Below are 72,089 nucleotides of genomic sequence, written 5' to 3'. Positions count from 1 at the left end.
GACAGAATAGGTTCTACAAATACTTGCACTAGTACATATAAAGTTTGTAAATACATAGACAAAATTAGAAATATAATTAAACATAAGAACACCACATTTCCACTAAAAACTAATACCTACTGTAAAAATAACAATGTTGTTTATGGAATAGCCTGTGAAAAATGTGATGAAATAAAATATGTTGGAGAGACTGGAACAACTTTATATAAAAGAATTCAGAACCACCTTTCATTAATTAGAAATAAAAAAAATGAATGAACCAATAGTACAGCAATTCACCAGTCAAGGACATGACATAAATGATATAAAGTTTGTAGTATTAGAACAAGTAAAATTAGATAATGCGACATATAGAAGAATAAAAGAAAGTAAATGGATAAATAGACTGAACACAATTATGCCAGCAGGACTCAACAGAAAAGAATGAACTAATTCATTCCAATAAATATATATATATATATATATATATATATATATATATATATATATATATATATATATATATATATATATATATATATATATATAAAGTTAAAAATAATTAAATAAACAAAATTAATTCAAAAGTTGTGCATGCTGATGTGCTGGGGAGACCATATCAAGGCTGATCCTCAGAGCCAGCATTGCATGATAATATAAATATAAGTTTATATAAAATAATGTTAATTAGAATTAATATAGATTTAAAGATATAAGTAAAAGTGATGTCACATATAGAACACCATTACATCATGTAAGAATAAATCATGGATTTGAATATAAACAATAACAAGTAGTTGTCATGCCGTCAAACACCTATAAATACCTCCAATGTTTTGATTCAAACACAGGCTCCCTTGAGAAAGATATGTACAACATATCGAAACGTTGGGCAGCTGGCTCTTTGAGCTAATATATATATATATATATATATATATATATATATATATATATATATATATATATATATATATATATATATATATATAATATTGTGTATATATATATATGTATATATATATATATATAATATATATATATATATATATATATATATATATATATAAAATATAAAAAAAAAACCAAAAAAAAAAACAAATATATATTATTGACTTTTTTTGTCTTAATGTTATGGTGTGTAACAGGGTGACGGTCCGAGCTTACCCCCGCCCACAATCACGTTATTCTCTCAAGAACACGGAGGTATTTAAAAAGCAGGAAAGAGCAAATTGCTAGTGTTGACAGGTGTAAATATTTATTTTTTGTAATGGATACTTCACTCAGATTGAAAATGACTAACAGGTTGTATATACAAGGAATGACATTCACAAGACAAGCTCACAACCGACCACCTAATAGTACTGTTCCCTCCTAAGGAAAGACACACCATTAAATAATAATAAATTAATTATTCAATAACTGGTTCCTCCTAGAATCATTTTATACAAAAAATAAACTATTATTTAACATTAATTCAATTTACAATAAACCATTCATATAATTTACATTACACAAGTTTCTTCTAATTTATTGTCAGTATTATTCTCTAGTCCCTAACCATCAGTAAACACTGAACAACATTACTCCTTCTCTTGGAAGATTACCGAACATATGGCTATTCTACACTTCCACACAAATTGTTACAGTTTCAAATTCTAAGCATGTTATAAGCTTACCAGTCCCATTAATCAATAAAACAAACAAATACACTTATTTTTTTTTTACTTCAAATAGTTCACAATGACGTCAATGGACGGGCATTGTTGTTGGTGCCCATAAGCAGCGGCCAATGACAGCATTGACCAGGCATTGACGTCATTGCCCAATTTTGTCGGTCAATGGTGTTATAAAGACCTAAATAACAACACTGGCTGGGTAACACTGCCCAGTAGTAGTTGGTAAAAGTTGAAAAAATCATATTACTGCGACTAAAATTAAAAAACAAAGTATTGCTTTATTCAACCAAATAATGCTCTGAAGAAATCTTTCATTTAAAATTATAAAAGTGAGATTTGCCAAAGTACAGTGTGTAAGAATGTTTTATACTTTACAATATAGCTGTATTCAACCAAATGTATTCAATATTAATATAACCAACGACACAGAGCTAGTGTTAAAATCAACACGATTTATCAATTGATTTTGTTTTATTACAACACAACATTTTTTCTTTACGGTGTACTTATTGCACCATGACAGGTTACTATGACACTTACAGTTACACAGCTTACCATTAGCTTTGTAATTGGTAAAACCTCATTTTGCAAGAACATTTTTTTTTTTTATAAAAACAACACGAAAAAATATTTCAGTATAGGCTAGAAGGGAATGTCACTTCCGCAGCTAGGTGGTCCTAAACAAGCGACAGCAAAAGTCATTAGTGTGTTTTTAAACCTCAGTAAATTAAATAGTAATAGTTATTTTTTTTTTAATATAAATAATAAAAAAAATTAGTAGATAGCATGGTCTACAGGCAGTACACACTTAATATGGGAGGACATAGCTACCGACAAGTATCGTTTACTTATTCATATAGTGTTGCTTTGATGATAAATTATAAGTTATAACATGAAAACAATCTGCACTATTAATAATTTGCTGCACTGCTGCAGTGAATACCAAAACTTTTGTCTGTATCGTAGACAACAACTGTAAAATCGCAGAGTTTTGTGAATAAATTGTTTGACATTTGTTGTCACTTTCCCTTATCAATCCCACAATGCACCGGTATAAACAATGCTTGACAAGAGCTGTTGGCAGTAACACCATTGCTCGAGATTCACTGGACATTGTTGACAATGGCCGGCCAATGACCAAAGTACTCTACATTTCTGTTATGAAAATAACTTCGCCCAAAATTAGCAGCCAATGATATCAATGGCTGGTCATGGTTGTCAGTGCCCAAGAGCAGCGGCCAATGACATCATGGAACGGGCATTGGTGTCATTGGCCGAATTCCTGACATATATATAGATACTGTATATTCATGTTAGTTCAACTCAGAGTTAGTCTTCATCATCCGGACAGCTATTGTAAAATAGAGCTACAGCATTCTCCAGCCAGATTGTCGTGAGACACTGGTGTTGAGCGCAGAAAAGAATCCCAAGTTTGCATTTATTTGCTTCCTTTCATTCAATGCATGTTTAGCGCTTCCCATGTGTTCTACAATGGTCTGCCTACGAGTGTAATCTACAGCCTTGCTGCATGAAGTACAAAACAGCACATTACCATCAATGTGAAATTCATCCTTGCCAAATTCGTTGATCTGATCTTTAGGGGTGATTGTTGTTGTTTTCTGAATTTTTGAACAACTCTGGATACTGACTGAAATAAATTGAAGACTCATTCAACACTGAACTTGAATACCATAAGCAGTTTTATCAGACAGGTATAGTTACGTAACTTTAAAGAAAAGTTGCCTGTGTTAATATTTATATATGCTATGTGTATCGATTTGGTTATTATCATTCAAACAAAAGAAAGTTTTTTTGCCCCGCCCCAAATGTAAAACAAAAAAATTTCCGACTTCATAGAAAATCTGCGTTTTCCTTGTTATTCCATAGCAAACAGATCCCTGCTACTGCTACGTAATCAAATTGTTAATGTGATGCGAAAAGGCAGATAGGCTGCTTTTTTATTTTTGGAGTGTTCACATATGAGAAAAGGTGGCCCTGGGCCACCTTAAATCGCAAGAATGAATGGGGCCATAGCCCCCCTTAACTGATGTTGAATGAGTCATGCCTCATGTCCTTTGTGGTTTGTAAGCAAGAAAGGCTAAATCTGTTTATCTGTGTCACAATCATAAATCCACAAAGATCAGTTGTAAATAGTATCTTTGTTTTAAATATCCCAGTTTTACCACATAATCTATTTTAATTGAAATAAATTCCACTGTGTGGATTAGATGGTAATCCTAATGGCATCTCCTTTAATTGCATTGTTTCAAAATAGGCTACTTTTTAGCTTGGGAGAAGATTAGCCACTCTCATTATACTGTCATCTGTGTTAATTCTGCTCTTCCAGTTGTAAAATAAAAAGTAAATTTAGGTTAGGACAGGATTTGGATCAGTTTCAGCAGTTAAAATCAAGGCCAGCAGAGGCAGTACCTACAGTGTAGGCAGTGAAAGTTTCTCCTTTTATTAAGTCGTTCAACACTGCAGACTAAACCAGTATAGAGGTATGTGAAGAATATTTCAACTAAACTGACAAGCTGCTATTGCAGCAACCTGCTCTCTGGTGTGCTAGTATATTGGTTCTTGAAACTACTGACACCCCTGTCTACTCGTACCCGGTCTACTGGCATTTCGATCTTATTTCCAATAGTAGCTTTCAATAAATGTTGTGATGGAAACATCAGAGTTAGTCATGAATATGAATGAACACTGCTGGATCAAACTAAAAAGGCAGCCAACTTTAAAGTATTGAGATGTTGAAATAGTTTTTTTAGAGAAGCGTGCAAAAGGCTTGTATTTGACTTCTAAAGGTCTTTTAGAAGCTGTTATAAAGTCAAAGTAGGCTACACTAAAAAATAATAAAGTCACACAGAAAGTGTGTTGGTACTTTGATTAATACTTTATATTGCTTTTGTACTGTATATGTTAAATTAGTTTAATGGATTGGCGAGTGGCGAGTCACACAGTGCAGGTTCTCTTCCTGGCTATGCGGAGATGCCAGTCTTCCCTGGGGATTCCGAAGACAGTGTTGCATTGGCTCGGGTGCTCCCATGGGTTAGGGAGGCAAAACCGACAGTTTTTCCAAATCGCGCTACAACAAACCCTTTGACCTTTGTTCTCCAGAGGTCGGTAGCTTGCTGACATCCGTTCTCCCGAGTTCCTGGGTATAAAAGAGGAAGCTGACTGGGACGTGGGATTGGAGGAAGCATACTGAACATTATTGGACATTCCAAATTAGGGAGAAAATCAAGGGTTAAATAATTGGGCACTGTGACAGAGATCAAATGACGTTTGGTGTTAGATCTCCCTCCTGACCTGAGGGTACTAGAGTACCCTTAAAGGGAGCAGAGTACCCTGGACTAAAAGGCATGATATTCCCGTGGGTAGGTGGAAGTCAGCCAGCTAGAAAAGGGACTGAGCTACGGTACCCGAACTGAATGACCCGAATGGGAAACGACGTGGCATCCCTAGAGTGGAGAAGTGGATGTGCTTGTTAACCAAGGGGTCATGAGTGAGGGTATAAAATAGGGGCATAGCAAAATAATCTGTTCCTTTGTAAATGGTTAGAAAACAACCTAAACGAAGTCCCTGCATTTAAAAGAAACCATGAGTGTTCTGTTAGTCTTGTATTGTAAACGTCTTGTAAACGTTGTTTGTTTGTTTCATCTGTTTTCAAGATTACTAACACGATCTGGAGCTGCAGCCGCAGGCCAGTTTTAAACCCGGACACCAGCATTTACTTTCCACTAGGAACTGTCTTGTCACCACAAGCACTTAATTCACATACTGTAGAAACTGCGTCTGTGTTTTGTGTGGGTTATAAAACTGGACTTTTGGTTGCGGGTCAAACCCGTAGGATTATACAAACTGAATATACACTGCTGTATCACTTCATTCATCTATTATTTACTGGTATTTTCCATAAGTCTCTGGACATTGTAAAACATTTCAATAAACACCCTTGCACCTGTTCGTAATTGTCTGTGTGATTTGTACCTGCACTGCACTCACCTGTATCTAGTCACCACTTTGCCACAGGCACACAGATAAAAAAAAAATAAAAAATACAAAAACTTGTTTACTAACATCTTAACAAATGTGTTTCCTTGTTTACAAATGGTTGAAAAAATGCAATTATGGTCTTTTAAAAAGTACTTTAAGTCTTTAAAATTATTTTAAACAAACATAAGTAACACAATAGTCTCAGAGCTGGGAATTTATTAACAAAAATGTGTTAGATAGTAAGCTTGTCATTAACAGTTCAAAAAAGTGTCCAGTAAAATAAAATGTTATTTACTTTTTTTAACATATTTGTTGACTGTTATTTTGTGCTTGTGGTACAAAATACGTATTGAAAGTTGTTTCTTCATTAATGTATCTAATTAATTAGTAATACATTCAGGTGTCCAAATTGTTGCTTGATTATATGAAAATACAGGGTGCCAGTACCTTCCATTTTGTTTTATATTATATACTATTTATTATTTGTATTTTTAGGTATAGTTTAGTGCTGAAAGGTTAACATGATGGGACCAGGAATACATGTACCTGTTCAAAGACATTTAAAAACATCACCACAGCACCATAGGTGTCCTTTTTTTATTACTTTCAACAGATTGGTGTTATAAAACACTGTGCTGCTTTTCCGCCTCATTTTACAGAGATTTTATTGCGATCACTACATCAACACTCCTAGAGATTTTGGTGATTCTAAACAATGGATAAAATGTTTTTTGTTTTTGTTTAAATCTAGTGTAAAATAAAAAATAAAAGAGAGAGACTTCTAACACCCCACTGTGGTGTAAAATGTAAATTAAATAGAGTGCTGGGTTTGCAAGACTACCACACGCTTGAGAAAGACTTGTAGCACAGGATATAGAAAACCTTTCATTCAGGGCTTAGTATCTCAGTCGACAGGTACTTGCTAGTGATTTGTGCAAAGAATTGAAGGCTTGTAAGGAATAAGGTTTTATTTAAAAAAGAAATTCTCTCTGGCCCCCATTTCTTTTGATATATATATATATATATATATATATATATATATATATATATATATACTATATATATATATATATATAATAATTAACTTCCGCAAACTTCTATATATATATATAAAATTATAGTATATATATATTATATATATATTAGGTGCTCAAACAATGCGATCCATAAATTATTCTCCTGACGGTAAACAATGATTTTTGTAATAACTTGCCAACAGCACTTGATAAAATACTAAATTTCTGCAACTTCTTTACTTTTTTTCATTATTGTTACAGTTTTTTACTCTGGTGGCAGGTTCAGTTTCTGCTTTTTAATCCATTGTCTTAAATACAACCAGGATTTAATTACCTAAAGTTATCAACAATATGAAGACCTCGTCGCTACCAACACATTGCACTGGTCAGGCCACTACTCACTGATTTATAGAACTGACTGATTTATAGAACTTACTATTTAGAAACTCTGGTAAAACTTTTCAGTGGGGTTTCGATTACACAAATACACAGAATAGATTAAATTAAATTAGATTAAAATTGAAGATCTTGAGACTTTGAGAACCACAGGACAGGGAAAAGATCTCCCATGTACATTACTTTTCTTTCAAAACACATATGGATCCTACCTGAAAGATGACTTCTTCATAGCTTTCTCTTTAAAATTAAATGCACAAACTGTACTCTCACATCAAGCTATTTATCAATATATGAATACAACTTGAGGGTCACAAAGAATAACTTAAGCCTTTAGTTTTACAACACATTAAAAGACCACCATGACACAAACATGTATCCCTACACACATGATCTTTTTAGAAATTAATTGGACGGCTTATTTATTTTATTCTAAAGGACATATAGCACACAGCTCACTGGAAACACTGAGGCTTCCTCTTTGTATGTAGCAGAATAATTAGATGTCTGCACTAAACAAAAAAAAACAAAAAAAAACTGTAAAGTGGGTTTGAAAGAATGTGAAGATGTGTATGTGTATATTTAGTTATAATCCTACTGTTGCTAATATAAAATATAACTAGGATCATTAGCATTAGCTGGAAGAATTTGCTGGATAACTCTAGCATTACCAATTTTGGACTGGAATAATCTAAAAATGAACAATTAACAGTAACATAACGCACCATGTGGGTCAGTGGCGGCTGGAGGCCAGAAGAAATGGGGAGTCAGAAAAAAGGAAGATGGGCTTTTGGGTCCCATTAAGCCCCCAGCAACAATAGAATCTTATTAGGCGTTACTGCCCTCTATCTGCTATGTCTGTTTGTTTCCCCTTGGGACCAGCTCAAGCGTGCGGGCGTTCGGGTGTAAGGTAAACTTTTGAAGGTACAGTCAAAAGCAAATCCCCACTTTCCCATTGGGTTACTTCCTCTTGAGTAATCTTTTAAATATAAATGCCCTTACACTTTTAAACAATAGCACAAACAAACAAACAAACAAACAAACAAGCATATAAGCATTTGGGAGATAGGAGATAGAAAATTACTTGCATCAAACAGATAATCATTAAATATAGTTTAAACCCTTATATATTACATATATTACTGGTTAATTTAAGAGAGTTGTGCTTAAAAACTTAAAACAGTTTTAATGCTGGAAGTTTTATGTGATGTAGTGACTTTATTAATGTCAATAACTTTCACTCTACATATATCCTCGCTACACTGGAGTAGCTGCATGCACAGTAAGGATGTGAAAGCCAGTGAGCAGGCAGAAGCACGCTTGATATATCTGGAGCTTGAGGCGAGTTGTAAATACGCTACCTTAAAGTTTTATTTTAGGATACAAAAAAAAAAAAAAAATGGTTTCAGCACTGGGGACCTAAAGATGAAAGGGAGGGGTGTTACAAACTCAGTTCACAGATCAATGGATTTTATACATTCAACATTTAAATACATGTATGCATCTTTTTATAATAATAATAATAATAATAATAATAATAATAATAATAATGTAAAAGTAAAGACAGACTATATAAGGACACATTTAAGCCAAACATGTCCATTATACAATTACGATGAGGGTCTTAATCATTCAAGAAACCAATTTGTTCCTTTTTTCTATTTAACCAAGGTGGAACCTTTGTGAACGAGGTCTAATATAGTTATAACTTGGCCTAGAAGGCTAGCAAAACCGACAGAATAATTAACAGCAAAACCGACAAGATAATTAACAGCAAAACCTGTAGGATAATTAACAACATAGTAATACAAAATAACAAATATAGATCTCAAATACAAATTGCTACATGCTGACTAAACGTAAAAGGACTACTTGCACGTCCTGGACGTCCGCCAACTATTCCAGTTAGTCCAGGTGCTGTTTGAATGACAGTGTAAACTTAAAGCCTATAATATTGATGGTTTATTATTCAAACAATCTTAAGCTGGATTCTATTCGACAAGTATATATGACACAGTAACTACACAATCAAAACAGGAATAAGAGGCTCATAGCACATTCACATGGAGGTAATCAGTACTGCCAAAGAAACAAAACCAAAAAAAGAGGTCAACTGTCCCAACATGTCATGGAAAATAGATGTTTCAAAATTTTCTTTAAACTAGAATGCTCTGTTTCTTGTTCATCATCCAGAAGGTGTGATGACGAGAAGCAGGTTAACAGGCATGAACAGCAGAATGGTGGTTTCATGGCCGTGTTGAGCAGTGGAACTTGAAAAAGAAACAAGTTCAATGGAGTCAGGCTAGGGTCTAACCTCTTAGGTACTGAATAAGAAAGCTGTTATACACCTTACCCTAACCCTGTGAGTAAAAGGAAATGATCGCCCCCTATTACTATTCTGCATCCCTGCTTCTTCTATACACAGTAGCCATACCACAGGCTCACATCACAATAGTATGTAAGAATTCTTCAAGCCCTATACTGTACCTTTAACTGTGTCAGTAATACAAGAGCAGTACATCCTATTTTGACTGTGTGTATTTGCCTATATATCACTGGATATGAACTTGCAACACTTTCAGCCGAAATATTTACAGACACAGTTAATTGCGAAACCAGAAACAACATTAACCAGCTGTCACTCGGAAGACAAACTTTGGTCAAGTTGGTTTCGAGTCAAACTAAGGTCAATACATTATCCTGACAAGGGACTGAGTTCTGCCAAAATAAGTACAGATAGTTAAAGCACATTGAGGAGGCTATTTATACTTGTCCAGTTCCTAGTAGATGAATGTTGTCAAGTTGGGTCTTAAAGGATCATAATGATTCTGCCTCAAAAAAAATGACTAGGTTTCCCATTCCATGCAATCCCCACTCTCTGTGTAAAGACGTGTCTCCTTCCCTCTGTCTATCTGTCTAACTCCTCATCATAAACCTCCTTGGATTTGTACTCTACAATTTTGGCTATATACCAAAGCATTCTGGTTACCTTTTTGATTGCTTCCCAGCGCTGTGTGGATGTTGACAGTGATGCCTATTACTGGATATGTCTTTTGAAGGCTATATTTACAACGACTTCTGACTCCTGATTTGAACGTTCTATTTATTTATTTACTAATTTTTTAATTGTGACCATTTGAAATTAAAACATTCAGAATTTTTGTGGATGGAGCTACTGATAGCAATAAAAAGCTAACATCCATAACAACATTTGCTATTAACTTGGCCGAACAGGGCGTGACCACCTTGTCCTCTATGAAGCCAGCGCGTGTGAATCGTGAATGCGGCAGTTTTGAAATCAATGTAAGATTATCCCATATTGTGCTGACCCATCAAACAATAACAGCGAGGGTGGAAAAACTCGAAAAACGTGTGCTGCAGCTGTTCATACAAAACTTTCAAAGTGAGAAAAAAAGTTGCAATTACCACAGATTCATGGACCCCATTCCCCAATCTTCTCATACAGATGGAAGGCTTTTCACTTGAAATTGTTCTGTAAACTTTTGGACCTAACGGCCATTTTATGTTTAGTACAATTTTTATTTGTATGTTGGGACTACTGCCCTAAAGTAAAGGACCTCTGAGACACACTTCAAACAGGTAGGCCAGGCATCACTACAATTTAAAGTAAAGTTGTGTGGATGCATGAATTTGAATACTTTGTTATTTAGTAATACTTGACCATGTACAATTAATTAACTACACAAGAAGGCAAGCGTTCTATTAATTAGTTAATATATTGCTTGATTGTGTGTTAGTTTAGCATTTAAAATAGGACTTGTGGTAATGTTTGGGAGGTTCATGTACACTAGTGCAGTACGTAGAGGAGAGTGGAGTTTAATTTGAGTTGTTGGAAATTGCAATGCTCAAGTAGAACTAGTCTACTCGGAGAAAAGATCCTCGAGCAGGTTTGGAAGCATTTAAACTAGAAAGGAAGGGGGGAGAAATCAACAAAAAAACAGAAGGGAGACCGCATCAAAACAAGAACAACAACTCAGGTAAGACAACCATTAAATGTATTTATCTAAATGCTAGAAGTATCAGAAACAAAATTCTAGAACTTGAAGCTACTGCACTAACAGGTAACTATGATGTGATAGGTGTTACTGAAACGTGGTTATCTGAGAGTGATGGGGACGAATATAATATTTGTGGGTATACACTGTATAGGAAAGACAGGCAGGACAGAAGAGGAGGAGAGGTAGCGCTATACATAATAAACAGTCTTGAAGCCCAGGTGTTAAACCTGGACAAAGAAAATAAAACCGAATCAATATGGGTCAGAATAACAGACAAAAATTCAAAAGGCATAATAATAGGAGCATGCTATAGACCGCCAGATTCAGACGGTGAGCACAATAATCTGTTATACAATGACATTAGAAATGTGTGTAGCAAAGGAGAAGCCATACTAATGGGGGATTTCAACTTCCCCCAAATAAAATGGGAAAACCCGGTGGGTAGCGCGAAGGATGAAATAGAAATGGTGGAAATGACAAATGACTGCTTCCTAACACAATTTGTGAAGGCACCCACTAGAGGGGAGGCATGCCTTGATTTAGTCTTTTCAAATAACGAAGATAGAATAACTAAAACAGAGGTCAGAGAACCACTGGCAAACTCAGACCACAACATGGTCTCATTTGAAGTGTTTTTTAAATCCCCAAAAGAAATGACTAAAGCTAAGGTTTACAATTTTAGAAAAGCAAACTATGAAGGTATGAAACAGAGACTAACAGAAGTAGATTGGAGTAAAATAGAGAAAACACCCACAGAAGAAGGATGGTTGTTCTTCAAAAATGTAGTACTAGAGGCGCAAAACAATTATATCCCTAAAGTAGACAAATCTAAATGTAAAACTAAATTGCCAAAATGGTTTAATAGATCAATTAAAAAAAAAATTCAGCGAAAAAAGGCACTTTACAGAGCATTAAAAAAGGACCAAAAAGAAAGTACGCAGAAAGAGTACACAGAACTGCAAACGCAAGTCAAAAAGGAAGTTAGAAAGGCCAAGAGAGAAATAGAAATGAACATTGCTAAGGGAGCTAAAACCAATTCCAAAATGTTTTTCCAATATTACAACAGCAAGAGAACATTCAAAGAGGAGATTAAATGTTTAAGAGATACAAATGGCAAAATCGTAGAGGAAGAAAAAAAAATAGCAAATATGTTAAATGATTACTTTTCACAAGTTTTTACAAAGGAAGATACTGACAACATGCCCCACATGTCATCCAGTTCCTATCCAGTTTTAAATAACTTTAGCATAACTGAGGCAGAAGTGTTAAAGGGACTATGCAAACTTATGGAAACTATAATAAGATCCAAAATGGAAAATTACCTATATGGTAACAGGGTACTGGGAGACAGTCAACATGGTTTTAGGAAAGGGAGATCGTGCCTAACTAACTTGCTTGATTTTTTTGAGGATGCAACATCCATAATGGATAATTGCAAAGCATATGACATGGTTTATTTAGATTTCCAGAAAGCTTTTGACAAAGTCCCGCACAAAAGATTAATTCTCAAACTGAACGCAGTTGGGATTCAAGGAAACACATGTACATGGATTAGGGAGTGGTTAACATGTAGAAAACAGAAAGTACTGATTAGAGGAAAAACCTCAGAATGGAGTGTGGTAACCAGCGGTGTACCACAGGGATCAGTATTAGGTCCTCTGCTATTCCTAATCTACATTAATGATTTAGATTCTGGTATAGTAAGCAAACTTGTTAAATTTGCAGACGACACAAAAGTAGGAGGAGTGGCAAACACTGTTGCAGCAGCAAAGGTCATTCAAAAAGATCTAGACAAGATTCAGAACTGGGCAGACACATGGCAAATGACATTTAATAGAGAAAAGTGTAAGGTACTGCACGCAGGAAATAAAAATGTACATTATAAATATCATATGGGAGATATTGAAATTGGAGAAGGAATCTATGAAAAAGACCTAGGAGTTTTTGTTGACTCAGAAATGTCTTCATCTAGACAATGTGGGGAAGCTATAAAAAAGGCTAACAAGATGCTCGGATACATTGTGAAAAGTGTTGAATTTAAATCAAGGGAAGTAATGTTAAAACTGTACAATGCACTAGTAAGACCTCATCTTGAATATTGTGTTCAGTTCTGGTCACCTCGCTATAAAAAAGATATTGCTGCTCTAGAAAGAGTGCAAAGAAGAGCGACCAGAATTATTCCGGGCTTAAAAGGCATGTCATATGCAGACAGGCTAAAAGAATTGAATCTGTTCAGTCTTGAACAAAGAGGACTACGTGGCGACCTAATTCAAGCATTCAAAATTCTAAAAGGTATTGACAGTGTCGACCCAAGGGACTTTTTTTTTCGACCTGAAAAAAGAAACAAGGACCAGGGGTCACAAATGGAGTTTAGAAAAAGGGGCATTCAGAACAGAAAATAGGAGACACTTTTTTACACAGAGAATTGTGAGGGTCTGGAATCAACTCCCCAGTAATGTTGTTGAAGCTGACACCCTGGGATCCTTCAAGAAGCTGCTTGATGAGATTTTGGGATCAATAAGCTACTAACAACCAAACGAGCAAGATGGGCCGAATGGCCTACTCTCGTTTGTAAACTTTCTTATGTTCTTATGTTCTTTCTTAAGTACTCGTCTGGAGCAATAGATCTCAAAAATGCCACCCCTACTATCAAAGACCACAAGCTTTGAAATCTCTGAGGCAGACTTTTTAATATCAGTCACTGTGCTCTTTACAATTCCAGAATGTTGTGCTATTTTATCCCTGGTAATTATCTTACACAGTCATTGTAAACATTCTTTTTAATAAAATGCAAGTTTAATTGTTGGTATGTTCTTACTATCAATCAATCTTTATTTTATATAGCACCTTTTATAGTGGACCACCATCACAAAGTGCTTTAAAAACTGCAGTAACAAGAAAATCCATAATACTTTAAATACAGAGAAATACATAATACATGATACAGTAAAAAAAAAAAAAAAAAAAAAATACATTAAAAACAGTGGAAAGTGCAGAATACATTATAGTGGCATAATACATTAAATAGTACATTAAATACAATGGAAAGTGCATAATACATGATAGTAACATAATATGTGAGATAGTAGCAGCAACACAGCAGCTAATTGCAGATATCAGACTTAAAGAGCATGGAAAGGAAAAGAGAACAGGTGGGTCCTGAGAGTTGATTTAAAGTGAGTGACAGTGGGAGCATCACGCACCAAAGCTGGGAGACAGTTCCAAAAAGTCGGAGCCATGAATCTAGACGAGCGTTCTCCAAGTGTGGTGCACTTTTGCTTGGGGATAACAAGTAGGCCGGAGTCGGAGGACCTCAGCTTGTGGGTAGGGACATAGTGGGTTAACAGGTTGAAGAGGTACTCAGGACCTGTGTAATGAAGGGAATTGTAGGTGAGCAGGAGAGTTTTGAAAATAGTCCTGAATTTTACAGGTAGCCAGTGCAGCTGGGCAAGACAATGGGGTGATGTGATCACGTTTTTTACATCTGGTAAGGATCCATGCCACGGCATTCAAGACTAGCTGCAGTCAGTTTATGGTGTGAGCCAGGAGAGCACCATGTAGAGAGCTGCAGTAGTCAAATCGAGAGGAGACAAATGCATAAGAGTATCTCCGCATCTGGAAGAGAAAGGTGGGGACGGACTTTGAAGATGTTTTGAAGATGGTAGAAGGATGATTTGACCACGGAGGAGATGTGGGCATCAAAGGAGAGCTTGCTGTAAAGAAGTACACCAAGGCTTCGTACTGTGGGGGAAGGCAGCAGTAGACAGTTTCCGAGGTTCAGGGCATCTATGTTTAGATTCTTAAGTTGATTTTTAGATCCTACTAGGAGGAGTTTAGATTTGCTAGTGTTCAGCTGAAAAAAAAATTGGTAGACATCCAGGCCTCAATGTCTTGAATGCAAGTCGAGAGCAAGACCATGGCAGAGGGGCTACCAGGGTTGAGGTTTAAGTAGAACTGGGTGTTGTCAGCATACAAGTGAAACAAATGCTGCGTTGGCGGATGAGGTGACCCAAGGGAAGCTTGAAGATATTGAAGAGAAGGGGCCTAAGAATAGAACTTTGGGGGACACCACAAGTGACAGGGTTTGCAACACCACTGTGTCCAGCATAGAAAACAGACTGCATGCATCCGGACAGGTAAGAGGACATCCAGGAAAGACGGGTTCCAGAGATACTTCTGAAGGCGGTCAAGAAGAGTGCTATGATCTATGGTGTCAAAAGCAGCTGTTAGGTCGGAGGACAAGCACAGAGAGAGCACCAGCAACAGCATTGAGCAGGAGATCCTTCACAATCCGGAGCAGAGCAGTTTCAGTACTGTGATGCAGCCTGAAATTAGGCTGTAGCGATTCAAGCAGATTGTTGTCCATGACATGTTTCATCAGCTGACTGGCTACAGCCCTTTTGGGAGTTTTTGAGAGAAAGGAGAGATTGTAGATGGGACGGAAATTAGATAAGTCAGCAGGGTCAGAGGAGGGTTTTTTGAGTACTAGCGTAACTCGGGCAAGCTTAAGGGCAGCAGGAACTGAGCCAGAGTCCAGGGACAGGTTGAGGGTGTGCATATTGGAGAGAGTAAGTTCAGAAGCACAAAGATGGACGAGGTTAGTTGGCCACGGGTCAAAAAAAAAAAAAACACCTTACATTTAAATTTCCCCGTTTCATTAGATGTTTATTTTAATCTCAATAATAAAAATCCAGTATGCACTTAAATGACTTTAAAAAAGAAAAAAAAAAGTTTAACTTTATAATTTTTTGTTGCTTTAGCATTAACAGTTGTAAAATGTTTAGATGACCTTAATATTATACTTGATCAGTTCCTGACAACATGCAAGGGAATATCTAAATCATTTAACACTTTAACATAACTGACCTGTATACAAGTCTAGGGTGGATAACTCCACTCAAAACTTGTTATGTAGGGAAGAAAACACCACTCAATCAGCAGACCAGCAAAGTAATCTTGTGTATGACCATAGATAATTATGACACTGAAAATACTGTATTATCTAAACTGTAAAATTACTTGGTTCAAAACAAGTTAAGAGAAGTTTTGCTTTACTCCTCTGGTATTCTCTTTTCTAGGTCACAGTGCAGTGATGTTTCTGGCACAGGCTGATAGCTAAGTTTCCAGATTCAGATGTTTCAGTGCTCTATTTTATCTTGTACTAATTCCTAGTAAGATGAGTCTCATCTTCAATCAAATTTGTGATCTACATGTTTAACAATACACGTTTTACAACTGCTAGCCTTGTTTTACAGTGAGGAAAAGAAAGTTTTGCCTGTCCCAATGTTCTGTTCTAGTGTTGGATTGAGTGAGTTTATATAATTCAGATTTTCAGGATTAAAAGAAAAACCACAGTAGTGGTAATACAGTACCGAACTACAGCTGACTTTAATCTGGAATAATACTATTAATTGGTGAAGGACTTTAGTGTACATGGTATGGTACATATGAACTGAAAAAAATAATGTGGTTTGCATTTATTTTTCATATTACCACTGATTGAAATGTCTGGGTCAGCAAGTTAAGGTTATCCCAAAAGTAGGTTTAATTAATTAATTTAAATAGGAAAGGAACCCTGGAGAAATACAGTACAGTATGTCTCATGGTCTGGCAGGATATCGGCAGTGGTTACACTTTCTTTTTTAAAGTATATGAAACTATTGCAAATGGCACTGTGGTAGGCTGGCGAGTGGATAGAGGCCCAGAGACAGACTGCAGTTAAAAAAAAATATATACTTTTATTATAAATAAACACAAAATAAAAAGGCACAAGGGCAAAAATAATGTTTAAACACAAATAACCAAATAAAAAAAACAAAACTTTAAAAATAAAGATTTCCAGGCTGGGCAATGCCTTCACTGGATTTAGAAAAATTTAAACAACCAAATAAAACCAATCTGCTTCCTCAGCTCCCTCTTCCTAAATGAGAAGCAGAGGCCTCCTTTTATGTCAGGTGGCTGGGCGCTGATTGATCGTTAATTAACCTAATCAACTAATCAACCCCAGCCACCTGAACATAATAAACCCAGGGAGGTAGGGGAAATTAACCCCATCCCTGCCAATTTAAAAAGGGCAGAGCTTGCTCTGCCACAGGCACATACAATCTGAAAAGTTTAGATTAAAAGATTTTCAACTTCTGTACATTTTGAAAAGTACAGAGGGGGGTGCAGATAACAACATTACTGATCTTCCTTACTTGCTGAGGCAACAGTGATATAGAGGATACTATATACAGTAAATGTTTATGGAATATAGTTAGGGTTCGTTGAAAAAGCAGCATTCCTGCTATGGGACCAGGTGGGTTGTCTACAGCCATGTTTATGAGTGAAATAAAAATGACACTCAATTAACATTCAAGAAGTATTCCACTTACATAACAAGCACAGTGTATAGAAACAAAAGTATGTTTAAATTGACACCTGAATTTGGAGAATTGCTTTCCTTAGGTCAAGCTCCGCATCTGCTTTGCATTGCTGGTGATTTAGATTCGCCCAGTGCTTCTATTGTAGGATTTAAATTAGTGCACGATTTTAAATTAATGTAGATTCAAAAATGAGATTGTGTAAAAAAAATAAAAAGTAATCAATCAGCACATTGAAGTAAAAAAAACAAACAATAATGTAAACACTAGATCTCTCAACACTCCTAGTCTTTTCATGTAATATCACAGACTTCACTGAGGTTGCCACCTAGAAGATATAATAGATTATAATAGTACTGTACAAGGGAACCCCGCTAGTAAGACTAAAGACAAGAACAGGTGTGACTCTAAACAACTCTAGAAGTTCTCCAAACTAAGCTATTGTGATGACGTACCCAAGAACCAGCAATTGTTACATGTCCTCCTTGACCTGAGTGTAGAATTGCAATACAGGGAATTAGGGTGACACAAATGGTAAGAGGAAAATTAATACAATAATCAAGAATATAAACTATTTTGTATTGACTGTTTTGCAATGTGCAATGAAGGTCATGAATTACATTCTTTTGAAATAGCTTACTGTCTGTGACCATTCCATGACCTCTCAGCTCCATGCACAAAACAATTAAAAAAAATACAAGCAATTTCGCAACGCAATCTTGAGCAATGCATTTTACTGACAAACATAAACCTGTTTAAAGTTTAGCCTTAGTTTTGAGAACATGTTAAGAAATAGGCAGCCAGTTTAATCTATTGTGCATCAATGAAAAATGTATTATCTGATGTAAAATGTAATAGTCAAAAAAAAAAAAGTTATAAAATTGTCAACATGGGATTTTTTTTTTTTACCTACATTCTGGAAATGGTAACAAAGTGCTTTATTGCTTGAACAGACAACTGAAGAAGCAGCCAAGATAAAGTACAATTAAAATCACAATATGTGTGCCGCCCCCCCCACTTTCAAGACACCCCTACTCTTATTTAGATATTACCAGGTTAAAAATATTTTTGTTAATAAGATATCCATTTGGACTTGCCATAATCCTTTTTTTTTATTATTATCCAAAGCATTTCATGAGCATGACAAAAGCAGCTTTGAGAAAATGTATTTCCTAAATTGAACGATGGACGTAAGTACACAGGCTGCTTTAAAGATTCAGTATAAAACAACATTGTGCTACATTTTTTAATCAGATCTCTGAGTTACGCCAATGGTTATGCAAAACATATATGTTCACCACTGTCAAATTAGGAGCACCGCTTGTTGTAACAGCTCAGCTGACTATGAAATAAAAACAGTGTGTAAGAAAATTCAACTTGCATGATTTTTGAAAGCGAGTACAGATTATTATCCCCTGTTTCCACTAGTTTGAAGTCCCAGCTGCCACTGCTTAATGGATTGGAAACAGCTTGTTACCATATGTACTTCTAGAAGTTAATTGGATTTGGATTTTGTGTGTGTGTGTGTGTGTGTGTGTGTGTGTGTGTGTGTGTGTGTGTGTGTGACTTTTATCCCTAGCTTTGATGTATGTTCCTTGACTTGTCTAATTGAATAAGGTGTTGATACGAACAACCGGAAAAGTCACAGCTGGATTGTATTTGATCATTTTACAGCACAGATGATTTCCCCCTCGATTGTAGTTGCCTGCCATATATACAATGGCTCTCAAAAGTATTCACCCCCCTTGGACTTTTCGACATTTTATTGTGTTACAACATGGAATCAAAATGGATTTAATTAGGAGTTTTTGCCACTGATCAACACAAAAAAGTCCATAATTTCAAAGTGAAAAATAAAATCTACAAATTGTTCTAAATTAATTACAAATATAAACAGAAAATAATTGATTGCATAAGTATTCACCCCATTTGCTATGACACACCTAAATAAGCTCGTGCAACCAATTGTCTTTAGAAGTCACATAATTAGTTAAATGGAGTCCACCTGTGTGCAATTAAGGTGTTTCTCTTGATTTCAGGTTAAATACACCTGTCTATGGGAGGTCCCACAGTTGGTTAATACATTTCCTAACAAAAACTATATCATGAAGATGAAGGAAATCCAGAATAAGGTTCTTCAAAAGCTCCAATCAGGGGTAGGATATAAAAACATTTCCAAGGCATTGCATATCTCCCGGAGCACAGTAAAGTCCATTATTAAGAAATGGAGAGAATATGGCACAACTGGCAAAATATAGCAAAAACTGAGTATCCAGGCGAGAAGGACACTAGTCAGGGAGGCTACCAAGAGGCCTATGGCAACTCTAAAGGAGTTACAGTCTTCCACGGCTGAGCTGGTTGACACTATCCATACAGCAACAATAGCCCGAGTACTTCACAGAACTGGCCTTTATAGGACAGTGGCAAAAAGAAAGCCATTGTTGAAAAAAAACTCACATCAAATCTCGGCTAGTCTGCCAGAAGGCATATGGGAGACTCTGAGACCAAGTGGAAGAAGATTCTATGGTCTGATGAGACTAAAATAGAGCTTTTTGGCATCAACGCTAAGCGCTATGTTTGGCGCAAGCCTAACACCACACATCATCCTGAGAACAACATCCCTACTGTGAAGCATGGTGGTGGCAGCATCATGCTATGGGGATGCTTCTCTGTGTCAGGGCCTGGAATTTTTTTGTGTTGATCAGTGGCAAAAACTCCTAATTAAATCCATTTTGATTACAAAAAAATGTGGAAAAGTCCAAGGGGGGGTGAATACTTTTGAGAGCCACTGTATGTATGTAATAGGCCTGCTGATGCTGTCTAAGACAGGCAATTGGTGCAGAAGAGTAGTTCTTGAATTCATAATCAAAGCACCCTAATACAGACTTAACAAAAAATAAACATAGAAACACATTATGTAGAAATTGCAATAAGAAACAATCTTTAAAATTTGTACTCTGATATGACAATACAAATCTAACAGAGAAGTGAACAAACCTAGTTGAACAAAGAAGTGATTTCTGTCTCCCCTGTTACAAATGTTAGCCAATAGTAGAGTATAAGCCTTATTGATTGTGTTTCAACTCACCCATTCAAACAATTCCAAGGCCTGCTTATGGTTGTGATGAACAGGCAGCCATACCACAGCTTTGGCATGATATGATTTCCTTTACATGAGAGTAGGTGTTAAAACTTCATGCTGATATTGGACTAAGCTCTTGCCAAGATAAGCACCAACAAAGACATAGCTTCTTTTACTGTAAACTAATGTGATCCATCTGTGTTTCCTTCCATCTGATGATGTAGATATCCTTCTGCCTGGTGTTGATGGTTGAAGTGTAATGCTGGCTCCACAGATCAGCTTATATTGCCTCCCTGGCGCACAGCACACACAACGGCTTCAAGTTTCGCTCCAGGGATCAACCACATGGTGGCATCCCTAGCGCATCAGCATGACAACCGTCTGGACTGAGCTGAGTAGGGTACTTCTCCGTGCTTTTCAAGTGGGCACCTTCAATCCTTGGTGTTTCGAATACTAGCCCACAACACCTTAAGTGGGCTCAACAGTGATTCTGGAGTCCCAGCATCACCTCCCTCTACCCCCCTGTGGCAGGCTGGTGAGTGGAAAGAGGCCCAGAGACAGACTGCAGTTCAAAAAAATAACTATTTTATTATAAATAAACACAAAATAAACGTGCACAAGGGCAAAAACAAAGCAATTTAAACACAAAGAAAGACAAAAAGCAAAACTTACAAAAATAACAATTTCCAGGCTGGGCAATGCCTTCACTGGATTCAAACTTTCCAAACAACCAAAAAAAAACCCAGCCTGCTTCCTCAGCTCCCTCTCTCCAAATGAGAAGCAGAGGCCTCCTTTTATATCAGGTGGCTGGGCGCTGATTGATCGTTAATCAACCTAATCAACTAATCAACCCCAGCCACCTGAACATAATAAACCCAGGCAGGTAGGGGAAGTTAACCCCATCCCTGCCAATTTAAAGGGCAGAGCTTTGCTCTGCCACACACCTCCCCCCATGTACAACGTACACCGGCCGCAATCGGCCAACTCCCCCCTTCCCCCCCCCCCCTCCCCCCAAGAGTCCAATTATGTCCCTTGGGTGGGCTCCTCCCTCTCGGGCTCTGGGAGCGGCGGCTTCCTCCCTCTCGGGCTCTGAGAGCGGCGGCTCCTCCCTCTCGGGCTCTGAGAGCGGCGGCGGTGGCTCCTCCCTCTCGGGCTCTGAGAGCGGCGGCGGCGGCTCCTCCCTCTCGGGCTCTGAGAGCGGCGGCGGCGGCTCCTCCCTCTCGGGCTCTGAGAGCGGCGGCGGCGGCTCCTCCCTCTCGGGCTCTGAGAGGCGGCGGCGGCTCCTCCCTCTCGGGCTCTGAGAGCGGCGGCGGCGGCTCCTCCCTCTCGGGCTCTGAGAGCCCCTCTTATGAGGAGCCCAGTTATCCTGAAGATGAGTTTTTGGTTTTAATAACGAAGAATCCACCAACGGTTGGGGGGTTGGACTCTTTATGTTGGTCCTGTGTGTACTGCTTGAATTGGTAATTGAAGCTTGGGAGGAATTGGTGGCAACCTATTGGTCATGCTGCACCTGTCTTGTACTGCTAAGGCCAGACATCGCAGCACCTGGTCATGATGCCAAGTAAACCATCCTTGGCAAAGACCCACCTTACACCCTTAATAAATACAATGGACACCACATATGCTCTCCTACCTATAGATTAAGGTTCTGTGGTGATGGGAGAATATCATATGTTGACCTAATGAAGGAAGTGATCCTGCTGTGTTCCATTGTCCATAGATCTTTCCAGCTGATCTTACGTGGTTCCACACTCTCCCATCTCGTCCATTCTCCATGCTTGGTCTGGGAAACTGCCTTTACGCACCTCATCCTCTCCTCCTGCTTTTGCACCTCGTTGAATACCAGCTTCCTCCGTTGAGCTGGGGCTGCTTTGTGCCAAATAGGAGGAGCTGAACTGAGATCAAGGCCTCCTCTTCTATGCTGTACTTGCCCCATGATATCACCGATACAAAGCCTTTGCATCTTCCACAGTTTCATTTGCCACCCACTTTTTTTCCAGTTTTCAACACAGGTGCTGCCTCCTTCACACATTACTTGAGTGATTACCAATGTCATTTCCAGTTGAACCTTGGCGCACTTAAACTCCTTGGTTAGAGCTGAGACTGGCAGCTGCATTATCCCTTTACCAAACAGTCCCACTCTGCTAAGACAATTTCCTGACATATGAACTGATTAATGCTTCCAGCTTCTCTATTGTTGTGAAAGAAATCTCATACACAGTGAGTGGCCACAGAAGTCTTGGCAGTAGACCAAACTGAAAGCACCAGAATTTAAAATTTCCTGGTAAAGTGCTTGAATTGCACTCGTGCCCATTCAATGACATGTATGCTCTAATTGGTGGCAGTCGCATTCCAGAAGCCAAGCATTCTCTTCCCACTACCCATTTTGATGCCCTAATAATTACTTCCATTGCCATATTAAAAGCCAGTGGAGAAATGGTGCATCCTGCCATTATTCCAATTTCTAGACATTGCCATGTAATGGTGAATTCTGAAGTTGAGAAACTAAATTGCAAATCTCTGAAGTAGGCTTTCATTAAGTTTGTTATTGTCCTCAGTACACTGAAAAAAATCAAATGCTGCCCAAAAAAGCTTATGTGGTACTGAACCATATGCATTAGCTAAATCCAGGAATGTCACATGGCTGTTTGAATTTGCTGCCAGCTCACACTGATGTGCTCTAAGCATCCTGGGAAACCTGGAATACTGGCTTTCTGTACTGATGTGTCAATGAAGCAGTTCTTCAGCAGGTAAGCTGACAATCTTTGAGCAACAATGCTAAAGCAAATCTTGCCTTCCATATTTAACAGGGAAATAGGGCGAAACTGACCGATACTTGTAAAAAACATTTCTTTGGGAATGAAGACCCCACCTGCTTGGTGCCATACTCTTGGTACAAACTGTTTTTTCCTTTGTAATAGATTGAGTGCTTCCTTCTGACTTTGTTCTGCTCTCCTCTGTGCCTCCTCAGCAGCCTTCTTTCCCTAATTAAGCACTAAATCTCCTGCTGCCATCTAAACTTTACAGGAATAGTTTGTACCTTCTCCTTTCTTTTTTTAACTCCAAACCTCTCGCTTCCATATGCATAGATGGTATCCCCAAATTAATCCATCTTCTTTTTCGACTGTTCCACCTAACCTTTCCAACACAAAAGAGCACACTATGTTTATAGTGTCCCCCCACTGTTTTCCCAGAAGTTCTTGGCCATTTAATTCCAGGCTTGTGCCCATTGAGTTTCTTTTCTCTCTTTGCTGGTTCATCTGATTGGGTTTACAAAGATCATCAGGCTCATGTGACAAAATGGTTTGTAGTGCAGTGGTGATGCAGTGCTCAGTAATGATAGACACAAGACAGTTTACGATGAAAAAGCAGCTCTATTTGCTGATAAATAATAATACCCGGCTCTACACAATGATGTGTATTGCTCAGGTTTGTCGATACAATTTTATTCGTGACGATGTAAGGCTGCACTTTAGTAGTAGTTGCCTGTTTTCTTTGTTATTATTTGCACGATTATTTATTTAATCACGTTTTCCTTTTGAGCTCTTATATGTATGTTTTATTTATTTTATTATATGAATTATTTATTCACGTTTGCTTTGTGCACTGGTTTGTTGATTTGGCCTTTTTGTCATCGCTAATCACCCCCCTCTTTAACCAGCTTACATGCTAATTAAGTAATTCTCTTATTGATCAATCCAGGACAGGTTTAAAAATCAGTCTCGTCAGCACAGCAGCAGCGATATGCAGAAACTAATGATGCTGCTGCTGTTTTTGGTCTGTTTATTTTAAGGTAACGAAGCTACTAGGATTTCCAGGCTGTGTTGGCATTCCAGTCCATCCTTAAATCTCCTGTCTCGTGGAAGCCGCTTGTATTAGGACTTTGTCTATAAACTTTGCAGCGCTGTTAAATCCCTACATGGTAGAAAGATTGCACCAGTTTTAACCCTATGAAGAAAGTGATTATAACTACTTCTTGTATTTGTGTACTCTTGTATTACTTTTTGTATTTTAGTGGCTACATTATTGCACTTTTATCTAAATGCTCGCTACAACAACAATGGTATAGAGTGATCTGGGGTGGGTGCTGGCTTTTAGCGACAGCTCCTGGATTAGTTAGCTGTCTACAAATGGCAAATAACACACACACAAACTCATGGTTTTCTACACAGTAATCCTTGCAAGTCGACGCGTAACCATAACATAAGGAACAGATCGCTCGGCCACATCCCCTGATACACCTTCATTCACGCCCCCTTTGGTAGCAACTGCAATCACGTCTCCTCCAGTTCATGACTGACACATCGCCTACTGCAGAAGGGCACTGAATTCTAGTATTGTGGCTTCACCCCCGACTTCCGACTGACCCTGAAATGAACTTTCAAACCATCCAGTCTCGGGCACACACAAAGGCACTCTCAATTCGGAGGTTAGCAATTCTATGTTTTACCTCTTCCCAGTTTGCTTTCCTTTAGTTATAGAGGTGCTTCATTTGTTCTTCTTGCAGGGTTAGTGAGAAAGAGGTTAGAATGGATAAGTGATCACTGCCTATATCATCACAGACCACAGATGGGGTTGAATCTCCATCACTGTAAAGCCTGTGGGAATGTGGCTAGAGCTTTAAGGTAATTGTTTAATAGATAATTCAGGCTCCAGCCACAAATATAAAAGACCCACTCCAAGCTCATTATAGGAAGGGTGTTCGAGAGTGGAGAACGAGTGAGGAGTGAGGAGTGAGGAGGTAAAATCATTCAAATAGAGCTAACAATTGCTAGACGGGCTGGCCTTGCCCCAGTACGACACTACTTGTGACTGTTATTGTTTATTTGTTTGGCCAACGCACCTTTTTGTTTTGTGTCTTTTGTTTGTTTAAATGTTTGTTTTATTATTTAATAAAACGCTGAGCGTTGTAGCATCTCAATTCCCCCCTCACTTCCTTGTTGTGGTTTTGTATTTCTGGTCTGATGTCACCCATGCAGCCACCCTCTTCACACTCCACCAGTGTTATTTCTCAACACTTAGGTAGTTCATTTTATAATAAAGGGGAATGAAAGAGACAGAAAATTAACTCCCGCAGTGTTAAATGTTTTACACTATGGAAGTGTTTATTTATTTATTTTTTTGGTTTATTTAACACTGGCCAATTTGCTGTGTAGTTAGCAAAAAAAGTTCTCACAGATTTACTTTTAATGATTTCAGTTTTGTTTGCATAATAACTTTTTACAATGTCTACAATTATTTTGATTGGCTTTAATTGCAAATTCTCAAACACAGTGGTTTTGGTTTTATTTGTTAAGTCTGTGTTAGTGCTTTCATGTGAGTTAAGGAGCTTCAGTTTTAGTTCCCAGCTATAGATATATGCAACGTAGGCAAGATGGGCCAAAGTGACTATATAATAAGAGCTGGAGCCATCTAGTGGTCTGCAATTTTGGAAACAAGTTTCCTTTAGTTTAGCTGGTAAAACACAACTTTGCCCAAGGTGGTGCTGGTGTTTGCTAGCATTAAGATACTTTGGGTGATCTTACCTACATTACATTTGTAAACGGCAGGCAATTAGAGCTGAAGAGCAGCTCCTACACTGGTTGTCAAAGCTCAAAATCTAGACACTAAAATAAATTTAAATTTCTGTATGCTGAATATATCAGCTATTTTAAGTTTAACCTGAAACCTGATGTACTATATTGGCTTCTGTAGCTGAAGTTTCATTCCTGGGAAAGTATGCTCTGGCCTTGTACTGTTTTTTCAAGTGGGCTTGATTGTGTAGTTGTTTTGAGGATGACTGTCCACTGAGGACTGTTTGAGATCACTAGATTGTGTGCTTGTTTTGAGGATGACTGTCCACTGAGGACTGTTTGAGATCACTAGATTGTGTGCTTGTTTTGAGGATGACTGTCCACTGAGGACTGTTTGAGATCACTAGATTGCGTGTTTGTTTTGAGGATGACTGTCCACTGAGGACTGTTTGAAATCACCAGATTGTGTGTTTGTTTTGAGGATGACTGTCTACTGAGGACTGTTTGAGATCACTAGATTGTATGTTTGTTTTGAGGATGAATGTCCACTGAGGACTGTTTGAGGTCACCATCTGTACTGTAGCTCACTTTTATAATTATAATGATTTCTGAAGCATAACAATAAAGATTAGACACAAGTCACCAGTAAAAGATCTAGAGAGCACTATTTTCATTCTTTTGTTACTGAATATGACATTTAAGGCTGTAAAATAAATATTGTAAGCTGGAAGGCCTATCTTATCATTTGCTGCAGTAGTGTACTTGTCAAGTGCAGTGACCCTGATGTTTAAAAAGAGAGTTAAAGCACACTTTCCATATGGCATAAAAATGTTAAGTTCATGTTAAAGTTCACTCCAAGTTCAAGTGTGCCTTCTCACGTTCATTAGCAAGGCAGTGGTTCAACTGCTGGTCCTCTATTATTATTATTATTATTATTATTATTATTATTATTATTATTATTATTATTATTAGTTTATTTGGCAGATGCCTTTATCCAAGGCGACTTACAGAGACTAGGGTGTGTGAACTGTGCATCAGCTGCAAAGTCACTTGCAACAACATCTCACCTGAAAGTCATAGCACAAAGAGGTTAAGTGACTTGACAAATGTCACAGAGTGAGTCAGTGAGTGAACCGGGGACATACTGGTTATAACACTTTTCTTTAACCACTGGAAAGTGTGGCCATTACTAATTAGTTGCTTATTTTACTGTACATGAAGGCTATATAATGTGGTTGTGATATACTTACAAGTACACTGAGTTCCATGGAAAAGGTCCCCGGTTCCACGGTAAACTTGCAGTACCTCGAGGCAGGAACCATTTCTGCTTTAGATTAGTTTCCCTCTGTATTAACAAACACACTACATTTTTAAAATACATTTGTTGATTGACATTTCACCTACAAAAAAAACAAAAAACATACTGTATATAAAAAAGTTCTGCCCATACAAATGCTATTTAAATTTAAATGTTCATGGGATATTTGTTTAGTATTATTATTATTATTTTTTTTTTTAAGGTGAGAAAATTCCTATGTAGTAAAAGGAAAAAAAAAAAATCAATAAATGGTGGCATATGTTATCAATATGAAAAACATTTGGGTCAGCAATTGGTGCAACTTGACACAACTCTAAATGTTACTGTACTTTATACTATGTTGTCTATTCTTGCAAGACTATATGGACAATCAAATATATGTAACCTCCAGCTACAACCTCATATGGTTTATAAAAATGGTTGTAACATATTAAAATTTGTGTTGCTTAAATGCAAGTTATACTATTTCCTGTAAAATATATCCTGCTGTAAGTTTGCAAATTTTTTTTTATTATTATTTATATTTTTAGAATGTTAGAGATTGCATTAATCTTTAATTTAAAATTGTTGTTATTTGTATTTTTTTAGATTGCAGAGTTGTGTGATTTTGAACAGTAATCTTATATGTTATTGTAGTTCACATAAATAATCTCAGATCAGACCTTTAGGAAACAATCAATCTCAAGCATACCATCTGTAAGTAATCTCACTGAGTTCCTATGTGGAACTCTAATTAGTAATACATTCCAATAGCATTGGCTATTTTTGCAAGTATAGCTTTGTTATGTGGAATAGTTTTTTTTTTATTATTTATTTATTTTTTTTTTAAACTAAATCTTAACTTGTGGTGAGACTTAATGAGACAAAAAAGTTTTATTGTGAATACTTAATACACACACAAAACCAACATTTATTATGGCAAATATTTGGGCATTTTTCTTGTTTACTTCACCCCCCCCCCCAAAAAATGTAAAAAATAAAAAACAATAATGGCATATGCTATTGCAGGTTTTATTTGGGTCATTGGTACAACGTAAGGATAACCATGTTAATTTGCCATTTATGCCAAACACTCAATAGAAAAAAATAGAATTGTTTTGTCTCCTATTAATTCTACTTGTTATAAAATGAAAAGAAAACTGCTTATTTTGCTCATTTTGGTAGTGGCGTTCAAAGCCCAGTATATCCTGGTGGAAGCGCTCGCCTTGCTCCTCCGAGTACGCTCCCATGTTCTCCTTGAATTGATCAAGATGAGCATCAAGGATATGGACTTTGAGGGACATCCTACAGCCCATTGTGCCGTAGTTCTTCACCAGAGTCTCAACCAGCTCCACATAGTTTTCGGCCTTGTGATTGCCCAGGAAGCCCCGAACCACTGCGACAAAGCTGTTCCAAGCCGCTTTCTCCTTACTAGTGAGCTTCTTGGGGAATTCATTGCACACCAGAATCTTCTTTATCTGTGGTCCGACGAAGACACCGGCTTTGACCTTTGCCTCAGACAGCTTAGGGAAGAAGTCTTGAAGGTACTTGAAGGCTTCCGACTCCTTATCTAGAGCTCTGACAAATTGTAAATAGGTAAAATAGGTAAATTTCAAAATATCACTGTCCTGGTCACAAAAGCAAAGTTTGTGGGGAATAATAGCCATTTTCTATACTTTTGAGGCATAAGCAATTAGGAAATAACACTTACTACCCAGGAACAAAAATTGTGTTACACAGTGTTATCATTCATAGCCTATATATTTGACCTGAACTTTATGTACACATTGTCTTGTTGTTTCCTCACGTATCTTCTCTAACTTGCTATTTGTAAAGACGTTGCAGTTCTAGGTTTTTACTATGAGTGTACTTAGTTAGAAAGTTAGAAAACTATATTTGATACTGTACATATAAACCTAATAAAAATGCTGTTTAACCAGGGGTATTTATTTATTTCCATCCCAGTAAAATAATAAAGACTATAACTTGCTAAAGAATGTCTACTCAAGTCATAATCAGGATTCGAGAAGCGGTTCTCTAGATATGTAAAACTATAAAGTGCTTAGGTACCTGTACAGTATGACCATTATATCCTTGTTGCCAAGGATTTGCATTTCCAGCAGGGGATAATAAGGTAAGGCCACAGGCAACTCAAGACTTGGTTCTTGTGCATTTCAGAGTTGATTTTTGCTATAAAAACACTGGCAATAAAAACAGACAGTCAAAATATCAGTTGTTTTAGCACTGAGTGGCCATAATTTTCTACTATTGTTTCAGCATTCAATACCAATGCCAATATAAGCATCCTGATAGCAGCTACATGACATTTTTACTTATTTTTCCCCATTATTATTATTATTATTATTATATTATTATTATTATTATTATTATTATTATTTTTTTAGACATTGTTAACAAGACACAAGACAATAGCATTTGTACTGTCAGGTTAGAATTCTAATTGTCCTTAAAAAGAGTTTTTAAAACACAAATCTTGACAATTCACCAGGAACTTAAAACCACTGCTTACTTGTAGTCTTGGTCACTGACCTGGAATTTCAGTAATGGCTGCCTGTGAAAAGTCATATGTGACATCAGGCAGAAGAGAATGATTGGGGTCTCCAATTTCACACACCAGTGACTTAGCTACAGTGCCACAAGACACAAGACTGCCTGTCTTTGGTGGCTTGGATAACACAAACTTTCCAGCACTCAGCAATTGGAAAGCCTGTTAAGAAAGCAAATGAAGAGAATGAAAGACAGCTTGTAAACTAGATATCAGTGTTTTTGTAATCACGAGCATGGGCTGGTCGAGCCTTGTCGTATGCAGACTGCTTGTGTGATTTGATTCTGATTTGGTTGCAACACTAGGTCAGCTTATTTTAAATTATTATTTTGACACCTATTTTAATTTATACGCAACTCACTTTTCACTTTCCAGTTTTAACTGTCACTGTTAATTTTATTATAAACACACCTATATATACTGTCATATAATATTATTATCTACATATATATATATATATAATATATATAATATATAATATAATATACATATGATATATAATTTCTTGTTTTATAGTCACTTTCACTTTAATATTCCCAGGTTCAAAATTCGAGTTGCCAGGGTGAAGGACATTCTCTTACCTCACCCTTAGTCTTTGGAATTCCTTAAAACCTTTAGTCAAACAAATAGCCTTAATGTTGTGAATTGATTTAAATAGTTGAGTCTGATTTTAAACTATTCATTTTTAATCTGATAACTCTGCTAAAATGTGTTCCACACTTGGAGAGGACCTGGTCTTGAAACGTGTCATATAAGCGCAATGGTGTTGTTGCTGTTGTTGTACTGGGGACAGAACAAAGGCAGCATTGATCCAAACATTATCCTCCTAAAACATATAACTGGTGCCCCTACTCTTGAGGCCATTTCATTTAATTGAAAGCACATGTAGGGCTTTGTACATTTTTACTTCAGTAATACTGTAATGCAGGGGTTCCCAACACTGGTCCAGGAGAGCTAAATGGTCTTATGGTTTTCCTTTCAACTGAGCTCTCAATTATTTAATTTAACTAATTATTGGTTTAATTAGTCAAGATTAACATGTTCCAGATCTTTAGCCATTGATGATGTAAAGAAACCTATAAAACCTGCAGGACTGGGGCTGTCCAGGACCAGGGTTGGAAACAAAATAAAAGCAGATCGATCTACAGACACAGTGCCACTAGAGGGCACTATTCTAAAGTGTAGTGCACTTGTATCTTTCTCTACAATAGAAAAAAGGGTCTCATACCAATCTGGCACGTTGTACCTATCTGTGAATATCTGTGAATATCCTCCAGTGCAGTGAGCTCCACACTCAATCAGATGACCTGTACAACTATAAATAAACAAACATAAATAAACAAACAAATAAATAAATAAATAAATAAATAAATAAATAAATACAAAACATATCAACCCCTCAGTGTTGATACCAGTGAGCCCCCTGTTGAAAAATCTTAACTTAGGCCACTACATTTTGTTTGGGTGGTGGTGCTGGTGACAGATTTTTGCACATAGCTGACACCTACACCACTGATGAGACTAAGGGTTAAGGGCTGTGCACCAGGAGTGAAGCAAACGACATGAATACAGCACAAGTATTAAAAAAAAAATTAAAAAAAACACAACTGTAGCAAGTCATGAAAAGAAAATACTGTCTGCTTTTGCTCCTTTTGTGGAGACGAAATAAAAAAACATTATATTTTTTTACTTTATTTGATGTCCATTTCTCTTTTGTAATTTTTGTGTGAACGAGACAGTGACGGTCTGACAGCCTCCCCTTCGACTCTCTCCGAGTAATGACGTGTTGCGTAGAGAAACACATGTGTTGCGTAGGCTCGCACAGACAAACCGTCAGTTTGAGACAACAAAGCAATTCAATCTTTGCAGTAAGGAGGGAGTTTGCGAACGCCAAAGATAGAATTGCAAATACATAACAATGCTATATAAATGTGTGTTTAAGGCCTAAGGTCCTTTATTCAGCACTGATGTTAACACATAGTTAATGTGTACTGGCCTTTTTAGATTGAGCTTCTGTGACCAATTTGTTCTTGTGTCATTGTGTTCTCCACAGCTTGTTCTGTTGTAATGCAACAGAAACCCAAAGTAAGGGAAATAAGCAATTAAGGGTGTTTAAAGGAGATTTAATGTGCACTGTTTTAACAAAAGGATTATACCTTTACCATGATGAATACCATCAACCAATCAACACCAGAGTTATCTGAGAAATCGGTTGCCCTCGTTTGTGGATCCATTGGTACTGGTTAGCACGACTCATTCTGACAAGCTCTTTTTCTGTCACGGTATCCAGACCCTAGGACAGACCCTCTCGAAGCAGCGACTGTTGGAGTGGATTGTGAACACAGACTCAACTATGTATGACAATGCTAGCTTGCCCCTACCTGGTCAGGTAGTCATGCACTCTACCAGAGGGTTGGCTACATCTTGAGTCCTCATCAGAGGGGTCTCGCTGTCCAATATTTGAACTGCGGCTAGCTGGGCTACGCCACATACTTTCTCCAGGTTCCACTGCCTTAATGTGGTAGATCCTTCCCTGCCTTCATTAGGCACAAGAGTCCTTGAGGTTGCAAGCTTGCACCACTTACCCTTGGGTTATGCGATTCTGATGCATCCCTCATCTGCTGCTGGTCCTTCTCCCTCCCGACTGCTGTGCTATACTTTCCCATAAGTATGTTGGTGGTCGTCTTTGAATTGAAAGGAAACGTTACTGAAAGAGAAGACGACCACCAATCAGCGAGGTTTACAAATTAATACAAATCCAAAATCTATAATAAATTTAGAGATTTTGGATTTGCATTTTGGATTTCAAGTTTAAAAGGTACCTGGTAAAGTATCACCAGGTACTCCACTAAAGCTATCACCAACCTCAAAACTCAAAAATAGTGTATGTGTATTGCCCAGTTTTGTACTTTCCTTCCAAAGGCAGTCTTCTAAATGTCATCTTTGTGGCTTTCCCAAGCATTATCAACAGGGAAAAAAACAGCAGTCGTCTTAATGGTGAGAGGGCAACCCTGTCAAATATAACGGGAATTGACACTTTCCCTGTCACACTTTTCCAGTGGAATCACGCAGGTCAACAGTTGATAGCTTTTTATGGAAAAATTATGAATGGAGCTATACCTCAGATATTCACAATCTGGCGCAGATCCCGTATTCTGTCCAAGAGCATATATATATATATATATATATATATATATATATATATATATATATATATATATATATATATATACATACATAAATGAGCATTATACCAAATAGCAGGTGGTGAAAGGTACAATCCTCACAGATGAAGAAGCATATTGTCAAACAAAATTAAGCAGCACACGAAATACATACTGATCATAAAACATTACTTCACATTATATGTTTTTGCTTAGTGGAAACTTGGCTTTTGAGGCTGTGAGTAGAGACATGGTTATCTCTGATAGATACTCAAATACCAAGAAATGCAGCTTCCCACCAAACACTAGCTGAGGCATTAAAAACAACAGAATAATATCGTCCATTCAGTATGCGAATATGACAATGCATGTACACAATCATACAATATAAAATAAACATAGACACGTAGATACAGGGTTGCATGCCCCTCCTTCCAGCTAAAATACCGAGAAACATGTTTAAGAAGATTCTGCAGGGCACACAATTCTGAGCTATCCTTGCGATGGTAGTGACAAATCCAAATCAGCCAATTTCCTTGAACTTCTCCACCAGACTTATCGAAATGTGTAAACTACTGAACCTATAATGTGTATGTATTTATAACTGCAGGTTCTTAAATACCAGACTTCTCTATTTTAACCTTCGTTAAGTTAACGTTTGAGTTTTGGTGTCACTTTGGTGAATGTTTTTGCTTGCTTCCCATTCTGTGAAAGCCATCTTAGCATTAACAATATGTGATTAAAAACAAAACACCACCGTTCTCAGCTTCTTTGGTGATGTACAATTGCATTCTAGTGTTAAGTCAATTTAACTAAAAAGTTTTGCTTAGCAGTTTGATGGGGTAAAGCCTTGCAGATTTTATTGAAAATATTTAACTGACTTTCATAGCAGTAGCAGTTGCAATAATTAATTACTTATGTCGCCCCAAAACCCAGATGAACATCCTAGTCTGACAGTTTTCTCAGTTGTGGACAAATATCTTGGAGTTTATAACTCTGGAAATGTGTATTGTTTCTGCTGTCTTTCTTGACATTCTGGTAATAACTTCTAAAATAATACGATGTACCGTATTTCTCAAATTTAAGTGAAAACTCATATCCAGGCGACAACAGAATAACCTTTGATGCAATGTCGAAACATAATGAACACTACCTGTACGTAACATAAAAAAAAAACAAATCGAACATTTTAAATGCAACAAAATAAATTGTCATGTGTGTAAAAGTTCTAGCAGACGACTGTGCCAATAAATATTGACCCGGTGGTACTGAAAACAAAAGCTAATATAGTTCCTATTTTAGGTTAATGTTTTGTTTGCTGTCTGTAGATGGCAGCATGTACACACATTTTACCACGACATAGTATTGCCACATTGATAAGGGAACGTCAAAAATGCTGAGTAGGTGTGCGAATAGATACATTATCTTGCAGCCACTGGCAGAACTTAACATAGATCAGATATTCATACATCTTTCTATGAAACTTTCTATTTATATATATATATATTATATATTATATATATATATATATATATATATATAACTCTATATATGATTGACTCTCCATATATGACTCTCCAGATACTATGGCGCAGGCTACAATCCGTTTTTTTTTTTTTTTTTTTTTTTTTTTTTTATAGTGATTATTTCATTTCATGTTTTTAAAACAGTTATTATACCAGTAAGCGGTAAACAGAGTCAGTGAAAGTTCACACTTGGGCTAATAATGTCAACGCAACTCTTTCCAAAGAGATTGTTTCCACTAGCTAGTGTAGAGAGACAATACCAGTGCTATAACAGTATCAGTTTGTTTGACGGTATTACAGGTGGGCAGATGCAGTAAGTTGTGTGGTATTCTATCAATTCATGTCAATTCTTCATGTTTTCTCTCACATGTCGATCCTGAGTGATTTGGAAACGTAGATTTATTTCACCTGGTGCAGTGCCTTATATCAAGATGCATATCTGAAAGTTCTATTACAAATATATAAGAGCACAACTGGTAAAATGTGTGCAATTATTTGAGCTTGAACGTTTTGGATAACCCCTAAATTAAACTGTTCCAACTATCCGTCTGATGTTTTATAATGCTCCTGTCCACTAGGTGTCAGTAGGGGCACACATTTTCTTCAGTGCTTGAGAACACGTTCTTGAGCACAATTTGTTGACATTAATTGTTTTTTCATTTGTTTAAATTAACGGGACCCATGGCCATGTTTCTTGTTTTTGTTTGTTTTTAAATAAGTGAAACATTAACAAGACTTAAATTAAATTTAGTGTCAACTCAGCAGAACTGAATTTCACAATTTTGCAAATATTTGAGCCTGCACCGTTTCTAGTCTATCATGAGTATCTATCTTTAGCTCTTCTATTTAACAAACAAAGCAAAAGGTCATTGATCAGATGATCAAAGTATAGTATGCAAACAGAGACTACCCCTTGCAGAAGAACCAATTTAAAAGATGGAAATGATCTTCTCAACCACGTTTGTGAAAATCCAAGTTGTTTTGGATTAAGTGTGGTCAAAATGGAGGGAATAAACAACAACGTTTTAATGCAGCAAATGAATGTCAGTCCCAAGACCACAATTATGATGTTCTTTTGTTGTTTATTTTTCTTTAATTCATTCCTAATATTATCCCTTGCAGGCATGAAATCCTCCAGTGAAAGGGGATGTAGTGAAGGCGCTAGCACATCACCACACACATTTTTGTATATATCTTTGGAACTGGCAATTTGATTGTCATGAAACTTGCTATTAACCTTATTTAGTTTGTATCTGAATATCAGGTTCTGAAGATATACTGGGGTGTTTGTCTGGCCATACATCTCTCTCTCTCTCTCTCTCTCTCTCTCGCTCTCTCTCTCTCTCTCTCTCTCTCTCTCTCTCTCTCTCTCTCTCTCTATATATATATATATATATAAATTTGTATTCTATACTGTTCTGTTATTTGGTTTATATAGGTCATGGCTGTCCCTTTTTTCATCATACTGGCAGCTCTAATGTTAAAATAACAGCAGTGCTCAGGGATGTTTGTTACTGATATACTTCTTTTGAAGTAGAAACACACATGTATAGCATTCTCAAGATTGTTTATAATTTTGGAACACTAACAAAAAAAGTTCTCTTTTAAAAATAAATGAAAGACTGATGAAAGCACTCTGGAGATTTGACTGCCTGTGAAAGACATTCTGGTTGCAATATTATTAACAATATATACATTTCTGGGAAAATAATTTAAAGTTTTGTTTTGGGAAGTTGTCAGGAAATGCTGCACTGAAGATTAAAGCATGAACACAGTGACCAGGCTTACTCAAACAAGATGTATTTGATCATGTTTCTATTGATGACTAAGGAAATTGACCCTTGAGAGAAACAGAACGTTGTGTATCGAACACCAGAAATACTTTTATTTGAACAGCTTCACCAGATGCTAAAACTATTATTACAAAAATCGTATAATTAGCAAAATACATGACATACAGTTATATTTATATAAAACAAACAAAAAAACATAATACATTAAATACAGTGGAAAGTTCATAATATATGATAGTAGCCTAATAAATGAAATGGTACACTAAATACAGTGGAAAGTGCAATTCTTTCCAAATAGACTGGTATGCCTTGCCTCCACTAGCTAGTGTAGAAAGACAATACCAGTGTTATAATAGTATCAGTTTGTTTGGCGGTATTACAGGTGGGCAGATGCAGCAAGTTGTGTGGTATTCTATCAATTCATGTCAATTCTTCATGTTTTCTCTCACATGTCGATCCTGTTCTATACATAACATATCCTAAAACAGGTTTATAAAAAACATGAATCAAAGGCAACAACTACAACCTAAAGAGTGAGAAGCTTCAAATGTCATTTTAAGTACTGGTTGGCACCCTGTGTTATTGTATGGTGTTTGCACTATAATGCTGCCTGTTGTGCACTGCACTTACAGCACATGTGTATTTTCCTTTTAAAACAGGATCTCTGGTAGCACATTCAATTAAAGAAGGTTCTCAGTTACCACACCGTTCTCTAACACATTACTGGCAGAAAGCATGGCAGTGAATAAGGGAGCTTAATTAGACTAAAGGTAGGAAAGAAGCCATTGAAGGGGTGTGAACAATTTCACCCTCCAGGTGGAGTGATCAAGGAAGTGAATTGGAAACAGAGTTTTTTAATTTGAGTGTTTAAGTTAAATGTTAAATTTTTTTTTTTGTTGTTGTTGTTTTTTTTTAACCCAGTTTTCTTCCCAATTTGGAATCTCCAATTGTGCTATTACTAATCCTGGTTCACCACTGCAACCCCCCGGCGACTTGGGAAACGGAGATTGAAACGCGCATCCTCCGAAACGTGTTCCTGCCAAGCCGTCATTTTTTGGCACTGCGGACCCACCAGATCTATACTGCTGGAGGACAAACAGATCTGAATGGCTCCACTGCAGACCAGCAGGCGTCCTATCAGACACAGGGGTCACTGATGCACGGTGAACCATGGATTGCCCTGACAACCTAAGCCCTCCCTACCCGGGCGGTGCTCGGCCAATTGTGCGCCGCCCCCTGGGAAACCCAAGTTATGGTCTGGAATGACATAGACTGATTTCAAACCTGTGATCCCCTTGGCCCGGTTTTTCAAAACTTTGGTAATCCAATTTACGCATTTGATCTGGATTAGTGCGATCGGTATTACTGTGATCCAGATTTCGTTTTGGCAATCCAATTGCACATTTTATCACGACTAAATGTTGCAATTTGGTTTCTGAGAATTTAAAGAGGAGATCAGGATTACTTTGATCCAAAATACCAGGATTATTGTGATCCTACTGCAGAGGTGGATTTAGCTTTTAAATGATCATAAAATATTGATATTTTGTTTGAATTGTCACAGCAAACACATGTTATATGTCCAAATTCATTGTTAGAATATAATATTTACATATTTATTTAAGTTTTGTATCCATGTAAGCAAAAATGAAAACACATATTTAGTGGTATAGCTTTAATAGCAAAAAACATACACCTTCACATACGTCCCCTTAAAGCTTGTCTGAGAGTTGCTGGACTCCTGACCGACGAAGAAGAGGATGAAGATGTCTAAAAATGTTCAAAAGTTTTATTTTTATTCCAATTAGATTTAGTTACCTGGGTATATATAAAATAACCATTATTTGCATGTGTTATATGTGCACTAGCAATAAAAGTGATTTTGTTAAAAAATAAAATATATATATATAAAACAAAATAAAGTTGTGTGTCAATCATTATTACCATAATCTTGTTTCTTTTGTTAAATTAGGTTATATCTTAAATAAAGCCTCTTAAAAAAAAGATATCAGATCAGATCAGGCCGTCCAGCCAAACTGGATGACCAAGCAAGAAGGAGACTGATCAGAGAGGCTACCAAGAGGCAAATGGCAACTTTGCAAGAGCTACAGGCTTTTATGGCCATGACTGGTCAAAGTGTGCATGTGACAACAATAAACCAAGCACTCCACAAATCTGGCCTATATGGTAGGGTGGCAAGAAGGAAGCCATTACTCAAGAAAGCCCACCTTGAATTCTGTTTGAAGTATGCATAAAAACACTCAGGAGATTCTGCAGCCATGTGGCAAAAAGTTTTGTGGCCTGACGAAACTAAAATGGAACTTTTTGGCCTAAATGCAAAGCGTTCTGTTTGGCGCAAACCCAACACAGCACATCACCCAAAGAACACTGTTCTTACCATGAAGCATGGTGGCGGCAGCATCATGTTATGGGGCTGTTTCTCATCGGCAGGGACTGGGGCACTTGTCAGGATAGAAGGGAAAATGAACGGAGCAAAATACAGAGAAGTCCTTGAGGAAAACCTGCTGCCCTCTGCAAGAAAGTTCACCTTTTAGTATGACAATGACCCAAAGCACATAGCCAAAGCTACACGAGTGGCTGAGGAACAAAAAGGTAAATGTCCTTGAGTGACCCAGTCAGAGCCCTGACCTAAATACAATCGAAAATTTGTGACATGACTTGAAGATTGCTGTCCATCAACACTTCCCAAGGAACTTGACAGAGCTTGAACAGTTTTGTAAATAGGAATGGTTATATATTGCCAAATCTAGGTGTGCAAAGTTGGTAAAGACCTATCCCAACAGACTCACAGCTGTAATTGCTGCCAAAGGTACATCCACCAAGCATTAACTCAGAGAAGTGGAGACTTATCCAATTATGATCTTTCAGATTTGTATTTTAATATTTAATCTTTTTCTTTTTTTTCCCTTAACAGTGTTTCAGTGGATCACTTTGATCCAGATTAAAAGTTTTGAAAAACTGGCCCCTGGCTATAGGGCATTTATTATGGATGCATCATTCAGGAGCCCCCCCCCCCCCCTTTTTTTTTTAAATAAATAAAACATTAACAAGACTTGAATTCAGTTTAGTGTCAACTCAGCAGAATTGAATTTCACAAGATTTTGCAAATATTTGAGACTGCACTGTTTCAGGTCGATCATGAGTCTTTTAACTCTTCAATTTAACAAACAAAGCAAAAGTTCATTGATCAACGTAGAGCATACAATGAGAGACTACCCCTTTCAGAAGAACCAATTTAAAAGATGGAAATGATCTTCTCAACCAGATTTGTGAAAATCCAAGTTGTTTTGGATTAAGTGTGGTCAAAACGGGGGGAAAAATTATTATAAAACTATTGAATGCAGCAAATGAATGACTGTCCCAAGGCTAGAATTATGATGTTCTTTTGTTGCTGATTTTTCTTTAATTCATTCCTAATATTATCCCTTGCAGGCATGAAATCCTCCAGTGAAAGGGGACATTTTTGTATATATCTGTGGAACTGGCAATTTGATTGTCATGAAACTTGCTATTAACATTATTTAGTTTGTATCTGAATATCAGATTCTGAAGATATACTGGGGTGTTTGTCTGGCCATACATCTCTCTCTCTCTCTCTCTCTCTCTCTATCTATATATATATATATATATATATATATATATATATATATATATATATATATATATATATATATGTGTGTGTGTGTGTGTATGTCACACGTATATTGCTGCATAAATCTGGAGAACCGCTTATAGAATTGGCATAAACTTGGTTGTAACATTATCAGCGTTCTTGAGAATATCGGATATAGGATTCTGAGGATATAGGGGGAATCTGTATGTCTCATTTACATTTTTGCATTAATCTGTAGATTTAAGCATTTCATTGCTAATTTGTATTCTATACTGTTCTGTTATTTGGTTTATATAGGTCATGGCTGTCCCTTTTTTCATCATACTGGGAGCTCTAATGTTAAAATAACAGCAGTGGTCAGGGATGTTTGTTACTGATATACTTCTTTTGAAGTAGAAACACACATGTATAGCATTCTCAGGATTGTTTATCATTTTGGAACACTAACAAAAAAAAAGTTATCTTTTAAAAATAAATGAAAGACTGATGAAAGCACTCTGGAGATTTGACTCCCCGTGCAATAACTGTATATGTAGAATAATTTCACTGAATGATGACGATTGCAGGTTTTTTGGGTTGGTGACTAAGTTGAGAATTTGGATTGGATGGCTGACTCTGCATTAAAGCTATCTATTTATTGTTGCAAATTACAATTAAATAAAGCCATGTGCCACTGCTACAAGCCATGGTGCTTCTAATGAACACTGAATACCCCTTATCTGCCAAGTTGATGTATATTTGAAAAAAAAAAATCTACAGACAAGGATAAAAAGTCACTTCCTTTCTAACTATCAAAATTAACTAAAGTTTGTTTTATTTTTGGTTTGCAGTTTGTTTTTTTGATCTGGTCTTATAGAGTAGAAAATGCTGCTGCAAAATATATTTTTTGTTATCCTTTCATTTTTATATTCCCAGTATATCTATTTGATGCATTTTAGTTTCATATTTAAACTATTTCATTTGGCAACTCATGTTTTCATTAAGGCTAGGATTAAGATGTCTGATAAATTTATGTAAAATCAGGCAACTTTCTGGGAAGTTTTCAAGCAAATCCCTGTCAGGGACATTTCAAGCAAACTAAGTTGATTAAATAAATATGGTTTAGTTGTGGCTTGAAAACCAGAAACTGTGTGTTTGAAACCAGCGGATGTCAAATAGGCACTGTCATTTTAGAAAGCAATTCTTTATTGCAATTTATTGCAAGGAAACTCCCAACCACATTATACTTTTATTTCCACTGCATTAAAAATGTATTTTTTAAATATTCAGCTGAATTTTGAAACTGTCCCAGCACTTCTAAGACTTTCAAATGATCCGTTATGGAACAGATGAGGCTGGCTGTCATGGGGGTTTAGTGAAATAAATTCTGGTTGCAATATTATTTATTAATAATAGATACATTTTTGAGAAAAGAATTTAAAGTTTTGTTTTGGGAAGTTGTCAGGAAATGCTGCACTGAAGATTAAAGCATGAACACAGTGACCTGGCTTACTCAAACAAGATGTATTTGATCATGTTTCTATTGATGACTAATGAAATTGATCCTTGAGAGAAACAGAACATTGTGTATTGAACACCGGAAATACTTTTATTTGAACAGCTTCACCAGATGCTAAAACTACATTAAAATAAATAAATAAATAAATAGATAAATAAATAAATAAAAAGTGTTGAAACTTAAACGCCCACTTCCTGTCTTTCTTGTGTGCTTTAATTACGATTATGTTATTAATGTTATTTATGTTATGATGTAGTATGTGCAGTTTATCACAGTAGGGCCTATACTGTACACTCCAACGCACAAAAACTGATTATTATTATTAAAAAGCTGCTTGTTTTCTTATCACAAAAATCGTATAATTAAAAAAAAAAAAAAAAAAAAAAAAAAAAATGAAAAAATGAAATAATAAAATGTGTGTGCACTGCATAACCTAAATTAACAAAAAAAGAGCTTACGGTTTAAAAAGATGATTTATTTGATAAAAGTGTGGCATAAACACCAGCTAGATGTAATAATTTGACAGTACCGTGGAACCATTGTTGAATTCATCACCCACTAATTTTTAGAGGTAGGTCGTTATTGTAATCTATTGTGATTCCCCGGTGCTATAGTAACATCTAACCGTAGGTTTGTTATGACGGAGTAGACGTTGATCAAATTAACCACTTAGTGTTTTGTTTCTTGATATACTTTACAACATTTGAAAGTAAAGGTTGATTACTAATCAATCTACCTTAAATCAACGTATTATCGAAAACCGAGCTTGTCATGCTATTCAAAAAGAGTGAGTCAACGGGGAGGCAGACGTGACAGTTGTGTGCCAACCCACCTCCACCCCACACCTCCCCCCCTTTGTTTATCCACTTGATGTACTGGAGGTTGCTCTTAAGACCTTGATCAAATAAATTTCGACTCGCTACTGGGGAATTTCATTTTCCACAGAAAGCGGGCAACGATCGGAACTAAAGAAAAAAATGCCGCTGTTCAGAGTTAAATCTTTGTTTTTTTTTTTCATTTCTTCCACTTTAGCAGTAAGTAGCGTTATCTGAATGGAAATTTCAGGTTATTATCATATTTATTACTTTTGCTGTTGTTATTGAATTCTATTTAAAATATGTCCTCACTTCTATTTGACAGTATTCCCCACCTCTACGGGACACATGCACCCCCGACCCGGAGTTTGTAAGTGTCAGCCTTTTCCTTCTCTCTCTCTCTCTCTCTCTCTCTCTCTCTCTCTCTCTCTCTCTCTCTCTCTTTTCTTTTTTTTTTTTTTTTTGGGGTAAATGTTGAACTGGACATGACACATGTGCGTGATTTAACTTGTTTGCTTTTTTGTTGTTTTGTTCTGTTTTTGCAGGGACAATACTGCCCGACCACATGTGGAATTGTAGATTACTTGCAAAGATACAAACCGAATACTGACAGTGAACTCAGTTACCTGGAAAACACCTTAAATCAGATCTCAAATTTAACTATAGGAGCACAAGAAAAGGCAAACTACATAAAGGATTCTAGCATCTCCGCAAGGAAATCTTCTTTACAAGGTATAGGTCATTTAAATAAAAAGATATATTGAATACGTTAAGAGTTATTAAAATTAAACAAGGCCCTAGTTTTGATTACCTGTACCGTTTTGATTAATTTAAAACAAAATGTTTAACAATTAAACATGAATCCGGTTAAACAAATATTATTATGTAATATTTATTAACTGTATACTGTTAAGTTTATTTTTCTATTTTAGTTCAAGTATGTCATCAATCCATTAAAACAAACTTTAAAAGTGTGTTTAAAATAGCTATTTTAATGGGCACTGTTTAATAACATGTTGACACACAAATATATATATATATACATATATATATATATATATATATATATATATATATATATAATATAATACGGTTAGTTTTACATTGGGGTTACAAAATGTAAACCAATGGTCGATTTAGAGTTTATTTGTTTTTCATTTTATTTGGGTACTAAATTCTCCCAGGAGAATAAACTTTATCAGTATTTGTTGTATTTCTTTCTTGCCGGATTTCTTTCTAACAATTTTGCAGTCCTATAATGACTTCAGTGTACGAGTTAAATTGTGATTTGAGGTTAGGATTAGATTTGTGTGAAGATGATCCTGGATACATTCTGTTTTTTTTTTTTTGGTTTTTTTCGTTATTCCAGATTTATATTTGAAAAAATCCAACACCATGCTGGATGAAATTCTGCGATTTGAGAAGAGTATTATTTCCCAAGAATCTCAAATATAGTAGGTATCTTTTTAAAGCACCGTAACATTATACGAGATATCGTAGTTAAACATTATTTTAATACAGCAAGAAATCAAAAAGCCTATAAAATTGATTTAAAAATGTATTAAATATTAATATTTAAAAATGTATTAAAGAAATGCACATGTAGATATGAAATACTGTTTGAGTACCCTGACAAATTGAATCCTAAAATCAGTGCCAGAATGTGAAATGGAAATTTGTTATTTCTTGAATAACAAATATGAAATACCTTGCAGGGTGTGTTTTCAAGATGTACAAATCTTTTGTTTTTGTGCCAATGTTTTAATATGCCCCTATAGGTTTAATATTATTTATGGAAGTTATGTATAGAACAAGACATTGCATCTCAAAACTAAGTGGCGTTGCTAGCAGCACAATACATGTTAAAACATTGAATCCAAGGCAGGTTAGGCTACAGCTATTTAAGGGTCATTTATATTTATGAGACGGTACTCTAATACTTTATGATTAAGATTACTCCAGCTCACAAAAACGATTCTCATAGGTTTACCCAAAGAAAGTAAATTGATATCTTGCTGTCTCGAATATTTCTTTTTTTTTTTTTACTAAAAGTGAAGACGATGGCAGTTTGTTTTAAAGAACACTGTTGTTTAATGAAATGTGGGTTGTATTTTCAGTGAGTTGCAAGATTTATTACGAGCAAATGATCAGAGAATGGTGCAGCTTAAACAGATGGCTGTCCAGCTTGAGCAAATATGTCAAGAACCATGCAAAGATACTGTTGAGATTCAACAAATCACAGGAAAAGGTGATACCAAAACACATTTTAAAATGCCCTTCTTTTATGGAAAATGTGTTACTATGATTATTTTGCTTCACATAGCTTTAGACAAATGTATGGCTTACAAGGGTGGGTTATGGTCACTTTTGTGGCCATATTTTGTTGGAATACCATATAATTTTTTTTTTTTTAAAAATCACATTTTAAAATATCACTCATAGACTATACTTTTTTGTATTTAAAAAAAAGTACAAAATAAACATGAAGGGCAACTCCGTTGTTTTCTCTTTATTTGAATTTATGTGATTAGTTTATCAGATATTATAACTACACTTTTTTGTTGTTAAGATTGTCAGGAGGTTGCTAACAAAGGAGCAAAAGTCAGCGGTCTGTACTTCATCAAACCCACAAAAGCTAAACAGTCGTTTTTGGTTTACTGTGAAATCGACACAAATGGCAATGGCTGGACAGTTATTCAAAAGGTGCGTTCATTGGAAACATATTTTGTGGTATGTTCGATATATAAATAAATGAACCCTAAAATGATGTAACTACCCTTTTAAACACATTTTCAGAGGCTAGATGGCAGTGTGAACTTTACCAAAAACTGGATTCAGTACAAGGAAGGATTCGGATACTTGTCTCCTACTGGAAATAGTGAATTCTGGCTTGGCAACGAGAAAATACATCTGCTTTCCACCCAGGCCACTATTCCATACATCCTCAGGATGGAGCTGAAAGACTGGAATGGCCAAACAAAGTAAATAATAATCTTATAATGGCGTAATAATATTGGTTTATAATTCAAAGTTTCATAGACACAGATCTGGTTGTGTAACTGAAAGTGATCTTATTTTATGGAACAGAATAATCTGGAGGTGGTGGGAGCTAGGGACGGGGCAGTACTTTCTACAGATTGTTCATTAAGTTCCAGAATAAGCCGTCTTACTGGTTTATGTCACATAATTTGTACAACAAGCATGAAAAGGCAGCACATATAATTTAACATTTTTGTTTTGCACTGCTAGGAATGCAGACTATTTTATGTTCAAGGTGGGCCCAGAGGCAGACATGTATCGCCTGACCTATGCTTATTACTTCGGAGGTGAAGCTGGAGATGCCTTTGATGGGTACGACTTTGGAGACGACCCCAGCGACAAGTACTTCACCTCCCACAATGGAATGCAGTTCAGTACCCCGGACGTAGACAATGACAAATACCAGGGTAACTGCGCCCAGCAAGACGGCTCCGGCTGGTGGATGAATAAATGCCACGCAGCTCATCTCAATGGCAAATACTACCAACGTAAGACATTTTTATTATGAACCCCCCCCCCCCCCCCCACACACACACACTCAAGTTAGTATATTATTTTTTTACAATGTGTATTGTACAAAGGTTTTCTCTTATACAGACGTTAAGTGCATTCATTTTAAATGAAGTATGTGACCATTGAGACAGTCAGAAGATACTTATTTAATTTTTTATTTTTTTTTAACTGACATTGATTTTTTTCCCTTCTAGATGGGGTGTACACAGCTGAAGATGCTCAACCAAATGGGTATGATAATGGAATAATTTGGGTAACGTGGCACGACCGCTGGTATTCCCTAAAAGAAACTACAATGAAAGTCATTCCCTTCAACAGAGTAAACATGGCCGGAGGGCAGCAGCATGTACTTGGTGTCAAAGATATTGGTGGTAAGGGAGACATGTAAAGGGGCACTTTGTTTCCATTCAGTGTGAAAAACCACTTCTCCCTTGTAATATGCAAACTTTTTCTTTGTTTTCAATAAAATATTTTTGAAAAAGACATATTATGATATGTTAAAGGTATTTGTGAATATTTGCAAAACCTGTTAATAAATGTTGAGTCTCCTTTATACAACAACTTTGATATAAATCATCATATGTAAATCTTGGCCATTCCAAATGTTAGAAGAAAGCATGGTTCTGAAAGTGTATCTTAATAAATGGCAAACCAACTTGGTATCAAAATGCGGAATACTGGATTTGTTTCAGTTAAAAAAGTTCTTATAACCACATTTATAGAAATAATTGATTTAATCTTTTGTGGTCCTCCAACGCTGTACGTTCTGGATATGGCTGCATGGCGCATTATATATATATATATATATATATATATATATATATATATATATATATATATATATATATATATATATACACACACACAAGCAGGTCACTGAAAAGAAAATAACACTACAATATAAAATCAAAACAATCTCGAGTGAAAACATAAAAGTAAATGTGAAAACAGTGTTTGGTACTCGCTCGGGTATACGAAACAGATATGTCGACAGCAAAGCCACACTTCAGCAAACAGGAAGTTGATTTCTTTTTTTTTATGGAACAACCCACAGCAGCGTCTTGGTTTCAGGACGTGTTCAGTACGGTTTGATAGAAACGGCTTGTTTATATAGTATACTAAATTGTTAACAAGTAAACAATTAGGCAGTTAAGGTATAAGAAAAGAAAGGAATGAAAGGATTGATAGAATTAAAATAATCTGCCTGGGTCCTACTATCCTGCCTGTTGCAGTCCACTTGTACACAAGTAAATATTGTTTTTGTTTCCCAATCTGTTACATGATGGTAGTGGTGTTTTTTAAATAGATAATTGTGACAAAGTGGTTAACAGTGTGCTGGTGCATGTGATTAATAATCAGACAAACAATGATAATCCAGGTGCAATGAAGGTTTAATTGTATAATCCAATGTCTGATGGCTAACAGCAGTAAACAATAAAAATGTTAATGAAGCAATACAGTGGCATGTATTGCTTATTTATAATCTGCGGGTTTGCCCCAAAATAATAACAGTCCCGTTTCAGTTCACCCACATGTAACACATACACAAACACAACACCAGTCCAGCTCTAGTGCTTGTAGTGAATATAGTTCTTTCGTGACAAAAAAGTAGAGAGATGTTGTTCCAGATTTAGTGCTGGCCTTTGACGACAGCTCCAGATTGTGTTAGCCATCCAGATAATAATATAACACTATATTAATAATGACAAACAAAACAAACAAAACACTCCCGTATCATAACACAGGTTCTCCTTTTGGTTGTTCGATTTAACTATTCACAAAGGTACAGATCACCTCACTACGTGCCCTTTATATACCGTCAACCATGACCCCTTGGTCAACGCGTGCATCCGCTGCTCCAATCCGTGGATGCCACACACACACTAGGTACAGCAACACCATAACATCACATAATGCACAATGCGTGCATGCAAAAACGTACTTGTCATTGTAGTGTGAATGAGTAGAAAGCACGCACGCACTGTGCATTTTGTGATGTTATGGTGTTGCTGTGCCTAGTGCGTGCTTACAATTTGTACCATAGATATTCCACAATTTTCATTATATCTATGGTTTGTACTATGCTACTTCCTGAAGTTCAGGACATGAGAAGGCTGATGTATTAAGCTGCTTGTGATGATTCAGTTAGGTGACATCTTTCTATGAAAATCACTGCGGCACTGAAAGTGACTAGATTTTTAACTAGTCGTGTTTTCATTTTTTTGTCGCTAGGAAATGTGAAAGTCGTTAGATCTAGTGACAAAATTGCTATGTTGACAACACTGACCATGGTCCTCCAACGCTCTTAAGTTCTGGATATGGCTGCATGGCGGGCTTGCAGAGCAAAAAAAAAGCGGACTACTGACGGCACTCATTTTGGAATGCTCGTCTTCGTCTCTCCCGAGTTAGCTCGGGTTGCAGCGTTGAGCCAGTTTGAATAATAACTGGACATTCCAAATTGGGAGAAATTTGTAAAATGAATAAAAATAATTGTTCAAAAAGAGACTTTTGGAAATACCTGGAAGAATTATTCAATTAATTTATCAATCAACACAAAAATGTTAAACCATGTGGCCAGATTAAATTCAATAGAGTATATCCTGACTAGTCTATGAAATCATGCAATAATTAAGGGACATATATATTTTTTGTGAAATCTGATGTAACTGGTGAAATTCTGATGTAAAGGACTACACATTCTACCTGAAGACCACATGCTTTCTAAAAATTTTGATATTTATGAATTGTCCAGTCATTAAATGAATAAAAACAATGTTTATATGCTAATGGAGTGTAACTAGGATGGGTAAGAAACCCCAGATAAGGGATGTCCATAATGCTGGGGTTATCCTATTTAGGCATCGGGCCCAGTTGTTTAGTGTGCTCTAGACTGGCTTGGTGAGCTATTTTATAGACTCAGCTGCCCTTTTTCTCTCCCTGGTTATCAAATTGCATTGATCTGAATTGAGCTGAATGTGTTGATATGTATTTGACATAAAGGTGTGTATATATATATATATATATATATATATATATATATATATATATATATATATATATATATATATATACACACACACACACACACACACACACACAGCTCTGGAAAAAATTAAGAGACCACTGAAAAATTATCAGTTTCTCTGGTTTTACTATTTATAGGTATGTGTTTGGGTAAAATGAACATTTTTGTTTTATTCTATAAACTACTGACAACATTTCTCCCAAATTCTAAATAAAAATATTGTCATTTAGAGCATTTATTTGCAGAAAATGACAACTGGTCAAAATATCAAAAAAGATGCAGTGTTGTCAGACCTCGAATAATGCAAAGAAAATAAGTTCATATTCATTTTTAAACAACACTATACTAATGTTTTAACTTAGGAAGAGTTCAGAAATCAATATTTGGTGGAATAACCCTGATTTTCAAGCACAGCTTTCATGCATCTTGGCATGCTCTCCACCAGTCTTTCACATTGATGTTGGGTGACTTTATGCCACTCCTGGCGCAAAAATTCAAGCAGCTCGGCTTTATTTGATGGCTTGTGACCATCCATCTTCCTCTTGATCACATTCCAGAGGTTTTCAATGGGGTTCAGGTCTGGAGATTGGGCTGGCCATGACAGGGTCTTGATCTGGTGGTCCTCCATCCACACCTTGATTGACCTGACTGTGTGGCATGGACCATTGTCCTGCTCGAAATAACAATCCTAAGAGTTGGGGAATATCGTCAGAACAGAAGGAAGCAAGTTTTCTTCCAGGACAACCTTGTACTTGGCTTTCATACCAAAGCTGCCCGATTCCGGCCTTGCTGAAGCACCCCCAGATCATCACCGATCCTCCACCACATTTCACAGTGGGTACAAGACACTGTGGCTTGTAGGCCTCACCAGGTCTCCGTCTAACCATTAGACGACCAGGTGTTGGGCAAAGCTGAAAATTGGACTCATCTGGGGGTGCTTCAGCAAGGCTGGAATCGGGCAGATTTGTCTTTGTGAAGGACGCATGAATCAAGCCAAGTACAAGATTGTCCTGGAAGAAAATTTGTTACCTTCTGCTCTGACAATGTTCCCCAACTCTGAGGATTGTTTTTTCCAGCAGGACAATGCTCCATGCCACACAGCCAGGTCAATCAAGGTGTGGATGGAGGACCACCAGATCAAGACCCTGTCATGGCCAGCCCAATCTCCAGACCTGAACCCCATTGAAAACCTCTGGAATGTGATCAAGAGGAAGATGGATGGTCACAAGCCATCAAACAAAGCCAAGCTGCTTGAATTTTTGCGCCAGGAGTGGCATAAAGTCACCCAACATCAATGTGAAAGACTGGTGGAGAGCATGCCAAGACGCATGAAAGCTGTGCTTGAAAATCAAGGTTATTCCACCAAATATTGATTTCTGAACTCTAGCTTGCTGGCCTTATTTGCCTTGGTCACAAGGATAGTGGTACTCAAAAGGAGAGCTGTGGGTGGACTATTTGATGCCAATATTGTCACACTTATAAATATATTGTTATCCCATAAATAAACCACTGCCCCCTCTGTAAGAAATAAGAAAAAGGATCTGAATAAGTGAATCATTCAAATTGATATTTGTCTTGGCAGACAACATTGCAGAAAGCCATTTTCGAGGGTTAAATGAGAATGCCAAAACTCCCACAGAACAATAAACAGCTTCTGTTGTTTTTAGAAAGATGCTAAATCATTGTAAGCTTGAGCAACCAACTAAATTCTCTCCAGTTATTTAATTCCATCAGACAGCAATGGTTATCAATACCGGTATACAGCTCTTGCCAAAAGTTTTGCATCACTTAAAATTTTAGGATTGAGACATAATTAAAAAAAATAAATATATAAAAAAAATGGAAGCCATAATAATAGCACAGTACTAGATTTTGAAATGTCAACTTTTTCAATTATTGTCAGTTTTTTTTAAAAAAAACCTACAAAACAATATGTAATTCAATTTGTTATTATAACATTATTCAGCAGGTTTTATTAGACTTTATGATGCAAAATTTGATAATTCCATAGGGTCATGCAAAACTTTTGACCACAGCTGTATTATACAGTAGTAGCTAACACTGAAGTTACTTGGCAAGGATGTAAAGTAACCTGTTCTTCTTTTATTTTTGTGTGATATAACAGCAATCATGCATGGTAATATTATGTTATGCTATATCTTTTTCTAGAGATGATACACACTCAGTCACATCCTGTCAGAGTGGTAACATTGTTTTGCAATATGCTATGAAAGAACACAATGTTTTCAAACTTTGTTGTACTAATATTACAAATGTTCAATGTTCAATCTCTAGATAAGAGTGTAGATCAATTGCCTGTTACAAAATGATCTCCGGAGGGTGGGGGTGGTTTATGTACATAGATGTTTAGAAATCAGCCCAGTCCTTTCTGTGCAAATTTTAAAAAATCGATAGCTACTTCTCTGAAGCTAACCCCACTTTTCTGTTGTGTCAGCAGAACATCAGGCCAGCAGGTTCAGCCAAAACTAACCACCTCTGAAAAAATGTGAAGAAAGTTCAATTAATCATTTACAGGAACCTGGCTGGCAGTGACTAACATCACGGTGATCAGAAAGGGGTTCAAATTGGAAGCAGAAGCAGGGAAATTTATCATTTGAACTCTTCTGTAGACTCAACAGGAACGATGAGGCAGTTACACCTCCTCTGCTGTTTGCTAGCTGTCTTCTCTACAGCATGGGTAGGGTGCTTTTCTTTTCTTTTTCTTCTGTAAAACTTTGCAAAGATTAAAGCAGCACCCATTACCATTTTACCAGGGGAAAAAATATATCTTGGTAACTAGCTTGACATTAAGTTTGTACAAGGTCTTGAGGTTTCATTAAATATAGAGTAAGGTGTAAAACTATAAGTTTGAATTTAGAATATTTGGGCAGGGTGGTAAATCGGATAGATTTTTTAAAAATAATCTTTGTATTATTTATATGCATCTACTGTTTATAAAACAACTACAAACATTTGATTAGAAGATGGGTAGCTTACAGACTGCATGATGAGAATCCAATTGAATCCCTGTGAACAGGTCACTCTAGAGCAGGGAGTACTTCTAGTGTCAAACCACATACTTCATTATAAGAACTTATCTGGTCATATTTACTGTGATTGAAGAACCATCAGTTTAGGTATTACATGTGTTTGTCAATGTAAAATATCTTGTGTTATGTTTAGTTTCAGAATGACTAGTAATAATCAAATGCAGCTACTGGACTGTCAATATTCATCTGTTCATTTATTTATCTATGTTCAGTCAGAGGAAGTTTCTTTTGGGGACATTGCACAAGGAAGAGGACCAAGGCCTGTAGAACTGGGTCACAAAAGTCAGTGTGCAACTGAAAAAGAATGGGCTGCCTGTACAGACGATGACTGGGTAAGAAATCCTGAGTTCATATGACTATGTTGATTTTTTTTTTTTTTTTGGAGCTCTGCAAAACCTGTATTTTCAGTGCTGCTGAAATGCATCTTTATTTGATTAATGCTATCAATCCAGCCAATCAATTATGATTTTAAAGGATTTAGTTACATTTATTAGGTTGATGTAATGTTAGCTATTCGCTTTTATTATTATAATCTATAGATTTTAGTATTTTCATATTTTAGTGTTACGGTACACGTTAACTTGTGTTTGTGCATCAAAGAAAGACCTGTAAAAAAAAAAAAAAAAAAAAAAAAAAAAAAAAGTCTATGGGTAATGATTTACAGTGATTATATGTGCTTTACCATACTTTCACTACACTTTATTACACTTTGCTATGCTTTTACTATGGTAAACTTTTACAAGGACAAATTCTTATTTCTTTCAAGGTGGAAATCAGCAGAAAAATCTGCTCTACAAAATGATCTTTTTTGAGAGGCTTTCTTGTGAAACCTCAATCATTTGTGTCACAGATTGCATTTGCATAACAAATTGATCATATTTATTTGATCCTATTAAAGCCATTTCCCTCTATGTTAATGTATATGCATTTTTTTTTTCATTCATTAATTTGCAATAGGGTTTCAAATGTCCATCTGGCTGTAGAGTACAGGGGCTTTTAAGCCAGACAGATCGGGATATCGCGCAAAGAATTGACAGAATTCGAAAATTTCTAGAGGAAAACAAGAACAGATACAAATCAACTGATCAGTTCACCAAACAAACCTATGATGACATAAGAGAACATCTCATCTTAGATTCAGGCAAGTTTACAACTTTTTCAAATATACGTTGAGTGTGGGGTCATTGTTATACTGTTAATATGGCAAGGAAAATAATTGCAATTATACCCAGTATTTGTAAATACCTCATAACATCCTCTGTCATAGGTAAATTTAAAATTCTACTTTTATAATACTGCTACCTGTACACCAGTTTTGTAGTTACACATTGTGGTGGTTACCAGGATGATATAGAAAGAATGTATGGACACTGGCTTTGGTCAAGTAGTCCCACTTTATAACGCTATAGCCAGGAGCCACAGTTACGAGACCGTGCTATTTGTGTTCTGAAAGTGCTAGTGGAATGGCATTATGGGTCAAATGGGAGACACTGCTATGCGGCTTTGTAACTAGTGCAGTACCAAGGAGAGCACTGTATTTATATGTACATTTATTTGTAAGAGTTCTGGGAAGACACTTATATTAGAATGTTCTAATTATTTGACATAACATCATATTACTTTTAATTTTAGTCTTCTGTACTGTAACATTCATTGGCAAAATGTAATAGATCAACTTTCAAAGACATTTTTTAACTGCCTCCCTCATATCTTGTTATGTGTTTATACCCTCTTTCATTATTATGTACTTTTGTTTTTATTTGTTGTTTATTTAATTATTTGTGTTTGTTTGTTTGTTTGTTATTGCAGGAAACAATAATAAGTATGTTAATCTGGCTGATCAATTACGTAGAAGAATTGTTGCTCTGAAGCTAAAAATTGACGACCAGCTAAAAGTACTTATAGTACTGAAGGACAAAATCCGAGAACAAGTTGATACAATGCAAGCACTTGAGGTAAAATAAATACATGTGAAGATTATATACTATATATGGCGAATACAGTAATTAATTTTACTAAACTGAACGGACCATTATGTTCTGCTTACAGTATATAGTTTTTATAGTAGTAGGATCTGTTCTTATAGTGAATCTAAAACACTGGGAACATTTAAAAAAAGATTACATTCTGTGCTTTTAAATTGGTTCCCCCCAGCATAGGAGAAAGGTATGCTAACAGGGAACAAGCCTTGATGTGCATGCCGAATTACCTTTTATAGTTGCCAAACTTTTCTTATGTTCTTATAGGTACTTATTATACCAAAAAGACTGCACATGTGTTTGGGATGCCCCTTATTGCAATATTGTTACATGTCAAGCATCTACATTATTAAAATCTAATGGTCTCTTGAGTGGCACATCCAGTAAAGGCACTCTGCGTGGCGTGCAGGATGCACCCTATAGCCTGGACATCGCCGGTTTGAGTCCAGGCTATTCCATTGCCAACCATGGATTGGAGTTCCCTGGGGGCGGAGCACAATTGGGGGGCAGTTGATTAGGTCTGCTAGAGTGTCCTCGGCTCACCGTGCACCAGCGACCCCTGTAGTCTGGCAGGGCGCCTGCGTGCTTGCCTGTAAGCTGCCTGGAGCTGCATAGTCCTCCGACACTTGAGCCGAATATATAAATAATCGGATATTCTAAATTGGGAGAAAAAATGTTTTAAAAAATTGGGGACTACTAAATTTAAAAAAAAATTATATATATATATATATATATATATATATATATATATATATATATATATATATATATACGCATATATAACTTGCGATTTCTTGATGTTTTACACGTCATTGGTGTTTTATGAAAACGATTATCTTTCTTTTCTCTAGAAAGATTGGAGAATATGGAGTGTCTTATGCTTGTATTTCTTTTTTTTTAATTCAAAACTAATTTTCCATTTGTATTTTCTTTTGTTTTAGGTGGACATTGACATTAAGATTCGATCTTGCAAAGGCTCATGTGCAAGTGCTTTTGTTTACAGTGTCAACATGGAGAGTTATGTAACTCTGAAAAAACAAATATCTCAGATAGAAAACATCAATTTTCAGGGAGTTGAAAATGCGAACTCCATGAGAATAGTCAAGATGAGGTCCTTGAGGGGAGATGAAACAGTGTCCACTGTATACAAGTCCACACTGGCTAATGAAGGTGGAGACAAAAGCATATTCGGAAACGTAGAGCAACTCCGACTGTCCTTAGAAACAGCCGACTATGAGATTAAACAAGGTTCACCTGAGCTCTCGACCACTCCAGCAGTTGGGTCAGGTAGTGTTTCCATGGGCTCTTCATCTGGTGACAAAGCCTATGCCAAACTAACCAGAATCACTGGAGAATCAACCCCAGGTTCATCTGTTTCTACTAACACTAAAGTGGTCACATGTACCAAAACCATCAAAAAGAGAATTGTCTACACAAAAGATGGTCCAGTGGAGACCATTGAAATGACAGGTGGCTCCCCAGAATGTGATCATTTAGAAAGCCTGGGCACTGATGATGCTGTGCATTCATCTGTCAAAGAGGGAAAGGGTGACAGTGGTAGCTTTACAATGAAGGTGTCCGGTACCTCAGGGGGGGTAGATGGCATCTCCGATCACTTCCCCGACTTACATTCTTTCTTCAACAAACACTCAAGTTCATCCACGAGCACCAAAGAGGTTCGGGGAAGTGGCGGCTCTTCTGTAGTTACCACCTCCACTAGAGAGCTTCCGGAACACTCAAGAGTTAAAACAGTTGTGCACTCTGGTTTGGGCAGAGGTGACGGGGATTTTGAGGGCCTTGGGGAAGAGGACTTGAGTGCTTTCCGCACAGAAATAGTTTTCCCTGGTGACAACCAAATGCCCGACAGGAAAGGTTCCTCATCATATTCAAAGACCACTGTAGTAAGCAGTAGTTCAAGTAAGGGAGGTCATTTTTCTGAACAAAAGATGCGTAGTATTCGAGACATTCAGGCCCGTAACCTGAAGAAGAGATGAAAATAGAGTGGGCTAGGTGACTTTCAAGTCTCAATACTACTCACTTAAAGTTGCAAAATAAAAATAAGACCCATGGAAACCAATTAACCCCCTACCCTTACACCTAACACTTCTCCTCTGGGTAATTGTAATTGAATAATGTACACAAATAATGTCTTGTACCTGAAAAAACATGAACATAAGCTGTTATTGTAAACATCATTTCATTAAACTTACTTCATCCAAATTATTTACTTGCTTGTATTTGTTTTGTTATCTATACATTCCATAGTAACCGAAGCGTAGTCACATCACATTGCTATTACCAGATTTAACTGAAACTGAAGCATACAGTACATTCAAGACATTCAAGATATTATATATATATATATATATATATATATATATATATATATATATATATATATATATATATATATATCTCTAATATATAATATATCTACAGTGTGATATATATAGATAGATATATTTATTTATTTTTTTTTATTTATTTATTTTTATTATGAACCCAGGGTAAACCCAGCCTTGTGAAGTGTGATCCTGCTTCTACACAAGTTTACAGCTAAAAGGACCCAAGCACAAAGAAGTCAGGTGGAATTCCCCTTTGGTGATACAGTGAGTCTGTGGTTGACCTTTAGTATTTAAATGAGACTAAAATCATAATGAATGTCCAGATTAAAAATGATTGGGCGGTGGCGGGGTGGGGAGGTTCCATATTGTGAAACATGGGGGAGCCCCACAGATATAGACCATGGCCTAGAAATGTTGCATCACCTACATTATTTTTTTGATTGATTCAAAAACCTACACCACACAATTTAGACGTTTTATTTAACACCATGTAATCAAAGAAACTACAGAACAATGTTGCACAAGTCTACCAGAAGCCATAATAGTTGTACAATAGTATTTAAGGCATGTTGGATTTCAAAATGTCACATCTTTTAATTGTCAATTTTTGACATACTGCAATGCGGTATGTAATTCAATATGTTAACGAGCATTCGACTGTGAAGCAAAATTATGTATAGGTGCATTTGTACTGTGGGCTAGGTTCTGAGGTACATGCTTTTTTTTTTTTTTTAAACACTTTCATACTAAATTTTCTACTTGATAACATTAATTAAAACAATGTTTCAATATTAACTAAATTGAGTTATTAATCAAATTGATTAATCTCAATTGATTTATTAAAATGTTTGGATATACTGTTACTTGACTGATTACTGTCTTGTTCACAGTCATCTTAAAATAACATTAGAATATGTTTAGTTGAAGAAGAAAAATACATTTTTGACCGATTAAGTGGTTAAGATCATACTGGATTCATATTTTGTAGCTGAAATAATACATTTTACTCACAAAGGACTATATTTTTAAGGAACTACTATTTTTAACTACACAGCTCCCTCATTATGATGCTGTAGTCAGATGCCTTTGGTAAGATGCTTTGTAATTTGTGCTAAATAGCAGGAATATATGAGCTAATGTATTGGAAAATGAGTCACCTATAGTGATTTTTTAAATAAACTATAGCTATGGCATATAGAATTAAACACATTTTGCTTCAGAAAACTGAAATAAACCTGCTTAATAATGTAACATTAACATAAGAATAACATGCCGCTTTGTAGTTTTCCACAGACTTCATGAAAAACTGACAAAAAGTTTTAAAAAATGACATTTCAAAAACTAACATGAAATGCTTTACTACTATTATGGCTTCCGGCAGACTTTTACAATATCACTTTGTGGTTTCTTTGATTACATGATGTTAATTAAAAGATCTAAATTATGTTCATATATTATGTTTATTTTAATTATGCCTCAAGTGATGCTAAACTGTTGGCCATAGCTGTAGAGCCACACAATATAATTCAAGGTATCTGCTTACAAGAAACGTTTCTGTATGATTCTTCCTGTGTTGCCAGTATTGCAGTGATATATTTGACATCATATTCTGTATTTACATATAACACTGCAATAAAAACAACACAGCAAAGGAAAGTGAATGCAGCTCTTGTAAACACTGCAGTGTGCTCTCTAACTCAAGGTATTCTGTAGCACTTGCTTGCCCTTGCTTACCCAGGCTTACCCTTGCTCATGAAACACGAGTACACGTACAGCTGAACCTGTGGTTGAGACTCCAAACTGATGGGTTTTAAAAATCTGATGGAAACAGTGGGGGGTTTCTGTGGTTGTCAATAAGATATGAATTGTGGATCTGAAATGAATATATTTTAAATGATCCCTATCATTTAAAAAATACTAAAATAAACTTAAATTCAAAGACAAACATTTTGGTGAGAAGTCTTTTTCAGTGCCATTTTTTACATATGTTATACAGCAAATGCTGTCATTATAATACTTATAATACACGGTAAATACTTTTTTTTTAATTCAGAGGCATATTAAACTGTACTAAAAATTACTCAACTTAAAAGTACTTTATCTTCCATGTTGCAGTTTGTAAAAGAGCAAGAGAACAACCAGCAGTTGAACCGAGCTATGGACCTAAAACTGGTTATCAGAGGCCTAAAACTAGATGTTTCACAAAAAAAGAATTTCCTGCATGCTCTGATGATGATTTGGTAAATATCATACCTTTATATTCAGCTTTCCATATAAAATCAGATTTTATAATATGATGTACAGTACAAATTATATATTTACGAATTACTTTATGACCGTTTGACTTGTACTTGTGATATAACTCAGGAATCCACATAGAACACATGATAGCAGGAATGGTGAATAGAAACATCTTAAAATAGGAAAACAGTTAAAATGCTCATGTGGGTGGTAAGTTGTATCGGTTATATTATTTTATGACATTGCTTTACAGGCCAGCACATGTCCATCAGGCTGCAGAATGCAAGGCCTAATCAACACAGCTGACAGGACATTTTTTAACAGAGTCAACAAAATATGCCAGTTTTTACAGGAAAGTGAAAATAATGCAGAACATGCTAACAACGTGACCAGCGAAGCCTATGCTGTTATCAGAAAAAACGTTGTTCAGAACTATGGCAAGTAACATTATATAAAAAAAAAAAAAAGCACACCATTAGGAGCTAATTTCACAGATCCCGACTAGCATTACTCTTGAACTACCTTGCCTCCATTAACATTTGAAAATCCAGGATTAGTGCTATTGGGTTCTGTGAAACAAGCTGTGTGATGTAACATAGTTTTTATTCACGTTGAAATTTAGATACATATTCAAATGGGATTCATTGTGCTTTTGTCATTTCTATACTATAAATTAAATTTAGACTTTAAATTTGAAAGGTTACATTATACAATTATATATATATATATATATATATATATATATATATATATATATATATATAATATATATATATAGATATATATATAATGGCCGTTCGTATTGCTTTTACTGTCTCGTGTCAATGAGAGTTGTGCTAAGGTGTTGTACCCATTTTGTGTGCTTCCTGTTTATTTTAGTAACTGGTATTAAGTATGTGGAGAAGGCAGAAGAGTTATACAAAAACATTACTGCTCTGAAGCAACAAACTGCCGCGCTGGCAAAGAAGATGAGCACCCTACGCAGTATCATTCAACAAAAAGTCAATGAGATACACCAAATGGAGGTAACAAGTTTAAATATGAAAAATATATGAAAAACAACTATTGTATCAGTGCTGGAAATATTCCACAGTTCATATGCCAAACTGGACCAAGTTTGTCTTCTGTTTTTTCCTCTTTTTTTTTGTTTTTTTTTTTACCCGTTGAGTAAGATCATTAATGATGAACTTACATTTTTTTTTCTTTTTTTTTTTTTTTTTTTTTTACAATGTTGATAAATGTATTGATTTGTATACAACATATGTCCAACATGTACTGGCACAGATTAATTAATTCACAGAGATCGATGGGACTCATGCTGTTTATTTTAACTGAAAAATAGCAAGGCAGAACATGGGCCTGATTGTAAAGAAATGTGCAACAAATGCCCCATGTTTGAAGTTACAAAGATAGTACACATTTCTAAATAAGTAAATACAGCTTAAAACTGTGTTTTTCAGGTTGACATTGACATAAAGATACGGGCTTGCAAAGGCTCGTGTGCAAAGCTCTTTGTCTACAGTATCGAAAGGGAGAGCTACTTAATCCTGGACAAACACCTGTCTCAATTAGACAGCATCTCCAAAGGAAGAGTAAAACCTGCAGAGTTGAGAGTTGTCAAAATGAGACCCATAAATGAAGCTACCTTAGTTTCCAAGGATTACACTTCCTTGCCACGTGAAGGAAATGTGGCATTAAATCATTTTGAAGATGTAGAGCAATATCAATTGGCCTTAGAAAATTAAATAGCAGAAGTAAAAAAAAAAAAAAAAAAAAATCAACCTAAAACATGTTCTTGGGTTCAAACCCTAATAAGGCATTTATATTGGGGTTCTTCCATGACTAGAGTCCTGTAAAAAATTGTTTTATAATTTTTCGTTTTATTTTTCAAACATTTTGTTTTAATACAGATACACATTAATAAGACAACTCATATTTTTTTTTTTTACATTTTGACATAAACAGACCTAGCACAGAAAAATAATTTAGGTACCATAATTTCTCTTTTTTTTTTTTTTTACAGTAAATACTGCCCATGCCCTCTACAAAAATACAGTAAGATAAAATAAAAATATATATATTTACACTGCCTTACTATTGTCTGGCTGTCATAATAATCTCACATACAGCAATCTACCCATTTAAAAAAAAAAAAAGATAGGAATTGTATTTCAATCCCATTGTGCTGAAGCAGGGCTCCAGTATACAACTTGCAGTATTTAAACACTAAGTAAACCAGATTCATTCATTCAAATCCAAAACAGCATTTTCTCTGGTGCAAAGTTTGATACGAATATAAAATGTGAGCATATTTACCCAGCATATTTCCACTCAAACACAAATGTCACTTTCTCCTCAACATTTTATTGGTTCAGGGTCCAGTAATACAGAAGCCATTCAGATACAATAAGGTGATATTAGGGTATGACTTGATTAGTGAAGTTATACCACAATGGCTTTACAATAGCAGGAAAAAGCCAATATATTACTTCATGAAATCTTACCTGGGTGGGTCAATTAAAATGCCTAACATAATAATATTTCTAAATCAAGCAAGATTATGATGGGGTTATATATGCCCTGGTGAGACCACCTATGAATACGGTATTCAGTTTTGGTCTCCACTTTACAAAAGAACAATGAGAAGAGACTGATGCCAGAGCTCACGGGTACAAGCTGCTGGATGAAGCCTACTAAGTCCAGAAAAATGGGTTGGAAAAGACTTTTTAAAATCCTAACATCGATCAGGAAAGTCAACCCCAGTCTCCAGATTTAACACATATTACGTTTTCAAAAGAACTCTGTGACAAAATTGTTGAAAGGCACAGTGTATCCATCTGCTAATGGATTTTTTCAGCAGGATAATGCCCCATGCCACAAGACTAGAACTGTCCAGGAATGGTTCCACGAACATGACAGTGAATTCAGCTTACTGCAGTGACCTGCCTAGTCACCAGATCTCAATCCAATTGAGCATTTGTGGGATGAGATGGAACGAGTTATTCGGAGGAGAGATCCACTACCAGCCAACTTGACACAACTGTGGGAAGCATTGGAGTCAACATGGGCCAGTATCCCTGTGGAACGCTTTCGACACCTTGTAGAGTCCATGCCCAGACGAATTGAGGCTGTTCTGAGGCCAAAAGGGGGTGGAACTCAATATTAAGAAGGTGTTCCTAATGTTTTGTATATATATATATATATATATATATATATATATATATATATATATATATATATATATATATATATATATATATATATATATATTCCAGAACCTTGATTTTACTCTTCTTTAACCATTCTGAAGTAAATTTTTATGTGTGCCTTGAATTGTTGTTGTGTTGTAATGTCCAATTGCTCTTTAAATCAAGATTTGTAGCGGAGGGTTTCAGATAATTGGCCAATATCTTCTGGTGTGCTATGGAATCCATTTTGCCATGTCATTAGAGTAAAAACAGCCCCACAGAAGGATATTACCACCGCCATGCTTCACACTAGGTATGGTATTCATTTCATTGTACACCATATCAGTGTGACCAATTAGCTCGATTTCAGTTTCAGCACTCCACAAAAACTTTTACCGGAACTTATATCCATCATTCATATGCCATTTAGCAAACTTTAAATGACTGTCCTTGTGACGTTTTCCTAAGAGTGGCTTTTTCCTTGGCCTGTGATTCTTGAAATCTGGACCGATGACTGAAATGGAAACCCCAGTCCCACTTGCAGTCAATTCACTTTGAATATCTTTGGCAGTCAATCTCAGATTGTTATTAACCTTCCTCACAATTCTTTTACTTGTTCTTGGTGAAAGAACCTTCTTTCTTCCAGACAGAGGGAGCATTGTGTCAGTACCATGAGTCTTGTACTTCTTGATAATATAAGCAATGGTTGAAATTGGGATACTCAAATGCTTGAAAATCTTCTTGTATCCTTCTCCAGCTTTATGACAATAAATAATTTTCTGCCTGTCTTTAGATAGGTCTTTACTTTTTCCCATATTGACTTATTGGTAATGACAGCAATCATCCTATGCCTAACCCCCTTTTATTCTCTCTAGGAATGTTCACCTACAATCCAGCATTTTCTAGACTTTTCTAGATTTAGGTTCTGCAGTATCAAATTGAAATTTCTAGCATTTTGTAGACAACACTATCATAGCATCAAAGGGTATGAACACTTTTGAATTAGCTTTGAATTAGACTCCACCTGAACGGAAGCAGTACTGCTGTACTGTTTAAACCAGCTGATTACCAGAAGATATACAAGAGACTGTGGGAGGCTGTGAACAAATTATACTGTTATACTGTGTGAATCTGGGGTTGAGGGAAACTTCAAGAGTGTTTGTTTATTATTATTATTTTCCTTAGAGTTATGTTTCACCTATATTATAGATGATACTATTCCATTTTATTTTGGTCACTATTTGTACTAGTTTTACTATGTCTACTATTTATACCACTTATTGATGGCGTTTTAAGAAAGTGACAAGCGGGTATATATTATAGGACATGGGGGCTTCAGTATAATGCTATTAGTCAAGACCGTTCAGGGTGGCTGGGTCAAGTAATTTAATTGTGCTTTTTTTCACGGAGGTGCACTTGTACGGTGATCCATAGAGTGATTGAATGTTCTATAATAAAGCTTTTGGAATTGACTTGTGTTGATGTGCTCATCGCAGACACTCAGTTACATTGGGAGCCTTGAAGATCAGTGGTCCAGAGTTAGTCAAGGACCATTGGGGGCCACTGTCCTTCAGGAAAACAACCCCTTACATAGACATAGACTACAGCTACATTGTAATATGCATCCCATCTCGGTCTTTGTAAAAAGATTTAATCAAAGCAAAAACAAAAGTTTACAACAAGCGCACAATGGGGAGAAGTCTTCTCAAATATGAGAAAAAAAAATCAAATAAGCAGAGACAGAGAGAGAGGAAGTGCGGGTGACAGTGGCAGCAGACTTCAATAGAGCACATCTACAGGAACCACACAGAAGTATGCCGGCCACTCTTCAGTGAATGGGTTAGCCTGAATTTCAAAAAAATACTAAACAGAAAAAAATAAGTTTTAAATCTTTCCTTTCCACTGTATTCCCATTGTTTCTGCCATACATTCATTGTGTTTGCTTTAGCCAGAGCCAAGGTATTGTTATGTCAATTTGTTCATTTGGAGTTGCTTTTTTGTTTTAGAATCCACAATTTAATTTCCTAAGATACCCAAGTGACTTGGAATCCAGTCTATCGGAATATCTTTACCATTTTTATAGCTTGTATGGAACTACTGAATAATGTCATATATAATATCTATCCTATTTCCTGTTTCCAATTTTAATGCCTGTAAGCTTAGAGAATCTGTAAAAATCACAATATTCTTTTATTTATATTTTTCTGTTTTGTCTATGGCCATAATTATTGCAATAAGCAGTAAATACTGATTTGATGTGATAATCTTCCCCTTTTACTTATTTCAAATTTGTTATAGTAAGCATATTCTGTTTTCCCAGATTAAGGGTCTTTTGATCCATCTGTGTATATCTGCAACATCTCTTCCTTATTTTTTAACATATTCCTGTCCTTTTGTCTTAGTTTCCATTTGATTTCCTTTCTTGCTAATCATTATGGTTAACAGTTTACATATTTTTGGTTTCTTAAACATCCATTTTGGCAATATTTCATCTGTTTTCCATTATTTTTATTTCCTCAATCTTAATCTCTTTTGCCTAGTTTGTCATAGAATGTGAATGTTCCACCAGCGAATGTTCCACCAGCTTTTCCCCATTTTTCCTTTTCATATTCGTGATACCAATTTATTACAATACTACCCCTCACTGGATGTTCCTCACTAAAGGATTTAATCTTGTTCCAATACCTTATATTTAGTAATTTGCTCCATCTCTCCTGTCTTTACTTGCAAAGCCTCAATTAGTAATGATCTCATTGTTCCTGTACATAGTCGTAATGCCTATGCCTCAATTTGTGTTTGGCCAATTGTGGGACTACCCCTGGGAGCTCCCATCCTCAGCAAAGGAATAGCCTGGAATTGAACCGGTGACATCCAGACTATAGTGCACATCCTGCACTCTAGCAAGTGTTTTTACTGGATGTAAAATATTTGTGTAAATAATTTTGCAAATACCTCCTTTTTTAACCCTGCTGATCAAATCAGTTTGTAAATTACGGTTTATAACGCTGGTACTGTATTGTTTTGCAAACCCCAATTTCCAATACACGTTTCATAAAGTCTGCAAATAGAGAATATAGAATCCATGTTAAAAAATAAATAAATAAATAAATAGAAGCACCTAAAAAGGTCTCCCCACAGTGGCAAAGCAAGGTTCTAACGAGAGCCTTTACTTCTAGAGTGTAAGCATTATTAAAAGCACGGTGGAAAGAAAGAACAACGTAAACGAAAACGAACGGTGAGATAGGCACAAACAGAGAGAATAAAACGAAGAACGAAACAGTGACAGAGAGAAACAGAAATAAAGAACGAAAACGAACGGCAGAACAAGGCAAGAGAAAGCTGATGATGAAAGGGAAAGAGATTGCAGCTGAGATCTGTTGAAACAAGATCTAAATTGGACGTTGTAGTATTCCAACAGCTGTACAAGCGTGCTGAGTTAAGCATTCGCTTGTAGCAAATACTATTTTGTTAGTTCATATGTTCTTTGAGTGTAGAAAGTAGAATACTACTTGCTCTAGTTAAAAAAAAAAGAACACATTTATGGCGCGCACAAAATTAAATAGGTGAGTTTTTTTTTGTTGTTTGTTTTTTCCTAAAAAGATATAGCAATCTACCGCGGTTTCGGCACAAGTGTGCATTCATCATAACACGTCAAATCCACTCAGGAGTTAGGCTATACACTAGTTCCAATTAAGTCAGGAACAGTTTTTCAAAAGCAAACAATCACATTAACTTAATACATATAGACACGTTTCTCAATCATCCATAATAAAATCACAAATTAACGTCTGGTCGTTAATACAATTTCAAAATTAAATCACTAAAGTTATAAAGCGCTAAAATACATACAGGCAAGAACTTTGCTAAAGAGCTGTAATCCAATTCACCATTCAAACCAGAAGGGTACAAAGTATTTCATATAAACCCCAAAAGACTCTCGTTGTAGAAGTATGTTTAAGTGATTACCACCGCGCTTTGAGAAATTAGCCTTCTCAATCCCCAAGAAACGTTGCCTAATGTAGACGCCAAGCGTTGTCGGGCTTGTATGTATGTCACGCCATAATCCACATTTTTAGTTCTAATGGCATCTTATGTTTTTCGATTCTCTATTACAATTTTTTTTTTTGTCCTCCCCACGTAAGATTTTCCACATAGGCACACTAGCGCGCGCACACACACACAACACACACACACACACACACACATATATATATATATATATATATAGATAGATAGACAGACAGACAGACAGACAGACATAGACATATATATATATATATATATATATATATATATATATATATATATATATATATATAGATAGATAGATAGATAGATAGATAGATACACACACACAACACACACACACACACACACACACACACACACACACACACACATACGATTGCAATTAATAAATAGTTTTATTTTATACCGTTTTCCACTGTGGGTAGCGGATGACAAAACGAATCCGAGTTAACAGTATTGCCACACACGGAGCAATTTCCCTCCCTCATTTTTTGGTAAACGGTATAAAATAAAACAATGTATTAAAAGCAATACCATGTTTGTTGTAATTGTGCTTGTGTGTTAATGTATAAGATCTTACGTGGGCTGGACAAAAATAACATAAAGCTGCCATTAGAACTAAAAATGTGGATTACACATATATCGATTATAAAAAAAAAATTATAATAAAAAAAATTATAAAAACAAATACAGTAAACTATAATAATATTTTGTGTTCACCATAAATGTGTTCTTTGCGCATGCAAGAAATTGGATCCATGTTTATTCCGCTTGGCAGCACCTAATTGAAAATAATGATCTAATCTTTTAGACGAATGCTTTTGTTGGAAAACCTGAAGCGCAATAAGCGAATTAACTGCACTTTATTGTTATTGTTTGGGTTGGAAATAACTACGGGTGCGCCCGCTCTGTCTGTTCTGTTTCACTGCAGTTATTCCTTTTCTCTAGCGCTACATAACACATAACTGTGTATCAAGGCAACAGAACAAGACTGCTTGGACTTGAAACCTGCAAAAGACTGAACTGGAAGCACTTCAAATCAGTTACGTGTGGCAGTTGTGGGGAAGGATAATTGGCGTTACTGTCCTATTTGTTTTAAAAATTAGGGCACTACTAAATTGTGGGAAACAAGTGTTTGTATATTCTGGCCGCCTGTATATCCCAGACGGTAGCACTAAAATACCTGATTGTTCTACTGATTTTTTTTTCAAACATGCTGTGAACCACGCAACTTTTTTTTTTTTTTTTCACTTTTCAATGCGTATTTTATTGTTTTATTCATTTTTAGAATAAAAACCATTGATTTGTATTCTTGATGCCTGACTCCTGGCTGTTGGCGGATTTTAGTGGCATGGCTCCCCAACAGGAATATATTCGAACCTGTATAAACCTTTTACTGCAACTGCACGGTTGATACAGTCTACTGATGTATAGGCGAGTAAAAAGTGTATATAATTAATTCCGTTATTTCTTTCTACGGTAACTCCCGAACTGGTGTAGTCGGTCTACACACACACACGTATTTTTCTTCTTTTGCCGAGTCGTGCCACCACAAATGTCCAATAAGTAGCCTATACAGAGTGCAAGTTGAGATGCAGACATAAATAAAAGCAATCAAGCGGCATTTAATGTTAAAGTGACCTTTTACCAATCATCGTTTGAAATGTATATAGTGAGCTTTTAACTGGCGTGCTTTGCAGACTTTTGATTAATATTACAAAATAAATCAGAGATAGATCAAGCTGAACAAATATTTATTTGATTTGCAGAGTTAAACAAATATTTCGTTAATACTTTCTCTGAGTTTGTCTCTCGCTGTGATTTGAGATAAGACACACACCCCCCTCGACAGCGTGCATTTATTTTTGTCATTTTTTAATGTTTAAATTAAGTTAATTTTCTGGCTAATTCAGCACCAAGAAGCGGGAATTCCCAAAATCATGTATTAATGTATCGGGAGACCGAGACAAAGCAATACGTTTCACATTCTTTAGCCTGTACAAACCAGCCACAAACAAAGAACGTCAGCTTCCTATGTTTTATTGCCGCTTACTTTTAATAATGATATAGGCAGCTCGGTATAACTTTAACAACACACGCGTTTATTAAGCAGTTGGCTTCACTTACAGATTTGCTAGCAAGCTTCTCTTAGCTATTTTTCGTTTTCTCTAAGCACTGCTTCTGGTGTTAAGTCTCTCTGTTCCGTCCACAGCTGTTGCCCAATACAGAACCATTGTTTTCCCGTATATTAATACGTGATTATGTAGAAGTAGAACTCCGAAATGTCGATGTGTTCAGTTTAAAACAAACCGCACGCAATGTACCAAGGTAAAGCTGTAATAGGCTTATAAAGTACAGTAGTAGGCTACAAATCAAATTAATAGTGCACTTTCTTTTTTTATTTTTATTTTAGTCTATAGGCTACCAGTAATAAATCAAATGCAAATACATGTATGACACGTAGATAATAAAATAGGACTTTGAAATATTTTAAAATATTTTAACACATTTTCTTTTTAGCCTATTTTGTCTACAACTAGCCCAAACAGATCATAGTGCTGCATTACACCTTACATGAAATATAGCCTACTGCAAACACTTTAGATATAAAACCATTTTACATTTTAAGTTTAAATACAGCACATAAGGATACATTTCCCTTAACTGGGGTATTGACTTCAGTGTGTGTGTGTGTGTGTGTGTGTATATATATATATATATATATATATATATATATATATATATATATATATATATATATATAGCAGATATATAGTATCTGTCTTGTAGATATGACATCGTCGTTTATGTTGGAGCGTCGTAATATATCAAATAGTCGGTTCATACAGGATTGTTATATAAAGACGTCGTTTTCATTACCGACATTACGTCCGTCCCTTGTTTTTTTTGAGTCGACTATTGTAAATATTATATTACAATATATAATATAATTATCAGTATATTGTAAACAGTGACCGATGATTGCTAGGTTATCAACTATAAATACCCAAAGCAATAGGTAGGAATTTACTCAATTATAGGATCATACAACAGTAGATAAAGATTACCCAGTTATAACACAATATAACAAGAGCTCAATGGAAGGTGCGTGATTAGTGTAGTTTAGGCTTAGTGCACCACAACAAGACAACAACACTTAGCTGGTCGACAGATGTAACACCCCACTACTTGCAGCATCTCTCTGGGCAGCTCTCTCAAAGTGCTCGTGCTCTCTGCTTCTCTCCGGTCAGCGCCACTCAGCTGGTCATGTTTGGTTCCTTTCGTCCTGACTTCTCTTTGGTCTCATTCCCAGTCCACCCAATGTTCACCCAAAATCATTCAAATAACACATCATGAGAAAAAATAAATAAATAAAACATCCTAAAATCACAGTAATATAAATAAATAATTAGCAAAAAAACATCGCTGGAACAGAGTACAAAATGCGACCAGAAGATCACACAAGAGACAAAAGACCTCATGAACAAAAGAAGGGAAATGAAACAAGTCGCAGCTCTGAAGTCAAAGATTGAATACATTGAGCTCTGTAAGGCAGTAAGAAAGCACATTACTGAGGATAAACAGTCATTCAATTGTTGGCGGGTAGAGAAAACTACTGAAAACAACAAGCATGAAAAAAGCAAAACAAAGACGTTTATTGGGGATGGGATGGGGGGGGGGGGGGGACAACCCGAAGAAGAGGTTCTAGATGTTCTACTGGAAGAAGTGAGACATATTATTGCTATTAAACATATTAAGACAGGAGAAGGACCTGGAGAAGACGGCATAATGATTGGCATCTTGAAAGAAGGTGGTGAAGAACTAATAAAAATACTGTGGCATATTTTTACAGATTGTATTAAGCAAAAGAAAGTGCCCAATGACGTGAACGCATCAGTGATACTTTACATGAGAAACGAGATAAAGAAGAGCTCAAGAACTACACACCTATTAGCTTACTTCCTATAATCTACAAAGATTTTACCAAGATACTCACCAACAGACTTCAAGATAAATTTGACTCAATCAAATGAGCAAGCAGGATTCAGGACTGGATTTAGCACAATGTCAGCTCCCTAGCAACAAGCCTCCTATGTTGACAATGGATTTTTTCAATGCAGCGGGTTTGTGCATTTGAGAAAGGAGAGGAAGACTCATGAAATTAATTGGAGACTTAAGTTGATGTAAAGCAATTACCCTCTGCGGTACAAATTAAAACGGTGTGTTGCTGTTTATATGATAAATGAGAAAAGCGGGTTGTGTAGAGGATTTATACTGGATCCTGATGCCCCCGATAAAACAAGGGAGTGGTTGAATAGTATTTATTAGTCTATTTGTTTTTCTGTGGGTCTCTCGCTCTATCGCAGTCCTTTATATATAGCAGATTTATACTGGACACCGACATTGGACCCTGACACCTACGATATATCAAGTGGGTGGTGTATATATACTGAGCATCAAAAGAAATATATCACTTATATTTGAGCATCAAAAGAAATATATCACTTATATTTGAGCATCAAAACAAACTTATTACTTATATTTGGATAAAATTCACTAAATGTGATCGAAAAAAGGACAAACTCTTTTAGAGCAGGTGCAGTGATTTTCTATTGTGCTGATTAACAATTGACATTGTATTGTCTAAAGTTAAGTGGGGACGGGGGATACTATGAAAGTCACAGGCTAGTAGCGTGTGTGGCCACCATTGGAAGCAATACAAGCAGTAAATCTGCGACGCATGCTGTGCACCAGGTTTTCAGATGTTGTCTTGTGCAATCCTGGCCCATTCCTCTTGTAGTGCCTGGTTAAGCATCTGGCTGTTCAGTGGTGTCCAAGCTCTAGAAGCCACACATCTCCTAGTTCATGGCCTGTCATTGACAGAGTGTGTCTGGTTATACCGTCTTGCCAGGTTTGAAATTGCTGGCTGTGAGTACCCAAGATGGCGAGCCACAGTACGCTGCGCAAGTCCAGCCTCCAACATGCTGATTGCACGAAGGCGCTGCTCTCTTGACAGACGTGGAATATTGGTATTCTGTGATTTTCTTTATTGCTTTTATTCAGGCATGCAATTCAACAGCTGAAATCACTCCATATCCAGTGTTCAATCAACTGTCTCACTAATTAGGTGATTAGGTGCATATGTTTCAGTCATAGTCACTCAAGCGTGTCATGGTCAAGGATGAATGATCGAGCGATTAAAAAGAAACCAAAAACATTTAGTCAATATCTGTCATTTATATACCTTTTTTTTTCGAAAATAAATGTGTTATAATAGTGATAAGTTTCTTTTGATGCTCAGTCCTCTTTGAAGGACTGCCAGTTAACCATGACCATAACTAGCTATAAGGACATCAAAGTCGATTCCTCAGTTGTTTTTGTGCATCTTCAATGCTGATGCTCATGTAAAAATTCTGGTAAAATGCAAAAGACTTAATTTTCTCTGTTGGTTTGCCATGTAACATAGATTGTGAGGTTGAATAGTAAATACCAAGCAGTCATATAAATACTGACAGCTAGCATTAAACCTAAGTTTGATCTCAGTAGAATGTCAGCTCTTGTTACAACAATGGTGTTAACATGTCTTATTTTTAGAGAAAGCATGAAACAATGTTTTGTGTAGAGAGGTTAGTTTTTTGTCACACTGTGGAGAGACTATTGGTGTATTGTTTTCTATGCCTGTACATTTGTTAGATTTTTGTATAATACCACATAAAACAAAGGTTATAAAGCCAAGTGTGCACAGAGCAAAGTCCAATGTTAGCTGCCACATCAGCATAGGCTAGATTCCAGCTGGTGTTCTGAAGCTGAATGAGGGGAGGGAAGGTGCTGGAGGTTATTGGAGGGCATTACTAAAATTATAATATCTCCCAATATGTTGCTTTGGTCAGGTTCCACAGTTAAGATACCATATTATATGTGTACTGCCTCAATGAGAATGTTCTGAAACAGGCCGGTTGAGGAGTTGAGACTGGAAGTCTCGTCCATACTGCTTACTGCCTATTACACTCTATAAAGCATAGGCTTTCAACTGGGGGTACTTCTAAAGGTCATAGGTGTGGCAGGGTGGAAGCACAACTTCCAGAGGGTCCAGCACGTGATGTCTAGAGGGTCCGGTGCCTGCACCATGTCCAGAGTGTCCGGCACCTGCACATCCCGAGTGCCCTGTCCTGTGACCTGCGCTGTCGCTGTAATAAAAAGAATAATCACAAGAAACAGGAAGAAGAAGATAGCAATTGGCAAACAGGGGGCATTAGAAATATTTTTGCACATCGGTTCTGAAACTTTCAAGCCCCTAACTGCAAAGAACCTTATCCCTGACCCGGGAGAAAGAGCATTTTCTTT

General features: G+C 36.3%; 3 protein-coding genes across 3 annotated transcripts; all 3 read left to right on the top strand.

The window, feature by feature from the left end:
* Nucleotides 1-42,418: 42,418 nt before the first annotated feature.
* Nucleotides 42,419-46,555, top strand: fgg (fibrinogen gamma chain). Its single transcript, XM_041219581.1, has 9 exons — nucleotides 42,419-42,554; nucleotides 42,661-42,705; nucleotides 42,881-43,067; nucleotides 43,705-43,789; nucleotides 44,453-44,583; nucleotides 44,905-45,038; nucleotides 45,132-45,316; nucleotides 45,585-45,862; nucleotides 46,082-46,555. Exons 1-9 carry the CDS (start codon nucleotides 42,498-42,500, stop codon nucleotides 46,273-46,275), a joined length of 1,296 nt encoding a protein of 431 aa, XP_041075515.1. The 5' UTR covers nucleotides 42,419-42,497; the 3' UTR covers nucleotides 46,276-46,555.
* Nucleotides 46,556-51,501: 4,946 nt separating this feature from the next.
* On the top strand, nucleotides 51,502-56,164 carry fga (fibrinogen alpha chain). The gene is made up of 5 exons (XM_041219569.1): nucleotides 51,502-51,610; nucleotides 52,175-52,294; nucleotides 52,920-53,103; nucleotides 53,772-53,917; nucleotides 54,883-56,164. The coding sequence occupies exons 1-5, from the start codon at nucleotides 51,557-51,559 to the stop codon at nucleotides 55,933-55,935; spliced, it is 1,557 nt and encodes a 518-aa protein (XP_041075503.1). The 5' UTR covers nucleotides 51,502-51,556; the 3' UTR covers nucleotides 55,936-56,164.
* Nucleotides 56,165-56,415: 251 nt separating this feature from the next.
* Nucleotides 56,416-60,456, top strand: LOC121327852 (fibrinogen alpha chain). The gene is made up of 5 exons (XM_041272129.1): nucleotides 56,416-56,550; nucleotides 58,402-58,526; nucleotides 58,781-58,964; nucleotides 59,407-59,552; nucleotides 59,988-60,456. Exons 3-5 carry the CDS (start codon nucleotides 58,808-58,810, stop codon nucleotides 60,270-60,272), a joined length of 588 nt encoding a protein of 195 aa, XP_041128063.1. The 5' UTR covers nucleotides 56,416-56,550; nucleotides 58,402-58,526; nucleotides 58,781-58,807; the 3' UTR covers nucleotides 60,273-60,456.
* Nucleotides 60,457-72,089: the final 11,633 nt, after the last annotated feature.

This window comes from Polyodon spathula, chromosome 2 (assembly GCF_017654505.1).
Source record: "Polyodon spathula isolate WHYD16114869_AA chromosome 2, ASM1765450v1, whole genome shotgun sequence".
Taxonomy (NCBI): domain Eukaryota; kingdom Metazoa; phylum Chordata; class Actinopteri; order Acipenseriformes; family Polyodontidae; genus Polyodon; species Polyodon spathula.
This window is presented reverse-complemented; position numbering and strand designations above follow the sequence as displayed.

Coding starts and splice junctions, on each gene's coding strand:
- fgg (XM_041219581.1), top strand. CDS start 42,498: ATGCCGCTGTTCAGAGTTAAATCTTTGTTTTTTTTTTTCATTTCTTCC. Junction 43,068..43,704: donor AAGGAAATCTTCTTTACAAG/GTATAGGTCATT, acceptor TCGTTATTCCAG/ATTTATATTTGAAAAAATCC. Junction 45,863..46,081: donor CAATGGCAAATACTACCAAC/GTAAGACATTTT, acceptor TTTCCCTTCTAG/ATGGGGTGTACACAGCTGAA.
- fga (XM_041219569.1), top strand. CDS start 51,557: ATGAGGCAGTTACACCTCCTCTGCTGTTTGCTAGCTGTCTTCTCTACA. Junction 53,104..53,771: donor ACATCTCATCTTAGATTCAG/GCAAGTTTACAA, acceptor TTGTTATTGCAG/GAAACAATAATAAGTATGTT. Junction 53,918..54,882: donor ATACAATGCAAGCACTTGAG/GTAAAATAAATA, acceptor CTTTTGTTTTAG/GTGGACATTGACATTAAGAT.
- LOC121327852 (XM_041272129.1), top strand. CDS start 58,808: ATGCAAGGCCTAATCAACACAGCTGACAGGACATTTTTTAACAGAGTC. Junction 58,965..59,406: donor AAACGTTGTTCAGAACTATG/GCAAGTAACATT, acceptor TGTTTATTTTAG/TAACTGGTATTAAGTATGTG. Junction 59,553..59,987: donor ATGAGATACACCAAATGGAG/GTAACAAGTTTA, acceptor TGTGTTTTTCAG/GTTGACATTGACATAAAGAT.